Below are 72089 nucleotides of genomic sequence, written 5' to 3' on the forward strand. Positions count from 1 at the left end.
CCACTGTTAGCAATAAACATGATCCATAAATGTCTTTAGAGGCAATGGACGTTATTCCAGATTGGCCATTTAACAACAGACCAAGACCTTCAAAATATTTTACTGGATCTTTCAAATTTTGGTAAGTGATAGGTTAAAGGTCAGTAATTCAAATCCTTTTTTGTTTCATATAAAAAACGACAACTTCATGTCGTCTTTACGTATCTTTAGAGAACATCACTTTTTCCTGCACCAATTTTTCATGAAAGTTCTATCACAAATTAGCGAAAAAATGAAAAGAAAATAGGGGGTTGAATAGTTCCTAGTGAAATGCCAGTCAGTTGTGGTCTGCTACCCTAAAAATGGCGCATATTTGCTCACCTCCGCGCAATAAACACCTACTTCCGGTTTCGATCTGCAAAACTTGCCATGTGGGTTGTATGAACATGAAAACCGTCTCATTTCATGCAGAATGTATTCTAGTAGCGAAAAAGTGTGATTAAAGCACTCGTTCTACACGAATTTGCGCAGAAAATGGGAAAATTAGGATGTATTTATTATGGACTTCTTTCGATACACCACGGAAGCACATTTTCGACCGAATTACTGACCTCATCATCATCATCATCTTTGATAATGGCAAGCAGTCCTGTTGGACTATAATGGCCATGCGTGGGGGTTAGTAAAGTGAAAGATTATCAAGCCTCCCAAGCTACTCAATCCACCCAGGAGGACATTGACAATGTGATAAAAAATAGTGCAAAACCCTACTCAAGCCCTTAAAGCCTATACATTGCATAATCTACTATGTACATGGTGAAGAAACAAGAGAGTTAGTACTGTTAAAAGATAAAAGCATATATGTACTGTCTAGGGGATGTGTGGTAGCACAGTCAGTCCCGACTTAAACACAGCGTTTGAGTCAGCACTGACTAAGTGCACCGGCAGTGAGTTCCATTCAACTATTGTCCTAGGGAAAAATGAGTACTTTATGTAGTCAACTGATGAGTGTGGTATATGATATGCTAGTTGATGGTGATGTCTGGATGTTCTTAATAGTGGATCCATATATTGTAAAGGTATTATGTCAACAAGCCCATAATGTATTTTATGGAAGAGGCTAAGACGGATGTTCTGTCTTCTGCGCTCTAAGGACTCCCATTGTAATTGCTGTAGTAATTGTGTTACAGTACCCGGCGACTTTGAATAGTTGTTAGTAACAAACCTAGCGGCCCTCTTTTGTACATTTTCTAATTTCTGCTTGTCATTTAATTGATAAGGGTCCCAGACAGAAGCACAGTATTCCAAGGAAGGTCTGACTATTGATTTGTAGGCTGCTGCTTTAGTTTCAGGTTTGGCAGAATATAGATTTCGTTTTAAGAACCCAAGATTTTGACTGGCCTTGTTTGTTATTTTGCTAATGTGTGGAGACCAAGAGAGATTAGATGAAAGTTCCACACCGAGATAGGTAGCTTGTTTGACCTCAGACAAGGGTTGGCTGTGTAGAAAATAGTCAGTCATGACTGGTTTAGATCTAGGTGGGGTAATGTGCATGATGTGGCATTTGTCTACGTTGAAGGCCATCCTCCACTTCCTCTCCCACCCTGCCAGTCTGTCCAGATCTGCTTGAAGGGTCTGTGAGTCCACAGCTGAGCGTATTACTCTATAGATGATACAGTCATCAGCAAACAGTCTCACATCCGAACGAACACTGGCAGGGAGGTCGTTTATGTAGAGAAGAAATAGAAGAGGCCCTAAAACGGAACCCTGGGGGACACCAGAATCAGCTGTGGCTACAGACGACATAGCACCATCAACAACTACTTTCTGCGTTCTATTACTGAGAAAGGCTTTTATCCAGTGATGAGCATTGCCTCTGATACCATAAAATTTAAGCTTGTGGAGGAGTCTTCTATGGTCTACTACATCAAAAGCTTTACTAAAATCCATTATAGCGACATCAACCTGGCCTTCCTTTACAGACTTGACAAGATCATGAACAAAGCCCACAAGCTGGGTCTCACATGATCTACGTGCTCGAAAGCCATGTTGATTGTCAACTATAATATCATTTGCATCCAGATGATCAAGGGTGTTACTAACTACAATGTGTTCAAGTATTTTGCATGCAATGCATGTCAGTGACACTGGCCTATAGTTGCTAGGTTTAAACTTCTCCCCCTTTTTAAAGACAGGGGTGACATTTGCCTGATTCCAATCAGATGGTACGAGTCCGGACTGTAAGGACTTATTGAAAATGAGAGTGAAAATTGGTGCTATTTCATCAGCACACTCTTTAAGAATTCTAGGTTTTATGGCATCTGGGCCAGCTGCTTTATGGGGATTTAGTCCTTTAAGTAGTTTAGAGACGCCATTTTCAGAAACTGAAATATTTTTCATGTCAGGGTAAGGATTGTTTCCAAGGTCTGGGAGTACAGAATCATCTGGTTTGGTAAAAACAGAGGAAAACTGATGGTTTAATATATTTGCCTTATCACGAGAACTGGACTTCAGTATGCCATCTTCTCTAAGGGGTGCAACACCACAGGAGTCTTTCTTAAGGCTTTTAATGAAACTCCAATTGTTTTGGTAGTTCCATGTTTTTGTTCAGTAGGATCACATACAATGTTGTTAATGTAATTCCAGTAGGCTTTTCTTGTTTTCTTTTGTATAAGTGCTTTCAGTTTCTTAAGTTTATCAAGGTACTTTCCTTTTGACTTTTTGAACTTGGCATACAGTCTATCCCTTTTTTTAAGCAACTTTTTTATTTCAGTGTTTATCCAAGCCAAGTGGTGTTTCCCATTTACATTTTTAGATGGTACATAATTATCTGTCAAACTCTCTAGTTTAGACGTGAAGTTATCCCAAAACTCCTGAACATTTAGTTTATCGGACATTTTATTTAGTTCTATTCCAAAATTTACTAACTCTGATTTAAAACCAGCCCAATCAGCTTTATCAAATAAAAGTATCTTTCTTTTTTCTTTGTAATTTATTCGGGGGGTAGCTGTTATATCAATGAAAGGGATACAGTGGTCACTAAAGCCAGGAATGACTTTGATATTGTCAACTAAGGTTGGATTATTTATAAATAAAAGGTCTAAGGTATTTTGAGTAGTGTCTGTAGTTCTAGTTGGCTCATGAATCAATTGCTGAAAACCAAAGGAGTCTGCTAAGTCAAGGAGTTTGTTACTTTCATCTGCATGGGTAGCACCAGTATCAACTGTAAGAGATTGCCAATTAACATTTCCAAGATTAAAATCTCCCCCAACTATGATGGTGTTGTTACTACTGTCAATAAGTAAGGTGGTACGATTTATTTCATCTATGCAACTAAGGTCCTTGTCTGGTCTGTAGGCACTACAAACATAAAGATCTTGTTTACTTTCCTGTTTGATCTGAGCCCAGATGATCTCCGAGTCTGACTGAAGTTCCGGTAGAGAATTACTGGTAAGCTTATTTGAAACAAGAATGAAAACCCCACCTCCCGTACGACGTTTACGATCTTTTCTGTAGACTTTATAATCGGGTGGAAAGACTTCAGAATTTTTTATGTGTGGCTTCAGCCATGATTCGGTACCAAGCACAATATCAGGCTTAACAGTTGTTAACATTGCAAGAAAACCCAATTTTTTACTTTTTACAGACTGGCAGTTTGCAGTAATGATTTTGAGATGTTGGATATTTTGTTTCCTTCGAATTTGTTTAGGAGCTCTGTTTGTCTGAATGTTTGTTACTGGGTGTGATGATTTTCCAGTTGGAGTACTACTATGAAGGGGATGTTGGATTGTGGCTGTTGGTGATTTTAAACATGGCAGATCTGAGCTGACATCTGAGATGGAATTATTTGAGTCAGCAACTGACGAGTTTTCAAAAAGTGATGATGCAAAATTTGGTATCCCACATTTATGACACTCCCAAAATTCATCTGAGTGATCACTGTAAAAATTATACATATGTGAGCTCATGCCCTGGCACTGTGCATGATACCATGTACTACATTCCTCACAATAAATACCACGGTCTGGATGCCAACCTACTACTTTAGTACAAATACCGCAAAGATCTGATCTATTTGTAACTGTGCTGTTTGGTCCTGGGTTGGTTTCAGTGTCAAAAGCCATCATTATTAATATGAGGCAGATATACATGAGCGTGAGTCTATTTTGATTGAGGAGCCTCTTTCTGAATTTTTTCAAGTGAAGCAGTCCAGAGGACAAAGCAAAAGTAAGATCTAAAGCAGGAATACCATTATCTGTTCTTGTATATGTACTAAATTTCTGAGCAAATTTTGACAGTAAATATGGGCTAACCCCAGAGCAACAGATGTTGTTTAGCTTAATGGAACCCAACTTTCTGAAGGCACCTCCTCCAATCTGATATGACAGCTCAGCACTCATAATATATAGAGATAAGGATAGAATCCCCACCATACACAGAGTGATTCTACACATGTCTACTGCAACAAAGGCAAAAAGAGGTAAATTTCGTAAGTCGCGAAAATAGATGACAAAGCGACAGTGGAGCAAGGAAAAAGCCGAAAACAGTTTGGGAAAGGTCAAAAATTACCCTCACTCTGTATAAGATGTCTCTATGTCCCTATTTTTCATGAAATTGATGGTAAAGAACCTGATGGAAATGGTTAATTTCTGAAATCTGGAATAAAATCTCTTGTCTCAATATGTATTCATTGGCTCGCTGTTTAATGTGCTTATATCAATTGACCCACATATCGGACCCCTTTGGTGCAAATAAAAATGTTGGAAAATAAAAAAAAACACGAAAAGCTAAAGCTGATTTTATATTGAGTACTGATTTTAAGGGATGTTAAAAAGCCATCTAAAAATGTTAAAAATGACTTCTTTTTTTTGTTGTTGTTGTTGTTTTTAAAAGGTCTTACCTTAGCCTTTGGTTTCAAGCCGGTGCTTCCGGGCATCAGGGTTGTTGTAGATTTTGTCACCTCTATTTTGGTATCCTTATAGTCGAGTTCTATGCTAAGGTACTTTCTTAATAGATCTGGTTAAACTCCACAACAGAAATCTTTAAGTGATGTGTCGCGGCCGTAATATGTCTCCCCGCACCTGGACCCAGTTTTGCTATTATTTCTGATCATTAAGGGTCGTTTAGTCTGTTCAATGTTTTTTATATAAAAAGTCTGACGTATTTGGTTCAGTGATAAGACGCCGTGCTAAGAAATCAGAGGTCGTGAGTTCGCGTCTCCATTTCTTAAACTAAAATATCATTTTTGGGACAACAGTGCCGTTTATTTTAGTTCTTTATAACCTGGCATGCTAAAGAATCAGTGGCGCTCCTGGCATTGTAGCGTCTTCTTTATCTTTTACTTTCCTGATTAAAATGTCTAATGATTCTTCTGCAGCAGCGGTCCATATGGGAACCCGGTGACGACTTTAAATAAGCTAAGATACACTTACATGGCGGTGCTATGGGTGCGAGGGATGTTGTAGATTTCATGACCTCTCATGAACAGATTCAATCAAATCGAGTCTGCTTTCATTTTGCTTATCTGCGTTCTTTGCTTCCAATGGATTTTCTATTCTATTTGATTATTACCAATGGGCAGTTGGAATCTTGTGGCCTATTCTATGTTTCTGTAGAATAGATTTCCACTAAAGTTAGTGTCAGGGAGCGGGAAGAGTGTGCTTTACATTAGTTCGTCATGTTTTCATTTGACATATATTCATATAATTTCTGTGTTTTACATAATGTTTCTTTGTTTTACATACTGTGCTTCTTTTTCAACTACACTTGTAAGGGATACTTTGAAACATGGTGCTGATTAAGAGTTAGAATTCGCAAGCAGTGTTTTACCGTTTACCACCCCAATGTGTTCCTTCGTTTGAATGTTTAATCCTGGTTGGATATTTGTTTTATTTTGTCTATGTCTTATGTGACATATTTATTATTTACATTATTTACAAGATAATGCTTACACTACAGTAGGGTTTCGTGTGAAGGGGGCTGCATTCTCCGAGACAGTGTAACTTAATGTTATCCCCAGAACGCGAATACCTTATACTCATCATGTTAACAAACGGCTCAATATTCCAAACAAAAACGTTTTCATTTAAATATATACAAAAAGGCAATCTAACGAATAATAGAAATCGCAACGAACCATATACGTATAGAGTAGTCTGGCTACCTCCCCTGACGGTTCGTCCACAGAGTGTAATGAAATAAAAGTGATATTGGACTACGAGAAGACTTACTCATACTGGTTTTTAAAGATATACTCTGCACCGTCATAGGGGATCATGGAATACATTCATGTATGATAGAATACCGCCTAAGCCAGAGCTAGTGGAGCGTAAGGGGTGTTGCACATTTCATTACCTCTGTCAAACCGAATGTGCTAAAATTCTGCATGGTTGTGTTCTATGTTTTCAAAGGCAAATATAACTTGAAATAAGTTCCGACTGTCTAACGATAATTTACAGAATGATTTACGTAATTTTAGGTATAGGTATTCCTGAACGAGCAACCTTTTTATATAATTGCTGGATAAGGTTTTCGATATATAAGTCTAAATCTGAAAAACGATGTTTGTCTGTCCGAATCATTGACTTATTTAACTGTAGTTCTTTGGCGTATATGTTGTGATGGAATTAGCTGTTAACATTTACCTAATGGACGAGTCCATCATTCAATTTGGACAGTGCCACTTATTTATCAAAGGAGTGTCCACTGAAAATTTACTGACTGACTAGGAAACAGTGCAGACCAAGATCAGCATGCACTAGTCGCGAAGGCACTTGCCGCCAGCAGGCTTAAGCTCTGTCATGTCAGATTGTTTTTTCCAAAGTCACTTTTTGCATAAGAAGTACAAGATGAGCTAGAGTACTTGAGACAGTTGTCCAAACGGAGACCGCAAAGCCACGCTTTCTCCATCCATTCAAGACGTAATATTTTTTCTTGTATCACCCGCTATGTCCTACAGCATCTGTATTTTATGCGTCACCCACTCACCTGTTACTGTGTGGTTGCAGACGTAGGGGCGTAGTTTAATTGGCATAACAGGAATTAGAACACTTTGACATACAGTTAATTGAGCCGGATGAGTTGGGGAAATTCGGCATAGATTGGAGATTTACACATTTTAAAATAATTTTGGCAAAGATTATGGCTGCCGCATAGCAAAGCATCTAACTAAGAAAAGAAGTGGTCACACGAATATCAAAAAGCAAAGACGTTACATTCATTTTTCCTGTTCTACTGTTGTTTAGTTCATAACCAATATTTTGATTACTTATACCATTTGTTTCTGCTATAAATAAAATACTGTTGCAAACGTAAAAGATGTTTTAACAATCTTATAAATGTTTATCAGCCATATATTTCATCGAAGTATAAACTCTGGCAACATGAGCTGCCTTTTCTTTTTTTGAACATGTGTTTTTCAAACAGATATCAAAACACATGTATTATAGTAATATATTTATTTGCTGATTAATAAACTATTTACTGTTGAAAAGCGGCACTAAACAAAAATCAACAAACAAAATAGTATATAGGTACTTTATGTAAAACTTCTTTAGATGTAAACCGTTGAATTTGCAAAAAGCTGTCAAAAATGTTAACTAATTAAGTGGTAGAAACCAAGATATGATAACATGTCAACTTGGTGGACACAAATTGATTTATTTTATCATCTTGTAACATTTAGAAATACCTTGAAATATTTTAAATCATTTGAATTATTGCAAAACATATAGTTAATGACTTCATGGTACTAAAACATTATGTGATTAATTTTGAATAATACCAGAATAATATATTCTAATGGAAGCATAGAACGCAACCAAGCAAAATAGTAAAAGACTCAGCTTTATTGAGAGGTAACTGAAAGTGTAACACCCCACAAGCCCGCTAGCACGACCTTAAGAGGAATTTTATTAAATAGATATTTAATAGGCTAAATGATCCCCAAGGACAAAAAATATTACAACACAGAATCTAAATTTTATTAACTATTTAAGAATAGTATGAATTTTACTGAAACCATAAAAGCACTTGGAAATACTATTCAAAATTTTAAGGACATTACTGCCTTCTGAACGACACTGAGAGTTGCTGAAATCATTTTGTCAAAGAAACGATACGAATCTGGCCAGTTGAAGAAAGGAAGCAAGATCTTGTGGTGATACAAGTTGTGTGCAAGTCTGGTTAAAATCAAATCATAAATGAAGCTGCTATTGTGCAGACAAGGTCAAAATAGCTAATTTTGGCCCTTTCAGGGGCCATAACTCTGGAACCCATTACGGGATCTGGCCGGTTCAAGAAAGGAACCGAGATCTTATTGTGACACAAGTTTTGTGCAAGTTTGATTAAATTAAAATCATAAATGAAGCTGCTATTGTGCAGACAAGGTCAAAATAGCTAATTTTGGCCCTTTCAGGGGCCATCACTCTGGAACCCATAATGGAATCTCGCCAGTTCAAGAAAGGAACCGAGATCTTATGGTGATACAAGTTGTGTGCAAGTTTGGTTAAAATCAAATCATAAATGAAGCTGCTATTGTGCAGACAAGGTCAAAATAGCTAATTCTGGCCCTTTCAGGGGCCATAACTCTGGAGCCCATAATGGAATCTCGCCAGTTCAAGAAAGGAACCAAGATCTTATGGTGATACAAGTTGTGTGCCAGTCTGGTAAAATTCAAATCATAAACTAGAAGATGCTTTTGCAAAAAAGTGCATGTCTCCCCCAATAGGCAAGAAGTCAATATGTGTCAGGAGTGAGTCAAAGAGACATTGACGGTTGGCTGCAATAGGGATCATCTACTTGGCATGTCCAGTCATCCCGCTAAGTTTCAACACTCTTGGCCTAGTGGTTCTCAAGTCACTGTTCAGGCTCCTGTGACCTTGACCTTTGATCAAGTGACCCCAAAATAAATAGGGGTCATCTACTCTGCATGACCGATCACCCTATTAAGTTTCAACATTCTAGGTCAAGTGGTTCTCAAGTTATTTTCCGGAAATGATTTCACATGACCAGGCCCCTGTGACCTTGACCTTTAATAGACTGACCCAAAAATCAATAGGGGTCATCTACTCTGCATGTTCAATTATCCTATGAAGTTTCAACATTCTGGATCAAGAGGTTCTCAAGTTACTGATCGGAAATGGTTATCAATGTTGAGGCCCCTGTGACCTTGACCTTTAACGGAGTGACCCCAAAATCGACAGGGGTCATCTACTCTGCATGAGCAATCATCCTATGAAGTTTCAACATTCTGGGTTGAGTGGTTCTCAAGTTACTGACCGGAAATTGTTTTCCATGTTCAGGCCCCTGTGACCTTGACCTTTAACAGAGTGACCCCAAAATCGATAGGGGTCATCTACTCTGCATGACCAATCATCCTATTAAGTTTCAACATTCTGGGTCAAGTTGTTCTCAAGTTACTGACCGGAAATGTTTTTCAATGTTCAGGCCCCTGTGACCTTGACTGCGTGATGGGGAGTTCGTTTTGAGGAGGCTGCGCTTTTGGTGCGTGGCACTCCGTTTGATATTTTTCTTTGTTTTAAACAGAATAACCCCAAAATCGATAGGGGTCATCTACTTTGCATGTACAATCATCCTATGAAGTTTCAACATTCTGGGTCAAGTGGTACTCAAGTTATTGATTGGAAATGGTTTTTAATGTTCAGGCCCCTGTGACCTTGACCTTTAACGGAGTGACCCAAAAACAATAAGGGTCATCTACTTTACATGACCAATCATCCTATGAAGTTTCAACATTCTGGGTCAAGTGGTTTTCTAGTTATTGATCGGAAATGGTTTTCAATGTTCAGGCCCCTGTGACCTTGCCTTTTGACGGAGTGATCCCAAAATCAATAGGGATCATCTACTCTTCATGACCAATCATCCTATTAAGTTTAAACATTCTTTGGTCAAGTGGTTCTCTAGTTATTGATCGGAAATGGTTTTCAATGTTCAGGCCCCTGTGACCTTGCCCTTTGACGGAGTGACCCCAAAATCAATAGGGGTCATCTACTCTTCATGACCAATCATCCTATTAAGTTTCAACATTCTGGGTCAAGTGGTTCTCTAGTTATTGATCGGAAATCGTTTTCAAAGTTCAGGCCCCTGTGACCTTGACCTTTGACGGAGTGACCCCAAAATCAATAGGGGTCATCTACTCTTCATGACCAATCAACCTGTTAAGTTTCAACATTCAGGGTCAAGTGGTTCTCTAGTTATTGAACGGAAATGGTTTTCAATGTTCAGGCCCCTGTGACCTTGACCTTTGACAGAGTGACCCCAAAAACAATAGGGGTGGTCTTCTCCAGCAGCCCTACAACCCTGTGAAGTTTGAAGGTTCTAGGTCAAATGGTTCTCCAATTATTGCTCGGAAAAGAAGTGTGACGTACGGACTGGCAAAAACAATATGTCTCCCCCAGAGGGGAGGAGACATAATAAAGCTGCTATTGTGCAGACAAGGTCAAAATAGCTAATTTTGGCCCTTTCAGGGGCCATAACTCTGGAACCCATAATGGGATCTGGCCAGTTCAAGAAAGGAACCGTGATCTTATGGTGATACAAGTTGTGTGCAAGTTTGGTTAAAATAAAATCATAAATGAAACCACTATCGTGCAGACAAGAAATTGTTGACGCACGCACGGACTGACCATGGACGAAGGGTGATCACAAAAGCTCACCTTGTCACTATGTGACAGGTGAGCTAATAAAGCTACATACCAAGACTGATGAAAATCCTTCAAGTGGTTCATGAGAAGGTCATTTAAAGGTATTTCTAGTGGCCCAAGTGCCCCCATTTGAACAAAATTGGGAGAGGACCATTATAATAATATACCAAGTTTGATGAGAAGAAGCCGCTTAATTCAAATTTTGGCTCTAGTGGCTTTGCCCAATTTCAACAAACTTGGGAGGGAAACTTATAATGATGCTACAGACCAAGTTTGATGAAAATCGTTCAAGCTGTTCTAATTTTGGCTCTAGCAGCCCCTAAAAGGGGCCAAATACCCCCATTTGAACAAACTTTTGAGAGGACCTTTAAATGATGCTACAGACCAAGTTTGATGAAGATCCATCAAGCGGTTCATGAGAAGTTCTTTTAAAGGTGTTTCTATTTTTAGCTCTGGCAGACCCTAAAAGGGGCTAAAGTGAACCATTTGAACAAACTTGATAGAGGGCCATGCCAGGATGTTACTGACCAAGTTTGGTATAATTCTGACCAGTAGTTTCATATACGTTCAAGTGAAAATGTGGACAACGGACAATCCAGCTATACTAATAGCTCACCCTGAACCTTCAGATGTGATCCAGATACTTAAAACATTCCAAGTCACATGAAGATCAGGTGAAAATTGTAGCCTTTTGTTTGCGAACAACATCTTCTATGATCTGACTTAGTGACCTAGTTATTTACCTAGATAATTCAGTTTCAAAATTGAACCTAGATTTCAAACAAACATTGTGACAAAGATTATGATGGTCAAGTAGAAAATATGGTATCTAGTGTTAACAAGCTTTTTGAATTTTTTGACTTTGAGACATTATTTATGATCTCCAGTAACCAAGTTTTGAACCTGAATTAGATGTAAAAGACATTCTGAGAGTTTTATGAAGATTCGAATAGTAAATGTGGCCCCTGGAGTGTGAACATTGTTTTATTATGATTTGACCTAGTAACCTAGTTTAAGACCTCAGGTAAGTAAGTTTTGAACCTGTCCTAGATTTTGTAACTTTCTGCCAAAGTATTATGATGATCACTGAGAAAATGTGGAATCTAGAATGTTAACATGTTCTTTCCATGATTTGACAAAGTGACCTAATTCACGAACTCATGCAACTAGTTTTTAACTTAACCTAGATTTTACAGAGACAAACATTCTGACATTGACACTGTCACTTTCTGCTGAAATGGCCAAGGTAGTGAGTTGTTATACTCACCTCTCATCATCACAAAAAACAAACTTATACGGCTTTCTTTTCCCATACCATCTCCATTCAAGTACACCTAAAAAAATAATAGTCCTTTTAATAAAGAAATTTCATCACACTCAATAACATGTCTGAAGCCTGTAAAAACTGTTTGTAAATTTTTAATACAATGAGATGTCAAAACTCAAAATATTTTACCTGAGCACACATCTTGTATCCATATCTGTGTGTGTAGAATGGCTGACAATACAAAGACAGTGTCCTCTCTTGTACTGCATCTTGCTTCCTCCTTGTGTAGTCACTCAACTTCCACATCAATGTACCATCATAACTTGCTGTTTCAAGGATCTGAAATCTCAGGTCAAGCTCTGCCATCTGAACATCTATCTGTGCAAACTGACTGCCATGCATGTCCATGAGAAGCTTCAACTCAGAGGCTGCAACATCATACAGGTAGAACTTTCAGATGAATGTTAGAACAAGGCCATCGGTAACATGGATGGATGCTCCCTAAAATTACTGTAGCATAAAGGGCTTTTCAGTCAGGGAGGTTGTGTTAAGGAGAAATGTGATCAGCAAGAGTTGTGGTTCTTTAACACTGCACTCCCTCTCACTGATCTCTATGAATATTTTGAGTATCAAGTCAATACCTTAAATATTATTGGAGGTATGCCCCGACAAGATTTTCAAAAAATGGAAATAATTCAACAAGAGGGTCATGATGACACTATATCGCTCACCTGTTAAACTTGGCCTTGGAATCATTAAGATAAACATTCTGACCTAGTTTCATAAAGATAGGGTCATAAATAAAGCCTCTACAGTGTTAACAAGCTTTTCCTTTGATTTGAGTGGTGACCGAGTTTTTAACCCTACATGACCCAGTTTCAAAATTGGCCTAGGAATCATCAAGATAAACATTCTTATATAAATATGGCCTCTAGAGTGTTAACAAGCTTTTCCTTTGATTTGAGCCGGTGACCTAGTTTTTGGCCCCACATGACCCAGTTTCGAACTTCTCCTAGGAATCATCAAGATAAACATTCTGACCAAGTTTCATGAAGATAGGATCATAAATGTGGCCTAAAGAGTGTTAACAAGCTTTTCCTTTGATTTGAGCGGGTGAACTAGTTTTTGTTCCTAGATGACCCAGTTTTGAAATTGGCATAGGAATCATCAAGATAAACATTCTGACCAAGTTTCATGAAGATAGGGTCAAAAATGTGGCCTATAGGGTGTTAACAAGCTTTTCCTTTGATTTGACCTGGTGACCTAGTTTTTGATCCCATATGACCCAGTTTCGAATTTGGCCTAGAGATCATCAAAATAAACTGTGCAAGTTTGTATCAAATCAAAGCATAAATGAAACCTCTATATGGCTGAAAGGGCCAAGATAGAAAATGTTGGGCAGTAACTCTAAAACCCATGAAGGAATCTAGCCATTTTTGAAAGGAACCAAGATCTTATTGTGACTTAAGTTGTGTGTAAGTGTGGTTAAAATCGAATGTAAAATGTCACTTCTGTTGTGTTCACAAGGTAAATATTAACAAATTTTGGCTCTTTCTGGGGGCAATCAGGGGTCGTAACTCCAGAACATATGATTGGATCTGAAGGATTCATCATGGAATCCAAGATCTATTGTTGTTAAAATATTTTGCAAGTATCAATCAAACCATAAATATGAAGCCTCTATATAGCTGCAAAAACCAAAATAGCAAATTTTGGCCCTTTAAGGGGCCATAACTCTGGAACCCATGATGGGATCTGGCTAGACTTCGAAAGGAACCGAGATAGTATGCCAACACCAATTGTGTGCAAGTTTGATTCCTTGTCACTGCACTTCCTCTCAATGAGCTCTATCAATGAACAAGTGAATGAAGAATTGCCATGCAATAAAAAGTCCCCTACTGGAAGGCACCTAATTTTCTCTACTACAGTATAACATAATGAACTGATATCTGTCAATGATGTATAAACAATATTGTACTACACTCGAAAGCCGTTATAACGCGGTATGCTCTTGGCTCCCAAATTTTCAGGGGGTAAGAAAAAAAAACGAGTCTGCGGATGTTATTTAATTTGATCATAACCAGCGTAAAAACTACATGTACCTGTGTACATTAACACCTTTGCCATGACAACTGTGACAAAAATTCAATAATTGTCTGCTAGCTTACTTGTTTGCGTGTCGCCTTTGTTAAAGTTTGAATACATGTAGACATGTGACAATTAAGCAATCATTACCGTGTCAAAATGAGATTGTTTGCATAACAAGCGTGTAACATTGGTCAGTCAACTATCTAACCATTTAAGTTTGCACCAATTAAGCAGATGACATGAACATTTGAGTGAATAAAAAATCAAACAACAGGCCCAGTTTTGTAAGTAAATGCAGCCGTTTTTCGTAATCCTCACATTCAGTACATCGGAATTAACGAAACGACGGTGATTTAACAATCTTATTTTATCCATTTTCTACATGAATTCAAAATTATTTTTCAAGACTGTCCCCGATATCTCCCTTTTAGTTACATAAACCCCCATTGCAATTGTGTTGCACATGAAATTTTCACGACTGCGTGCTTCTCACACAGCGTTATATGTTTACTTCCGGTATACACAATTCCAACTTTCTTTTAGAATCAGGACGTAATTAGAAGCTGACATAGCATTATAATTCTTTTAATGTATTTTTCAGTAGCATTTAAGGTAAATAAATGTCCCGTTTATACGATTAGAATTTCTTATGTAACATAGAACAGCGTTCAAAAATATGTCTAATACATTACCGGTGGGTGGGGTATTGCCTATACCGCTGATACGGCCAACCCACGCTAGATCCGCGGGTCTCGAACCTTGGACCCCGACGACAGCGTTATAAAGGGGTCCCAGTGTATATATACAATCGCTTGGATTAAAATTTGCGTATACAAAAACCTACAGTTGTTTCCTAACATCTATAAATATAAACAAGAGTGCCAGAATGTCACAATATACCTCGTCGTAGCAATTTTTTTTATTTTCATATGGAATTTTTTTGGCCAATTATAAAAAAAGTAATATAAGTTATTTATAGTAACAACAAAGGGAAGTTAATACTAAAAATTTCTATATAATATAAGTCCACACAAAACTCTTTACCAGGTAGAGATAGGTCAAAGTACACCTAAAAATTGGATGTAACATGCATGTTGTACCACAGAAAAGTGGTCTCGATTTTTCCCTACGGCCAGTAATAAAAAAGTTACAATATAAGCTATTTAATGCATGAAGAAGAAATGCTCCGGACAAAGTCATTCTTGAATTTGACCTTTGACCTCTGTGACCTCAACCTTATACCTTGGGACCTGGTTCTTGCGCAATCTGTCTCATGGTGGTGAACATTTGTGCTAAGCAGGGACTACCTTAGCCTGGAAAATTAGGGAGAAGCAAGAGAAATAGGGAGAAGTTTTGAAATTTAGGGAGAAGTTTGGCAAACGCGAGACAAGCACTAAATAACAATGACATTGTTTATTCAGTTTCATTTTTAGTATTATCTGTTTATGACATATAAATGAAAACAGTGCAATGTTTCAACAGTACAGTACATATTTGCACTGTTTTTACAGTAAAATGTTTGACAACTTGATACAACACATGTTTCCACATACAACCAGTACTTTATATTTCTTGGATTTCTTCCTTCCCAGGGCAGCTTTTTCAATGAACCTATTCAATGTGGCATTGTTACATATGTGAGCATTTAGAGTTTAAAACTTGTACATGTACTTCCTTTAATTTGTATTGTTCAGTAGATAAAGACTTAAAAATCACGGCAATATTTTTTAAAACAACGTATTCTGACATCAAAAGTCCAATAATTGGTTAAATGTATTACCTCCCTTTTATGCATATCAAAATGAACTAAAAGAGTCGTCTGCTATTTTTATCAAACAACAAAAATAGTTTGTCAACGGCATTATATTTAACTTTATATGTTTTTAATGAAAGAAATACAGACCGAGAAATAAAGATAAAGTAGAATGTGTCTGTAGGACACAGGGTGTGCCCCCCACTGGTACATTTGTCACAAATAAGGGGAAATCATTCAAATGTTTGCAGTCTTAATGGGGTATAGCCTCAAAAAAAATAATTATGAAATGGATTTATTATTCTATACCATATACTTTTTGAGCTATGAGCATCACAAACAAAAAATCCACTATTTTGGCTATTTCAAGGGCCATAACTGTAATAAAACACTAAAATTCTTAAGAAGAATGCCAAGTGTGCAAGGTCACATAATGATAAAGACTCAAACAAGGCAGTCTGAAAGACAGCTAAATCCCCCGCCACTGCTATGGATAGTGAAAGGGTAAACCTTTGATTTTAGCTGTGACCTTGACCTTGAACTGACATGGCTGACTCATGAATTCTGCACAATGTCTTGAAGAGGTGATCATTTGACCAAAGTTTCATGAAAATCCTTCAAGGGATTTAGGAGATACAGGGCTGAAACCTTTGACCTTCAGTTGTGACCTTGACCTTGAGTTGACATGGCTGTCTCATGGGTTCTTGATGAGGTGATCATTTGACCCAAGTTTGATGAAAATCCTTCAAGGGGTTAAGGAGATACAGAATGGACACCAAATGGAAGGCTCAAACCTTCGACCCTTAGTTGTGACCTTGACCTTGAGCTGGCATGGCTGACTCATAATTTCTGCACTTCGGTCTGATGAGGTAATCATTTGACCCAAGTTTTATAAAATTCCTTCAAGGGGTTTAGGAGATATAGAGCGGACACGAAATGGAAGGCTCAAACCTTTGACCTTCAGTTGTGACCTTGACCTTGAGCCGACATGGCTGACTCATAAGTTCTGCACATCGCCTTGATGAGGTGATCGTTTGACCCAAGTTTGATGAAAATCCTTCAAGGGGTTTAAGAGATATAGAGCGGACACAAAATGGAAGGCTCAAACCTTTGACCTTGAGTTGTGACCTTGACCTTGAGCCAGCATGACTGACTCATGGGTTCTGCACATCATCTTGATGAGGTGATCATTTGACACAAGTTTTATAAAATTCCTTCAAGGGGTTTAAGAGATATAGAGCGGACACAAAATGGAAGGCTCAAACCTTTGACCTTGAGTTGTGACCTTGACCTTGAGCCGGCATGGCCGACTCATGGGTTCTGCACATCGTCTTGATAAGGTGATCATTTGACCCAAGTTTTATAAAATTCCTTGAAGGGGTTTAGGAGATATAGAGCGGACACAAAATGGCAGGCTCAAACCTTTGACCTCGAGTTGTGACCTTGACCTTGAACCGACAAGGCTGACTCATGGGTTCTGCACATCGTCTTGATGAGGTGATCATTTGACCCACGTTTCATGAAAATCTTTCAAGGGGTTTAGGAGATATGGACCGGACAAGAATTTGTTACAGACGGAAGGACGGACGGACGCAGACCATTCCTATAATCCCTCCGCCACGGCGGGGGATTAACAAGGTTTCATTAATTTACATTAAATACTTTTTGAGTGAGGCACATAATTAGCTGAAAATGTACATTTTTTTACTATTTCAGGGGCCATAACTCTGGAAATAGGGGGCGGACCCAGATAAAAAAATAGGAGGTGCGCAAGTTCATATCATGATAAAGATTCATGCAAGGTTTCATCAATTTATATCAAATACTTTTTGAGCTAGGCGTGTCACAAGGTGAAAATGTGCATTTTTGACTATTTCAGGGGCCATAACTCTAGAAATAAGGGGCGGACCCAGATGAAAAATAGGAGGTGCGCAAGTTCATATCATGATTAAGACTCATGCAAGGTTTCATGAATCTATATCAAATACTTTTTGAGCTAGGCGTGTCACAAGGTGAAAATGTGCATTTTTTACTATTTCAGGGGCCATAACTCTAAAAATAGGGGGCGGAGCCAGACCAAAAATAGGAGGTGCGCAAGTTCATACCATGATAAAGACTCATGCAAGGTTTCATCAATTTATATCAAATACTTTTTGAGCTAGGCGTGTCACAAGGTGAAAATGTGCATTTTTGACTATTTCAGGGGCCCTAACTCTAGAAATAGGGGGCGGACCCAGATGAAAAATAGGAGGTGCGCAAGTTCATATCATGATTAAGACTCATGCAAGGTTTCATGAATCTATATCAAATACTTTTTGAGCTAGGCGTGTCACAAGGTGAAAATGTGCATTTTTGACTATTTCAGGGGCCATAACTCTAAAATCAGGGGGCGGAACCAGACGAAAAAATAGAAGGTGCGCAAGTTCATATCATGATAAAGACTCATGCAAGGTTTCATTAATTTATATCAAATACTTTTTGAGCTAGGCATGTCACGAACTTCGGATGGACGGACGGACAAGAGCAAATCTATATGCCCCCACCACTCATTGGGGGGCACAACAAGAACTGTCACTATTTGTGAAAAATGCCCCCGAAGCTTGTCCAAGAATGCTACAGTTGTCTGCGCAAATAAATCACACATGGTTTCGTGACTTTGACCTTGACCCGGGTCATAAGCGTGGCACATCTTCTCAATATGGTTAACATTTGTGTCAAATTATTTTCAAATCCCTTGATAAATAGCAGAGTTATGGACTAGACAAGAAACACCTTTGATTTCTAAGTGTGACCTTGACCTTGGAGCTAGGGGTCTGGGTCTTGCGCATGACATGTAATCTGAATATAGAGAACATTTTTGCCAAGTAATTTTAAAATCCCTTCATCAATGGCAGAGTTATGGACCGGATAAGAAACAGACCATGTTAACCTTTAACCTCTAAGTGTGACCTTGAGCTTAAAGCTAGGGGTCTGGGTCCTGCGCAGGACACGTTGTCTCGTGGTAAACACTTATGCCAAGTTAGTTCAAAATCCCTTCATGGATGGCAGAGTTACGAAACGGACACAAAACAGACCCTATTAACCTATGACCTCTAAGTGTGACCTTGACCTTGGAACTAGGGGTCAGGGTCTTGCGCCACATGACACGTCGTCTCATTATGGTGGCAGAGTTACAGCCCAGACAAGAATTTATACGGATGCACGGACGGACAGTGCGATTTTAATATGCCCACCATTGGGGGCATAAAAATGGTTAGTAAGCAGATCCCGATGGAGAAATAAACGTCGGGAGTAACGGGTAGTCTTGACTGTGTTCTAGATCTATACCCTTTTGAAACGATTTTTTTCCGAAACCATGATTACTGGATAAGACATCTTCTAATTTAGTAATTAAGTACTGAGTTGGCGACTGAGTCGGAACCAGGGCGTTTTGACTCGAGAAAATCAAGAAAAACTGGTATTTGACCCGCACAAAAAAGCCCTGTGCGTCGGCTTGACCCGAGGGAATTTTCTTTGATGCGTCTCGAGTTCGAAAGTTCTGCCCATTGTCAATCAAAGTCGTGGTGAATTCAATATTGTTTGCCGCCACAAGCGTAAGTATGGCAGTAGGCCGGAGCATCATATATTAATTAGCTACTGACAGGTGTCAATCACGCCACGCACTGACTGACACGTAATTAAGTACTGTGTTTCATTAAGAAATTCCGAAGTTATCACTGTTTTACGAACTTTTCGGGCTCTCTGATCTCCGATTTCGATCAACTTCAATTATTACTCTTTTATCATGGTTTACTGCAATCACATTAACTGCAAACAATTTGCAGCTAATTCAGCAGCATCAACCTGAAATCTAGTGATCATCTTTTGTTGTCATGGACATGTTTCGCTGCACATGCCTCCCGGTGCCATTCCGTGTATTGCATTTTGTGTTTACAGACTTTACATAACCAAGACGTATAATCTCAGCACACTTTATTGCCGATTATGTTTTCCTTTCATCCAAATTTAGGGCGACTTGAACTTCGCTTTTCTTGGCGAAGTGAAATATTTTAAGGCGAAGTTATCGCTAAACTTCGCCCAAAACGCAGTCCCTGGCCAAGTTACATCAATTTATTCAAAATCCCTACATGCATGAAGAAATGCTCCAGACAAAGTCATTCTTGAATTCGACCTCTAAGTGTGACCTTGACCTTAGATCCAGGGACCTGGTTCTTGCGTACGACACTCCGTCTCATAGTGGTGAACATTTGTGCCAAGTAATATTAAAATCCCTTTAAGGATTGTTGAGTTACAGACTGGACAGGAAAAAAGCCCTTTTTGCCTTTGACTTTCAAGTGTGACCTTGACCTTTCAGCTAAGGGCCAGGGGTTTGCACATGACACATTGTCTAATCCAGGGGGATATTTGTGCCAACTGATATTTAAATCCTGTTTTGCATGACAAAGTTATCGACTAGACAGGAAAATAATCCTATTGACCTTTGATCTCCAAGTGTGACCTTGACCTTTAAGCTAGGGTTCTGTGTGTTGTGCAAGACATATCGTCTCATCATGGGGAACATTTATGCCAAGTACTATTGTAATCCCTTGATGGATGACAGAGTTTTGGATCGGACACGAAACAGACCCTGTTCATGCCATGTCAACATTTGACCGGCAAGTGTGACTTGACCTTTGAGCTATGGGTCTGAAAGTTTTGCATGACACATCGTCTTATTATGAGGTACATTTGTGCCAAGTAATATTAAAATCTCTTCAACGATGGCAGAGTTGTGGACCGGACAGGAAAAAAAACGTGTTCACTTTTGACCTCCAATTGTGACCTTGACCTTTGAGCTAGGGGGCCAGGTTTTGCACATGACACGTCGACTCATCATGGGGAACATTTGTGCCTAGTAATATTAAATTTGCTTGATGAATGACAGTTACAGACAAGACACTAAACGGACCCTGTTCATGCCATGTTAACATTTGACTGCTAAGTGTGACCTTGACCTTTGAGCTAGAGGTCTGAAAGTTGTGCATGACACATCGTCTTATTATGAGGTACATTTGTGCCAAGTTATATTACAATAGCTGTCACAGGAGACAGCGCACTCGACTATTTCATGCTGGATAGTGAAATTGGGCACATCTGAGGAAGCTGGAGCTGTCACTGGAGTGTTTGATGACTCCAATGGTGGATGAAGATATTGCAAAATAGCTCGAGTCTGTGTCAAAACTATTAAGTAATAAGAGAGATAAAAGATAAAGTGTATCAAAACACTAAATAAGTATAATTCTAAGCAAAAAGGGGGCATAATTCATAAAATATTGGTGCAGGAGTTATGCACCTTGTGTCAAATGATGTTGGTGATGATGTTGAACAACAACTTCCAAGTCTGAATCAAATCCCTGACTACTGTAACCTTCTAATCTATTCATAACTTTATCATGACATCATGGGTTCTAACTGACAAATCAAAGAGCTGCATTTTCGAGTACCTGCCAGTTTCCACTTGGGTATAACGAAAAAAAACAACAAGAACATATATCAAACAGGGAATGCCATGTTCCAACAAGAGTGCCAGAATGTCACAATATACGCCCGTCACAGCAAATTTCTTTACATTAGCACCTGTATTTGCAAATGGAATTTTAATTTTCTAGTTGTTTACAATGTTTTTTTTTTTAGAAATTATTGTAATTCTTTTATTTTTCTAAGTCCACAAAAAAAATCATTACCAGGTTAAGATACCTTAAAATACACCCAAAATTTGAAAGTAACATCAATGTTGTACCACACAAAAGTGGTCTTGGTTTTTCCCTACGGTCAATTATAAACAAGAGGACCACGATGGTCCTGAATCGCTCACCTGTTCCCACATGACCCAGTTTTGAGTATGACGTCGTTTCTTCTATTATTTGACATAGTAACCTAGTTTTTGAGCTCATGTGACCAAGTTTTGAACTTGACCTAGATATCATCAAGATAAAAATTCTGACCAATTTTCATGAAGATCCATTTAAAAATATGGCCTCTAGAGAGGTCACAAGGTTTTTCTATTATTTGACCTATTGACCTAGTTTTTGAAGGTACGTGACTCTGTTTTGAACTTGACCTAGATATCATCAAGGTGAACATTCTCACTAATTTTCATGAAGATCTCATGAAAAATATGGCCTCTATAGAGGTCACAAGGTTTTTCTATTTTTATACCTACTGGCCTAGTTTTTGACTGCAGGTGACAAAGTTTCAAAAATGACCTAGATATCATCAAGGTGAACATTCAGACCAATTTACATGAAGATCCATTAAAAAATATGGCCTCTAGAGAGGTCAAAAGATTTTTCTAATTTTAGACCTACTGACCTAGTTTTTGACCGCAGTTGACCCAGTTTCAAACTTGACCTAAATATCATCAAGATGAACATTCAGACCAACTTTCATACAGATCCCATGAAAAGTATGGCTTCTAGAGAGGTCACAAGGTTTTTTTTATTATTTGACCTACTGACCTAGTTTTTGATGGCACGTGACCCAGTTTCGAACTTGACCTAGATATCATCAAAGTGACCATTCTGACCAATTTTCATGAAGATCCATTCAAGGGTATGGCCTCTAGAGAGGTCACAAGGTTTTTCTATTTTAAGACCTACTGACCTAGTTTTTGACCGCAGTTGACCCAGTTTCAAACTTGACCTATATATTATCGAGATAAACATTCAGACCAACTTTCATACAGATCCCATGAAAAATATGGCCTCTAGAGAGGTCACAAGGTTTTTCTATTATTTGACCTACTGACCTAATTTTTGAAGGCATGTGACCCACTTTCGAACTTGACCTAGATATCATCAAGATGAACATTCTGATTAATTTTTATGAAGATCCATTCACAAGTATGGCCTCTAGAGAGGTCACAAGGTTTTTCTATTTTTAGATCTACTGACCTAGTTTTTGATCGCAAGTGACCCAGTTTCGAACTTGACCTAGATATCATCAAGATGAACATTCAGACCAATTTTCATACGGATCCCATGAAAAATATAGCCTTTAGAGAGGTCACAAGGTTTTTCTATTATTTGACCTACTGACCTAGTTTTTGAAGGCACGTGACCCAGTTTCGAACTTGACCTAGATATCATCAAGGTGAACATTTTGACCAATTTTCATGAAGATCCATTCAAGGGTATGGCCTCTAGAGAGGTCACAAGGTTTTTCTATTTTAAGACCTACTGACCTAGTTTTTGATCGCAGTTGCCCCAGTTTCAAACTTGACCTATATATCATCGAGATAAACATTCAGACCAACTTCCATACAGATCCCATGAAAAATATGGCCTCTAGAGAGGTCACAAGGTTTTTCTATTATTTGACCTACTGACCTACTTTTTGAAGGCACGTGACCCAGTTTCGAACTTGACCTAGATATCATCAAGATGAACATTCTGATTAATTTTTATGAAGATCCATTCACAAGTATGGCCTCTAGAGAGGTCACAAGGTTTTTCTATTATTTGACCTACTGACCTAGTTTTTGAGCTCATGTGACCCAGTTTCGAACTTGACCTAGATATCATGAAGGTGAACATTCTCACCAATTTTCATGAAGATCTTTTGAAAAATATGGCCTCTAGAGAGGTCACAAGGTTTTTCTATTTTTAGACATACTGACCTAGTTTTTGACCGCACGTGACCCAGTTTCGAACCTGACCTAGATATCATCAAGGTGAACATTCTGACCAATTTTCATAAAGACCCCATGAAAAATGTGACCTCTAGAGTGGTCACAAGCAAAAGTTTACGCACAAACGGATGCACGCACGCACGGACGCTGCACGATCACAAAAGCTCACCTTGTCACTTTGTGACAGGTGAGCTAAAAAGTTACAATGTAAGTTTTTATAGTAACAACTAAGGGAAGTTAATCTTTAAAGAGAAAAAAAAAAAAAATTACAAGTCCACACAAAAATCCTTATCAGGTAGAGATAGCTCAAAATACACCTCAGAATTGGATGTAACATGCATGTTGTACTACAGAAAAGTGGTCTCGATTTTTCCCTACGACTTGTAATGAAAAAGTTACAATATAAGGTATTTATAGTAACAGCAAAGGGAAGTAATTCAAAAGGGACCAGTGCATGACACTCCGTCTCAAGATGGTGTACAATTGTGCCAAGTTACATCAAAATCCCTCCATGCATGAAGTAGAAATGCTCCGGACAAAGTCATTCTTGTACCTGACCTTTGGCCTCTAAGTGTGACCTTGACCTTAGACCTAGGGTCCTGGTTCCTGCGCATGACACTCCGTCTCATGATGGTGAACAACTGTGCCAAGTTGTATCAAAATCCCTCAATGCATGAAGAAGAAATGCTCCGGACAAAGTTTTCATTCTTTTATCTTTGACCTCTAAGTGTGACCTTGACCTTACCCCTAGGGACCTGGTTCTTGCTGATGACACTCCGTCTCATGATGGTGAACAATTGTGCCAAGCTACATCAAAGTCCTTTCATGCATGAAGAAGATATGCTCCGGACAAAGTTTTCATTCTTGTATCCTTTGACCTCTAAGTGTGACCTTGACCTTAGACCTAGGGACCTGGTTCTTGCGCATGACACTCCCTCTCATTATGGTGAACAACTGTGCCAAGCTACATCAAAATCCTTCCATGCATGAAGAAGATATGCTCCGGACAAAGTCATTCTTGAATTTTTCATTCTTGTATCCTTTGGCCTCTGAGTGTGAGCTTGACCTTAGACCTAGGGACCTGGTTTTTGCGCATGACACTCCGTCTCATGATGATGAACAATTGTGCCAATTTTCATCAAAATCCCTCCATGCATGAAGAAGATATGCTCCGGACAAAGTCATTCTTGAATTTGACCTTTGACCTCTAAGTGTGACCTTGACCTTAGACCTAGGGACCTGGTTCTTGCGCATGACACTCTGTCTCATGATGGTGAACAACTGTGCCAAGTTTCATCAAAATCCCTCCATGCATGTAGAAGATATGCTCCGGACAAGGTCTGTGGACGCCGCCCGCCCGCCCGCCAGGGGCGTTCCCATAATACATCCCGTTTTTCAAACAGGCGTATAAAAAGAAAGCCTCCGCAAAACGAAACCCATAGCACGCTGTGACGCAGACATGCACACTACAAACACACTCACACACGCATACAAAGCAAACACACGAGGACAAATAAAGGAACACAGCGGGGCACCGCCTTGGAACGGTCAGTGGCAAAAACACCACTGGGGAGATTATTTACAATCAACATAGTGAATTTAGAAATACGTATCACACTATTTTAGAAATCAAGTTAAGATTTTTCACTGCACATGCCCCATATGATGCTACAAACAACAAAACTTTGAAGTTTCACTGCAATATTATATGGATTTATTTCAAGTTTGAGATTTTACACAAGGAGTCTATGATAAAGTCTGAGTAAAATGAAAGTGAAATATCAGTATCATTCCGCAATATTTTGGACATGTTAAAATTATGAATATCTATGTTTTTAATCTTAGTAATTGTAGTTCTTTTTAACTTTTCACCTAATGAGTTTGCTCATCTTTTAACAGTCTGTCCCAGACAAGCGCCTCCCAGTTATAATCAGAACTGATTGTTGGGCAGTACTAGGCTACACAGATAGGTGGAGAACGGATCCGTAATAAGATAAGATTTATTTTGAGTCGGCAAGACAATTAAAAGTAACACAAGAGCCATGTTACACATGGCTAATCCCCCCGCCGGGCATATTATAATTGAAGGCTAAAGTTCATGGCAAGTTAGTGTCTGAAAGTATTAATTTTGGGGAAAGCTTTGAAGAACCGTTTAGTTGCGATCCGCATCAGGGGTTTTAAAGATGTGGAAGAAAGAATAAGTCAGTAGTGAGGTGGTTTACTGCTAAATTTTATTAATTTTCATGAACAGTATAGCTATGATGTTTTTCTATATGGCTACTGTAAAAAGAAGGAATGGAAAGCTAACAGGGAACAAGAGTGCCAGAATGTCACAATAATGCCCATCGCAGCAAATTTCTTTACTCTAGCAGCTGTATTTGCAAATGGAATGTTAATTTTGTGGTTGTTTAGTAATCATTGTAAGTCTTTTGTTTTTTTAAGTCCACAAAAAACTCCTTACCAGGTAGAGATACCTTATATATAATAAAATACACCTAAAATTGGAGAGTAACATCTATGTTGTACCACAGAAATGTGGTCTTGTTTTTTCCCTACGGTCAATTATAACAAGAGGACCACGATGGTCCTGAATCGCTCACCTCTTCCCACATGATCCAGTTTTGAGTATGACGTCGTTTTTTCTATTATTTGACATAGTGACCTAGTTTTTGAGCTCATGTGACCCAGTTTTGAAATTGACCTAGATATTATCAAGATAAAAATTCTGACCAATTTTCATGAAGATCCATTGAAAAATATGGTCTCTAGAGAGGTCACAAGGTTTTTCTATTATTTGACCTATTGACCTAGTTTTTTAAGGCACGTGACCCAGTTTCAAACTTGACCTAGATATCATCAAGGTGAACATTCTGACCAATTTTCATGCAGATCCATTCAAGGGTATGGCCTCTAGAGAGGTCACAAGGTTTTTCTATTTCAAGACCTACTGACCTAGTTTTTGATCGCAGTTGACCCAGTTTCAAACTTGACCTAGATATCATCAAGATAAACATTCAGACCAACTTTCATACAGATCCCATGAAAAATATGGCCTCTAGAGAGGTCACAACGTTTTTTCATTATTTGACCTACTGACCTACTTTTTGAAGGCACGTGACCCACTTTCGAACTTGACCTAGATATCATCAAGATGAACATTCTGACCAATTTTTATGGAGATCCATTCACAAGTATGGCCTCTAGAGAGGTCACAAGGTTTTTCTATTTTTAGACCTACTGACCTAGTTTTTGACCGCACATGACCCTGTTTCGAACTTGACCTAGATATCATCAAGATAGACATTCAGACCAACTTTCATGAAGATCCATTGAAAAATATGGCCTTTAGAGAGGTCACAAGGTTTTTCTATTATTTGAACTACTGACCTAGTTTTTGATGGCACGTGACCCACTTTCAAACTTGACCTAGATATCATCAAGATGAACATTCAGACCAACTTTCATACAGATTCCATGGAAAATATGGCCTCTAGAGAGGTCACAAGGTTTTCCTATTATTTGACCTACTGACCTAGTTTTAGATGGCACGTGACCCACTTTCGAACTGACTTAGATATCATCAAGGTGAACATTCTGACCAATTCTCATGAAGATTTCATGAAATATATGGCCTCTAGAGAGGTCACAATGTTTTTCTATTTTTAGACCTACTGACCTAGTTTTTGACCGCACGTGACCCAGTTTCAAACTTGACCTAGATATCATCAAGATGAACGTTCAGACCAACTTTCATACAGATCCCATGAAAAATATGGCCTTTACAGAGGTCACAAGGTTTTTCTATTATTTGACCTACTGACCTAGTTTTTGATGGCACGTGACCCAGTTTCAAACTTGACCTAGATATCATCAAGGTGAATGTTCTGACCAATTTTCATGAAGATCTTGTGAAATATATGGCCACTCGAAAGGTCACAAGGTTTTTCTATTTTTAGACCTACTGACCTAGTTTTTGACCGCACGTGACCCAGTTTCGAACTTGACCTAGATAGCATCAAGATGAACATTCAGACCAACTTTCATACAGATCCCATGAAAAATATGGCCTTTAGAGAGGTCACAAAGTTTTTCAATTATTTGACCTACTGACCTAGTTTTTGATGGCACGTGACCCAGTTTCGAACTTGACCTACATATCATCAAGGTGACCGTTCTGACTAATTTTCATGAAGATCTTGTGAAATATATGGCCTCTAGAGAGGTCACAAGGTTTTTCTATTTTTAGACCTACTGACCTAGTTTTTGAAGGCACGTGATCCAGTTTCGAACTTGACCTAGATATCATCAAGGTGAACATTCTGAGCAATTTTCATGAAGATCCATTGAAAATTATGGCCTCTAGAGAGGTCACAAGGTTTTTCTATTTTTAGACCTACTGACCTAGTTTTTGAAGGCACGTGACCCAGTTTCGAACTTGACCTAGAATTTACCAAGATGAACATTCTGACCCGCTTTCATAAAGATCCCATGAAAAATGTGACCTCTAGAGATGTCACAAGGAAAAGTTTACGCACGGACGGACGACGGACACTGCGCGATCACAAAAGCTCACCTTGTCACTTCATGACAGGTGAGCTAAAAATGTTACAATATAAGTTAATTATAGTAACAACTAAGGGAAGTTAATCTTAAAAAAAAAAAAAAAAGAAAAAAAAAATGCAAGTCCACACAAAAATCTTTATCAGGTAGAGATTGGTCAAAATACACCTCAAAATTGGATATAACATGCATGTTGTACTACAGAAAAGTGGTCTCGATTTTTCCCTACGACTAGTAATGAAAAAGTTACAATAAAAGCTATTTAAAGTAACAACAAAGGGAAGTAATTCTAAAGAAGGGAACTGCGCATGACACTTCGTCTCATGATGGTGTATAATTGTGCCAAGTTACATTAAAATCCCTCCATGCATGAAGAAGAAATGCTTCAGACAAAGTCATTCTTGTATCTGACCTTTGGCCTCTAAGTGTGACCTTGACCTTAAACCTAGTGACCTGAATCTTGCGCATGACTCTCCGTCTCGTGGTGGTGAACATCTGTGCCAAGTTATATCAAAATCCCTCTATGCATGAAGAAGAAATGCTCCTGACAAGGTTTTCATTCTTGTATCCTTTGACCTCTAAGTGTGACCTTGACCTTAGAGCTAGGGACCTGGTTCTTACGCATGACATTCCGCCTTGTGGTGGTAAACATTTGTGCCAATCCCTCCATGCATGAAGAAGATATGCTACGGACAAATTTTTTTAAGAAAATTTGATAAAGCGGAATAACTCAAAAAATAGGCAAGGTAGAGTTATTGTTCTTGCACAATGCACTTCCTCCCAATGTGTTCTATCAGTGTATGAAGTTTGAAGAAAATCCCTCCAGTACTTTTGGGGTTATGCTCCGGACAAAATGTTTTAAGAAAATATGATAAAGGGGAATAACTCAAAAAATAGGCAAGGTAGAGTTATTGTTCTTGCACACTGCACTTCCTCCCAATGTGTTCTATCAGTGTATGAAGTTTGAAGAAAATCCCTCTAGTACTTTTGGGGTTATGCTCTGGACAAAATGTTTTAAGAAAATATGATAAAGGGGAATAACTAAAAAAATAGGCAAGGTAGAGTTATTGTTCTTGCACATTGCACCTCCTTCCAATGTGTTCTATCAGTGTATGAAGTTTGAAGAAAATCCCTCCAGTACTTTTGGAGTTATGCTCCAGACAAAGATCGTTGCGGACACACGGACGGACGGAGGCACGGACGGAGAGCATTTCTAATATCCCCTTCGCCTTTGGCGGGGGGATAAATAAGCTCTGATGAGCTTTTTTAACCGACTATATAACAAGTGTATGTTAACAAAAGTAAATAAGCTACAAGTAAGAAAAGATAATTTACAACATAAAATCTATGAGAAACATGCTAATCCTACCAACTTTGGTTTAAAACTGCTTAAAAGATGAATTAGTTACAAGCTGACCAGGAATATGGGGCAAAGGTGCCATAGTTAAAGAAGAGGGCCATGATGGCCCTGTATCGCTCACCTGAGTACCATTGCTCAAAATGATATGATAAAGTTTTGACATAGAGCACATAGGCATACACATTAAATATCATAAGGATAAACATTTTCTTGTAACAGTCCCTTTTGACCTAGTCAGGGTCGATTTCCATACCAAGTTTGAGGGTCCTAGGCTCAAATGCTGCATTTTTGTACTAACATGACTATTCCTTACCCTGGAAGACTTAAATAACATTTAAAACCAATCTCATTAGACGCTGCTGAGATATATTCGTTTACATAAAATAAAGGGAGGTAATTCATCATAAATTCAGTCAAAAGTTATCTACCCTGATTGTCCAAGTCCATCTGATGGCACAAATGACATTTCAAATCAGTATCTTCATTGGTTACTCAGATACACCCATTTTAATTTGAAACAAAGGAAGGTAATTTGACATTAAATCAGTCCATAGCTATCTACCCTGATTGCCTCAGTCCAACTAAAGACAATAATGAAATTTCAAATGAGTTCTATAAATATTTACCGAGATAAATCCATTTTTATTAAAATCAGGGGAGGTAATCATGCATTGGTATATGCATGTAGAAGATACAGAGTACAAGCCTATACAACAATATATTAGTAAAGTATTGATAAATGCTCAATCAAGAGATATCTAATATGACTATTTCTTACCATGGAAGACATAAATAACGTTTCAAACCAATCTCATAAGATGCTGCTAAGGTGTATTGATTTAGATAAAAAATAAAGGGAGGTAATTTGTCATAAATTCAGTCAATATGTATCTTCACTGATTGTCCAAGTCCATCTGTTGACATAAATGAAATTTCAGATCAGTATCTTCATTAGTTACGGAGATACAATCAGGGGAGGTAATCAGATATAAAATAACTCTGGAACCTACAAATCATGTACGATTGGATCTGACAGATTTGTCATGGAATCCAAGATTTATTGTTGTTGAAGATATTTTGGAAGTTTGTATCAAATCCAACAATAAATGAAGTCTCTATATGGCTGCAAAAGCCAAAATAGCAAATTTTGGACCTTTAAGGGGCCATAACTCTGGAACCCATGATGGAATCTGGCCAGTTCAAGAAAGGAACCAAGATCTTGTGCTGATACAAGTTGTGTGCAAGTTTGGTTAAAATCAAATCATAAATGAAGCTGCTATTGTGCAGACAAGGTCAAAATAGCTAATTTTGGCCCTTTCAGGGCCATCACTCTGGAACCCATAACGGAATCTGGCCAGTTCAAGAAAGGAACCAAGATCTTATGGTGATACAAGTTGTATGCAAGTTTGGTTAAAATAAAATCATAAATGAAGCTGCTATTGTGCAGACAAGTTCAAAATAGCTAATTCTGGCCCTTTCAGGGGCCATAACTCTGGAACCCATTATGGAATCTGGCCAGTTCAAAAAGGAACCAAGATCTTATGGTAATACAAGTTGTGTGCAAGTTTGGTAAAAATCAAATCATAAATAAAGCTGCTATTGTGCAGACAAGGTCAAAATAGCTAATTTTGGCCCTTTCAGGGGCCATAACTCTGGAACCTATAATGGGATCTGGCCAGTTCAAGAAAGGAACCGAGATCTTATGGTGATACAAGTTGTGTGCAAGTTTGGTTAAAATAAAATCATAAATGAAACCACTATCGTGCAGACAAGTAATTGTTGACGCACGGACGGACTGACGACGGACGAAGAGTGATCACAAAAGCTCACCTTGTCACTATGTGACAGGTGAGCTAAAAATATCTTAAAAAATCAAAATATCACTCAAATCAGATTTGAAAATGACCTGATTAGCATCTTTTTCACAGAGTAACTCAATAATCATTAAATGAATAGCAAAGAAATACAGATTTGAATTATGGTTAAAAGTAACTTGGTTTAATTAAAAATTAACATATAAACATGACATAAGCTCTATCATTAGATTTTCCAACAGATATACAGGGTTGCAAGCAACAAAGTACTTCACATTCAAGTTAATTGGTACACAGACACATGTTATATTGGTTCTATCAAAGGGATGTAATCACAATAATCACAAAAATTGAACACAACATGAACTAAAGCAAAATACAACATCTAAATGCAAACAAAAGCAGGACTTAATTACACACAAACATTTAGCTAAGGCAAATTCTTGAAGACAAAATCAAACTACCTACTGTAAATACAATAGCAGTAAGCAGACTTACAAAGGCAAAATGAAACTCAACGCTTTAATATAAAGCAACAGAACAAAAAGATAAAATGAAAAGGAACAAAAGCAAACTTAAGCTTGAGAATAAACTATGCCAAGCATGCACTTAACTTTATGCTGTGTCTGTGTTATGAACCCGCCCCCCTCCCCCACCCAGAGCAGGAGGAACATTTACAAACTGTGCCATATTCCATAACTGAATAAGATTTTTAAATTGGCTAAAGTTAGTACATATCTAAAATCATCTGGGAGAGAGTTCCACAACACAGGAGCAGCATATCTGTAGGAGTGCTTACCATAAGTTGCAGAGTTAACTGTAGGTACCTGTAAAATATTAGAATATCAAAAGGTTATTGAAGAATTTCTTTTTACAACTAAATCAGATAGAACCACAGGGGCAAGACCATTTAGGATTTTGAATGTTTCAATAGCCATTGTATGCATTCTTCTTATATGTAAGGAAGGCAATTTAACTTTAAGAAATAAATTTATCAGAATAAGATGATAAATAGTCACCGTAAACAAATCTCAGTGCCCTTTCTTGCAGTTTTTCCATTTTCTTAGTACTATTATCAGAGCAAAAATGCCAAGCCATTGGACAAAAATTAAAATTTGATAAGATAAAAGTGCGGAAAACAGTCAATTTGTTGAGCTTATTTAATTTTTTACCTATTCTTTTATGGATGTTTAATTGTTTTCCAGCTTTCTTGCAAATGTTACCAATGTGGCTCTCAATTTTTAGTTTATAGTCAATATCTACACCTAGGAGTTTAACAGTATCTTCACAGGTTATACTGCTATTGCCAATTTGGAAAACAGGATCTTTAAGGAAGGATTTCTTGCAAACTGCTATAGCTTGGAATTTGTCTGGATTAGCTTGCATTTTGTTCATTCTAAACCAGTCAACAAGAGGGCCAAGATGGCCCTACGTCGCTCACCTGAGAAACACACCATAACAGTGAAAACATGTATGACCTAGTGATTTCATGGAAAACAAGAGTGCCAGAATGTCACAATATACGCCCGTCACAGCAAATTTCTTTACTCTACTAAGTCTCTAGCACCTGTATTTGCAAATGGAATTTTAATTTTGTGGTTGTTTAGTAATCATTGTAAGTCTTTTATTTTTCTAAGTCCACAAAAAAACTCCTTACCAGGTAGAGATACCTTAAAATACGCCTAAAATTTGAAAGTAACATCTATGTTGTACCACAGAAAAATAGTCTTGTTTTTTACCTACAGTCAATTATAAAAAAAGTTACAATATAAGTTATTTATAGTAACAACTAAGTGAAGGTTAAAAAAAAAAATCCAAAAAAAATCCAAAAAAAAATTGTAAGTCCACACAAAAATCTTTACCAGGTAGAGATTGGTCAAAATACACCTCATAATTGGATGTAGCATGCATTGTTGTACTACAGAAAAGTGGTCTCGATTTTTCCCTACGACTGGTAATGAAAAAGTTACAATATAAGCTATTTATAGTAACAACAAAGGGAAGTAATTCTAAAAAGGGAACTGCGCATGACACTTTGTCTCATGATGGTGTATAATTGTGCCAAGTTACATCAAAATCCCTCCATGCATGAAGAAGAAATGCTTCGGACAAAGTCATTCTTGTATCTGACCTTTGGCCTCTAAGTGTGACCTTGACCTTAGACCTAGGGACCTGGTTCTTGCGCATGACACTCCGTCTCGTGGTGGTGAACATTTGTGCCAAGTTATATCAAAATCCCTCTATGCATGAAGAAGAAATGCTCCGGACAAGGTTTTCATTCTTGTATCCTTTGACCTCTGTGACCTTGACCTTAGACCTAGGGACCTGGTTCTTGCGCATGACACTCCGCCTCGTGGTGGTGAACATTTGTGCCAATTTATATCAAAATCCCTCCATGCATGAAGAAGATATGCTCCGGACAAAGTTTTCTTTCTTGTGTCCTTTGACCTCTAAGTGTGACCTTGACCTTAGATATAGGGACCTGGTTCTTGCGCATGACACTCCGTCTCATGATGATGAACAACTGTGCCAACTTTCATCAAAATCCCTCAATGCATGAAGAAGATATGCTCCGGACAAAGTCATTCTTGAATTTGACCTTTGACCTCTAAGTGTGACTTTGACCTTAGACCTAGGGACCTGGTTCTTGCGCATGACACTCCGTCTCATGATGGTGAACAACTGTGCCAAGTTTCATCAAAATCCCTCCATGCATGTAGAAGATATGCTCCGGACAAAGCCAGGGGCGTTCCCATAATACGTCCCGTTTTTCAAACGGGCGTATAAAAGTATTCTGGCCAATTATCATTAAAATTGGAGCAAAAACAAGTATTTTCTTTGATTTGACCTAGTGACCTACTTTTTGACCCCAGATGACTAGATTTCATCAAGGCTATCATTCTGACCAAATTTCATGAAGATCAGTTGAAAAATACAGCCTCTATCACATACACAAGGTTTTCCTTTGACTAGTGACCTACTTTTTGACCCTAGATGATCCATATTTAAACTTGACCTAGATATCATCAAAGCAATCATTCTGACCAAATTTCTTTGATTTAACCTAGTGACCTACTTTTTGACTACAGATGACCAATATTCAAATTCTACCTAGATTTCATCAAGGCAATCATGCTGACTTACTTTCAGGAAGATCAATTGAAAAACAAGAGGACCATGATGGTCCTGAATCGCTCACCTGTTCCCACATGACCCAGTTTTGAGTATGACGTCGTTTCTTCTATTATTTGACATAGTAACCTAGTTTTTGAGCTCATGTGACCCAGTTTTGAACTTGACCTAGATATCATCAAGATAAAAAATCTGACCAATTTTCATGAAGATCCATTGAAAAATATGGCCTCTAGAGAGGCCACAAGGTTTTTCTATTATTTGACCTATTGACCTAGTTTTCAAAGGTACGAGACCCTGTTTTGAACTTGATCTAAATATCATCAAGGTGAACATTCTCACTAATTTTCATGAAGATCTCATGAAAAATATGGCCTCCAGAGAGGTCACAAGGTTTTTCTATTTTTATACCTACTGGCCTAGTTTTTGACGGCACGTGACCCAGTTTCGAAACTGACCTAGATATCATCAAGGTGAATATTCAGACCAATTTACATCAAGATCCATTGAAAAATATGGCCTCTAGAGAGGTCAAAAGATTTTTCTAATTTTAGACCTACTGACCTAGTTTTTGACCGCAGTTGACCCAGTTTCAAACTTGACCTAGATATCATCAAGATGAACATTCAGACCAACTTTCATACAGATCCCATGAAAAATATGGCCTCTAGAGAGGTCACAAGGTTTTTTTTTATTATTTCACCTACTGACCTAGTTTTTTAAGGCACGTGACCCAGTTTCAAAACTGACCTAGATATCATCAAGGTGAACATTCTGACCAATTTTCATGGAGATCCATTCAAGGGTATGGCCTCTAGAGAGGTCACAAGGTTTTTCTATTTTAAGACCTCCTGGCCTAGTTTTTGACCGCAGTTGACCCAGTTTCAAACTTGACCTATATATCATCGAGATAAACATTCACACCAACTTTCATACAGATCCCATGAAAAATATGGCCTCTAGAGAGGTCACAAGGTTTTTCTATTATTTGACCTACTGACCTACATTTTGATGGCACGTGACCCACTTTCGAACTTGACCTAGATATCATCAAGATGAATATTCTGTTTAATTTTTATGAAGATCCATTCATAAGTATGGCCTCTAGAGAGGTCACAAGGTTTTTCTATTTTTAGACCTACTGACCTAGTTTTTGACCACACGTGACCCAGTTTCGAACTTGGCCTAGATATCATCAGGATGAACATTCAGACCAACTTTCATACAGATCCGATGAAAAATATGGCCTTTAGAGAGGTCACAAGGTTTTTCTATTATTTGACCTACTGATCTAGTTTTTGAAGGCACGTGACCCAGTTTCAAACCTGACCTAGATATCATCAAGGTGAACATTCTGACCAATTTTCATAAAGACCCCATGAAAAATGTGACCTCTAGAGTGGTCACAAGCAAAAGTTTACGCACGGACGGACGCACGCAAAGATATGGACCGGACACGCCCATCAATGCACTATCATGAAATATGACCTTTAACGTCTAAGTGTGACCTTGACCTTTGAGCTACGGACCTGGGTCTTGCGCGCGACACGTCGTCTTACTGTGGTACACATTCATGCCAAGTTATTTGAAAATCCATCCATCGATGACAAAGATATGGACCGGACACGAATGCACTATCATGAAAAATGACCTTTAACGTCTAAGTGTGACCTTGACCTTTGAGCTACGGACCTGGGTCTTGCGCGTGACACGTCGTCTTACTGTGGTTCACATTCATGCCAAGTTATTTGAAAATCCATCCATCGATGACAAAGATATGGACCGGACACGAAAAATGCGGACAGACTGACAGACCGACAGACGGTTCAAAAACTATATGCCTCCCTTCGGGGGCATAAAAATACAGCCTCTATCGCATACACAAGGGTTTTCTTTGATTTGACCTAGTGACCTACTTTTTGACCCCAGATGACCCATATTCGAACTTGACCTAGATTTCATCAAGGCAATCATTCTGACTTAACTTCATGAAGATCAATTGAAAAATATAGCCTCTATCGCATACACAAAGTTTTTCTTTGATTTGACCTAATGACCTCCTTTTTGACCCCAGATGACCCATATTCGAAACTGACCTAGATTTAATCAAGGCAATCATTCTGACCAAAATTCATGAAGATTATTTGAAAAATACAACCTCTATTGCATACATAAGCTTTTTCTTTGATTTGACCTAGTGACCTAGTTTTTTACCCCAGATGACCCATTTTCACCTTTTGCCTAGATTTTATCAAGATAATCATTCTGACCAAAATTCATAAGATTAATTTGAAAAATACAGCCTCTATCGCATACACAAGGTTTTTCTTTGATTTGACCTAGTGACCTAGTTTTTGACCCCAGATGACCTATTTTCGAACATGGCCTAGATTTCATCAAGGTAATCATTCTGACCAAAATTCATGAAGATTATTTGAAAAAATACAGCCTCTATTGTATACACAAGGTTTTTCTTTGATTTGACCTAGTGACCTACTTTTTTAATCCCAGATGACCCATTTTCGAACTCGGCCTAGATTTCATCAAGGTTATCATTCTGACCAAAATTCATGAAGATTAATTGAAAAATACTGCCTCTATCGCATACACAAGGTTTTTCTTTAATTTGACCTAGTGACCTAGTTTTTGAACCCAGATGACCCATTTTCGAACTCGGCCTACAATTCATCAAGGTGATCATTCTGACAAAATTTCACTAAGATCAGTTGAAAAATACAGCCTTTATCGCATACACAAGCTAAATGTTGAGAAACAGACGACAGACGCCGGACATCGAGTGATCACAAAAACTCACCTGAGCATTGCTCATTGCTCAGGTGAGCAATGCTCAGGTGAGCTAAAAATATCATTTATAAAAACTTTAAATAGAAGGGGACCAAGGATGGAGTCTTGTGGTACCCCTTTGCTTATACTTGCCCATGAACTAACAATATTCCCAATTTTAATTTGCTGCTTAAGATTTGAGAGGTAAGACTGAAGAAGGTTTGAGGCCGGCTCTGATAATCCATATTCAGTTAATTTTGATAATAAAATTTCGTGGGGCAAACAGCCGAAAGCTTTTGAAAGATCCATTAGAACTGCTGCAACGTATTCATTATTATCAAGAGCCTGTCTCCAATCCTGCAGCAGTCTTAAAAGTGTTGTTTGGCATCCATAACCTTTTTTCTGAAGGCACAAAGGAAATTATCAACAAGAGCTGTCTCCATAGGATGACACATGCCCCCGATGGCACTTTGAATGAATAGTTATGGCCGATGTTAGAGTTTAGGACCTTTGACCTACGGATCTGGGTCTTGCGCGCGACACGTTGTCTTACTGTGCCACACATTCATGTATAGTTATTTTAAAATCCATGCATGAATGACATAGATATGGACCGGACATGCTCATCATTGCACTATCATGAAATATGACCTTTAACGTCTAAGTGTGACCTTGACTTTTCAGCTACGGACCTGGGTCTTGCGCGCGACATGTCTTACTGTGGTACACATTCATGCCCAGTAATTTTAAAATCCGTGCATGAATGACAAAGATATGGACCGGACACGCCCATCAATGCACTATCATGAAATATGACCTTTAACGTCTAAGTGTGACCTTGACCTTTGAGCTACAGACCTGGGTCTTGCGTGCGACACGTCGTCTTACTGTGCCACACATTTATGCTTAGTTACTTGAAAATCCATCCACGGATGACAAATATATGGACCTGACACGCCCATCAATGCACTATCATGAAAAATGACCTTTAACGTCTAAGTGTGACTTTGACCTTTGAGCTACGGACCTGGGTCTTGCGCGCGACATGTCGTCTTACTGTGGTACACATTCATGCCAAGTTATTTGAAAATTTATCCATGGATGACAAAGATATGGACTGGACACGAAAATTGCGGACAGACCGACAGACGGTTCAAAAACTATATGCCTCCCTTCGGAGGCATAAAAATATGTTCAAAATAGACAGGGAGCTGTTCAGATAATACTTTTTCAAAAATCTTTGATTGGATAGGTAAAATACTTACTGGTCTATAGTTAGTTTTGAGTACAGCATCATTTTTCTTAAATGAAGGAGTGACCTGGGCCTGTTTTACTTTGTCTGGGAAAGAGCTAGTGAAGATAGAAAAAATTACAAAATTTGTGATAGGCTCCACAAGGGCTTGTTTGCAAAATTTTAACAACTTAACAGAAATTTTATCAGCACCAGTAGCTTTTTTACTGTTAAATTTGTCTATAATTTTGGCAACTTTGGTTTGACTGGTATGCTCAAAATTAAAGCTATCTGGTTTAAATTTTCTTTCTTTGATTTTGTTTATACTTGGATAATTTTTCGGGTCAAATACATAATCCTTACCAATATCTTCAGCCACATTTGCAAAAAAGTCATTAAAAAATTCTGAAACTTCCAAATTATCTTAAACTATTTTTTCATTTTCATTCAAAAATATTTTGGGCTTTTCAGACAAGCATTTTTAAGACATAATTATATATATGGTCTGATTGTGCTCCAAAAGTCAGCAGATTTGCTACCACCTATACATCTCTCTTGAAAATAATTATTAACAGATTGTCTTTTATTTAGTTATTTTTCAGCCGTTGAATGATAAAATGTTTAAAACGATGAAATAAAACTGCAGTTTAAAATAATATAGCTTTTAAAGTCAATTTCTGAAGAAATAACGATGGGATGTTTACAGTTATCACGTTTCCGTAATTCCAGATTTTGCAGCCATTGCAATAACACCACTTCTTTAACTTTTACGGGGCACTGGTGATTTTTCAAGGGAGCTCTACCTTTTAGGTAGCACCTAATTTCATATTAATAACATACATTTTACCAACAAACTTACAATATTAGATACCGTTCCGTACAAAATCAGCCGCCTAATAGCCCTAACATATTCCCACCAAGTGTCCCGATTGGTTGTTATTGCCGGGACATGCGCAGAAGACCGATATATTGACCCGATATTGGGCGGAGAAGATATACAAGAAACAAGAAATTGGCAAGTTATTTATAGATGTCGGAAATTCCCATATTTTGCTCATCTGTACGTTCCATTTTTATATCTAGAGGTTGTTTAGGATAATAATTTCGATGACGTAATGGATAATAATTTGAATTTTTACGACAACGATTGCGACAATCATTTAAATCACTATTTGTCAGAATAAATAATAAGTATTAACAAATTATCGATGGTTTAAATTATTCTCCATTTGGTTTAAATATTTGATCATTAAATATTCTCCAACTATTCCCTATTTAGGCAAAGAAGGAATAAACATTATCCATTTCGTCAATGAAATTATTCTCCACTGCAGTATTGGTTTCGAAGGAATCTTGGACGTTTCGACCCCAAGACATTTCGACCCCAAGACATTTCAACCCCAAAATTTAATTTTCTTGGACATTTCGACCCCAAAGACATTTCGACCCCAAGACATTTCGACCCCTCAGAAATAGTTGTATGTTTTCATTTTATATTTCTTCCATTTTGCATATTTTAGAAAATATTAATATATAGATGTATATAAACATTCTATTTTTAAATGAATCATACACAAAATACATGTCAGTGAATAAACTGCGCTGACCGGAAAATTTATTATTGGAACTAATTGAATTATTTTTTCATGTTTAATTTGATAATTTAAGAAGAAAATATATTATGAAAAATCAGTTTTTAAAAGAATTATAACATGTTTATATATGAATGTAAAAACGTTTACTGCATTTATTGCCAAAGCACAATTAATGTCCTTTGAATATATGCGGCGAAACAAACACGTGCCTCTGATTAGTCCTGATAGAGTTTGATTGGATTATCACACCTATTGATTATATCCATTAATCAGTATATTTGTAAGCACACACAAGTTACATGTGACAAATAAATGTCTAACAAGCTTAAGGTAAGTGCAGTTAAATATGATAAGCTTTTATTTAATTCAAAAGCTAACAAAATTATGGCGATTGCACTCATCCACGAGTGCGCAAAATTCCCGTGCGCTCAACAAATTTTCAACTTCGTGTAAAAACGTTTTGTGCATTTTATTTTCCTTTTGTAAATTAATTATTTATTTATTTGAGATATGATTGAATTCTATCATAAACCCTAAAAACACGATTTATTAAAGAAATACCTGTGTACATTAGAGAATCTAGGACATGGAAATTCCGAATGCACTAATTTCCAGTGCGCACGCCGATTTTCAATCATGTACAAGACGTAACGCGCAAAGGTATTTTAATTTCCTTTTGAAAAATAATAATTTATGATATATATGTTTGAATTCAGTCATAAATCACTTCAAAAATACCATTTGTTTAAGAAATACGGGTGTATTTCGGTTATGGCAATTTCCCGCGTGGTCGCCGAATTTCAATCTCTTATAAAATCGTTTTGCGTTATAAAATTTTATTTATCCTTCTGAAACGTATTATTTATATTATATACGAATGATTTCTGCAATAAACCCTACAAAAATACCATTTATTAATAAAATAAGGGTGTATTTCGGTAATGGAAATTTCCCGCGCGGTCGCCGAATTTCAGTCTCGTATAAAGTCAGTTTGCGTGAACGTATTTTATTTTCCTTTCGTATTTTATTCATTTTTGATATATATGAATGAATTATTTCAAAAAACTTTCAAAAATACCTTTAACTTACAAAATACATGTGTATTCCGGTTACGGAAACTGTATTCCGGTGTATCCCGGTTTTTAGGTAGATTCCGGTTTAATGTGTGACCGAAATCGCTTGAAGTTGTTAAAATCATACTTTGAAAATCATACTTTAAATCACGTGTATTTGCTAAAATATTTAATATACAAAAAAGTAATACGGCTGCATTTTCCTTACAGATATGAAATATGATAATAATTTTTTCCCTGTTACTAACAGAACAGTACTCATATATTCTTATATTTTGCAGTAACGGGGATTTCGTGTTTGATATTTTACAACTGGAATAGAAAAGAGCAGTTTGTAAATAACAAAAATCATATTCTGTATTCTGTAAAGCAAATACTTTATGTGTGCGTCAAAATCACTTACGAAAATAACATTAAATGCGAAAATAAGCAATATGTTGTTTAGTTTCCTTAGGCTATTATTTTCTTTACATTTTCGCCCAAATTAAAGATAATGCTGACACATGTTTATAAATATCCGATGTCACCACAATCGCTTAATTGATTGTTAATTGCAATGCGCACTGCAGATAAATATACACGTGCTGTATATCAACAAACAATTAATCAAGGTGTGATAATGCAATCAAAAGATTATGATTTTAAATATCAATATAATGAAGATGGTGACATCTTAAACTTCATTGATTTACATTATAATTATTTGTATTTGGTTGAATCTCATAGAAATGAGATGCATATATCTTTCACCAAAAAAAAAAAAAAAAAAAAAAAAAAAAATCAAATAAAAATATATAAATAAATAAAGAGGTATTAAAGATGTGACTTTATTAAAGTTATTTTCATAATTAAAATCAGCGAATTCGGCCCATGATTTAAAAATCATTTTTTAATATAGCCGTGTACTAAAATAGTCTTTTTAAAGATGATTTGAAAATATAAATAAACACCAAGTATGAAAATACGTTATATGAAGGTTATTTTAAGATAGATAATCAGAATGATTTGTTCATAAATTATTTACGTAATAAACGCGGCTGATACATAAATCCCGTTATTTTCGTTAATAAAAAAAATGATTTATATATGATGATCATTTCGTTATTGTGAGATAAAAATCACTCATTTTTCAGCATATACTAATATAGTCTATAAGAAATTAAAATAAGAATTTTAGAAAATAAAGAAATTTAGACAAATATGGCTCATTTTCGTAAAAAAAATCTTATTTTCGCAAAATTAACCGCATTTTAACATTTTAATTGGTAATTAAGCGTTATTACATTTTGAAATTGCTCAAATATCTATAGATTAAAGCTTAATTATAATAATGACGGCATTCTTAGATGTTTTCAGGCATATCATTGAATGGGGTCGAAATGTCCAAGGAGTTGGGGTTGAAATGTCTTGGGGTCGAATTGTCTCTTGGGGTTGAAATGTCTTGGGGTCGAAATGTCTTGCTAGCGTTTCGAAGCAGTTTCCGTCGGCTAGTAGTATCCGTCAACGCGTTATTTTACGTTTCGTGACGTTCTTCACAATAAAGTCGAGATTGTTTCCCTAACCCTAACCCTGCAATCCAGAGCTCTGTGAAATTTCAGCAACAAAGGGTAAAACTCGAATTGTTCATTCCATAATTGTTTTGTTTACATTCCGCACATGGGGGGATTTCACGTGCAACTAATGCGCATGCGCAAAGAGTAACTCCGTAATCCCCAATTAAGTTGAAAGTTCCTCCTTTTGGCAGTCGAACTAGATGATTTACCAAAAATACATAATAAAGATAAAAATGAGTCATTTTTGTGCATCGGCAATATTTTTTTTTCACAATTAAGAGCAATATAGATGATTAGGTTACCCTTGCCAGATTTTCTTATCCAAGAGGGGTAACTGGTCACATACTATGTGCTATACAAAGTGATGGTTGTATCCCTTACGTAGTATATGTTTATATAAGATATATAAATTGCCACTATGATATCAGCTGGCCGATAGAACATCGGCTTCACAAGCATGAGATCGTGAGTTCGAGTCTCAGGTTTTGCTTTTTTTTTTACCTCCTATTTTCAACAAGCCTTATTTAACACCTGAACCTTCAAACTTCTTAAAATTGTATTAATTAATTTCACCAGAGAGATTTAAAAAAACACGGATGGTGCTTTCCTAGTCGTATTCACAGTAGTTATAAATTATTATCCATTTCAGTAATAAGTTTATTCGTTACAGGGTACGCATCATATACATTACCGGCCCTTCGTGCGGCCACCCAGAAATAAAATATTATCCATTTTGGCAATGAAATAAGATGTATTCTCCGTTTGGTTGTAGTTATAAATTATTATCCATTTCAGTAATACAGGTGCGCATCATATACACTACGGGGGCTTCGGCCGGTCGTCGGCTACCCAGAAATAAAATATCCATTTCGGCAAACAAATTAGATATATTCTCCATTTGGTAGTAGTTATAAATTATTATCCATTTCAGTAATACAGGTACCGGGGTTTCGCGCAGCCGGTCGTCGGCGATCAAGGAATAAATATTATTCATTTCGGTAATGAAATTATTCTCCATTTGGTTGTCGAACTTTATAAATTATTATCCATTTCAGCAATATATAAGTTTGTTAGTAACAGGTACGCATCATATACATAACCGGGACTTCGATCGCGCGGCCGGTCGTCGGATACCCAGGAATAAAATATTATCCATTTCGGCAATGAAATTATTCTCCATTTCGTCGTAGTCATAAATTATTATCCATTTCAGTAATAAGTTTGTTAATTACAGGTACGCATCATATACATAACCAGGACTTCGCACGGGCGGTCGTCGGATACCGATACCCAGGAATAAATATTATCCATTTCTGCATTGAAATTTTTCTCCATTTCGTCCTTGTCATAAATTATTATTCGTTTCAGTAATAAGTTTGTTAGATATAGGTACGCATCATATATTTCAGCAATAAGTTTGGGTACGGATCATATACATAACTTGGGCTTCGCACGGGCGGTCGTCGGCTACCCAGAAATTAAATATTATCCATTCCGGCAATGAAATTAGATCTAGTCTCCATTTGGTTGTAGTTATAAATTATTATCCATTTTAGTAATCAGTTTTTTAGTTACAGGTGCGCATCATATACATTACCGGGGCTTCGCGCGGCCGGTCGTCGGCAACCCAGGGATGAATATTATCCATTTCGGCAATGAAATCATTCTCCATTTGGTAGTAGAAATAAATTATTATCTATTTCAGTTATAAGTTTGTTAGTTACAGGTACGCATCATATACATTACTGACAGCGCAACTGACGGGTCTCGCACGGCCGGTCGTCGGCTACTCTGGTGTAAATATTATAGATTTCACTAATGAAGTTATTCTTCATTTGATTGTTTTCATATTATCCATTTCAGTAATAGGTTTGATAGTTACAGGTACGCATCATATACATTATTGATAGCGCCATCGACGGGCCTCGCGCGGCCGGTCGTCGGCCACTGAGGTTTAGGCCTAAATATTATCCATTTCAGCAATGAAATTATTCTTCATTTGTTTGTTGTTATATTATCCATTTCAGTAATAAGTTTTTTTTAATTGCAGGTACGTATCATAGACATTACTTTGCGCGGCCGGTCGTCGCGGCTTCCCGGGTATGAATATTATCCATTTCAGCAATGAAATTATTCTCCTTCACAATGGTTGTAGTATTAAATATTGTTATCCATTTCAGTAACAAGTTTGTTCATGTTCCTTATAAACTGCGCCATCGACGGGTTTCGCGCGGCCGGTCACGGGTATAAATATTAATTATTTTAGCAATGCAATTATTCTCCATTTGGTTGTAGTAATATTAGATCTATTTCTGTAATAACTTTGTAAGCTACAGATACGTATCATAGACATTAATGATAGCGCCATCGGCGAGCTTCGTGCGACCGGTTGCTGGAACTGCCAGCGATTTTTCAACATTTTCCTAATTTTCTGCTTTTTTTTATAAATACCAACCAAAATATACACCAAGACAGCACAATAAGGTTGATTCATTTTACAGATTTTATTATATACTTATTAGATATCATATTTGTAATACTACATCCTTACAATAATGGGTAGATTCTAAAAATGAACAAGAGGACCATGATGGTCCTGAATCGCTCACCTATCCCCACATGACCCAGTGTTGAACTGAGTATGACGTCGTTATTTCTATTATTTGACATAGTGATCTAGTTTTTGAGCACATGTGACCTAGATATCATCAAGATAAAAAATTCTGACCAATTTTCATGAAGATCCATTGAAAAATATGACCTCTAGAGAGGCCACAAGGTTTTTCTATTATTTGACCTAATGACCTAGTTTTAGAAGGCACGTGACCCACTTTTAAACTTGACCTAGATATCATCAAGATGAACATTCTCACCAATTTTCATGAAGATCTCTTGAAAAATATGGCCTCTAGAGAGGTCACAAGGTTTTTCTATTTTTCGACCTACTGACCTAGTTTTTGACCGCACATGACCCAGTTACGAACTTGACCTAGATATCATCAAGTTGAACATTCTCACCAATTTTCATGAAGATCCATTGAGAAATATGGCCTCTAGAGAGGTCACAATGTTTTTCTATTTTTAGACCTGCTGACCTAGTTTTTGACCCCACTTGACCCAGTTTCGAACTTGACCTAGATATCATCAAGATGAACATTCTGGCCAATATTCATGAAGATATCATGAAAAATATGGCCTCTAGAGAGGTCACAAGGTTTTTCTATTTTTAGATCTGCTGACCTAGTTTTTAAACCCACGTAACCCAGTTTCGAACTGGACCTAGATATCATCAAGGTAAACATTTTGACCAATTTTCATGAAGATCCATTAAGAAATATGGCCTCTAGAGAGGTCACAAGTTTTTTCTATTTTTAGACCTACTGACCTAGTTTTTGACCCCACGTGACCCAGTTTCGACCTTGATCTAGATATCATCAAGATGAACATTCTCACCAATTTTCATGAAGATCCATTGAGAAATATGGCCTCTAGAGAGGTCACAAGGTTTTTCTATTTTTAGACCTACTGACCTAGTTTTTGACCCCACGTAACCCAGTTTCGAACTTGACCTAGATATCATCAAGATGAACATTCTCACTAAAATTCATGAAAATTTCCTGAAAAATATGGCCTCTAGAGAGGTCACAAGGTTTTTCTATTTTTAGATCTACTGTCCTAGTTTTTAACCCCACATGATCCAGTTTCGAACCTGACCTAGATATTATCAAGATGAACATTCTGACCAATTTTCATGAAGATCCATTGAGAAATATGGCCTCTAGAGAGGTCACAAGGTTTTCCTATTTTTAGACCTACTGACCTAGTTTTTGACCCCACGTGACCCAGTTTCGAACTTGACCTAGATATCATCAGGATGAACATTCTGACCAATTTTCATGAAGATCTCATGAAAAATATGGCCTCTAGAGAGGTCACAAGGTTTTTCTATTTTTAGATCTACTGACCTAGTTTTTGACTGCACGTGACCCAGTTTCAAACTTGACCTAGATATCATCAAGATGAACATTCTGACCAACTTTCATAAAGATCCCATGAAAAATGTGACCTCTAGAGATGTCACAAGCAAAAGTTTACGCACGCACGGACGGACGGACGACGGACACCGCGCGATCACAAAAGCTCACCTTGTCACTTCGTGACAGGTGAGCTAAAAATAAATCTTGTTTCCTATTCACTTTTGTGAACTTTTTTCAATGAAAATACCCTTAGAGAAGAATTTTTTTTTTAATTTAAAAAAAAACTGTTTAATAGATTTTTTTCCTATTTTTCTTGTGTATGAATAATTGTATTGTGAGCATGAAAATGGCTTAAACTGTATGGGTAAAGGCTAAATTTTATGTTAAGCATTGACTGGGAAACCCATGAGTCTTAAGTGCTGATGAGCCCTGTGTCACATGGCTAAACTGTATTGAATGCAAAAGAATGAAACTATTTAATAGTGCAAATCTTATGTAAAGGAATGTAACCAGTGTGGGATTCAAAGTTCTTTCAGTGTTTAAAAACATGTGTTAACATAGTATTTTTTTCTTGACTTTGATTTTTATGTCATTTTTCGATGTATTTGTCCCCAGAAGAGAGAGGAAATTGTTGCTAGTAAAAGGGCAAAAAAAAGTTACCTTTAAGTTTTACAAAAAGGATATCAACAATAATGAGGAATTGACTTGCGATGAAAATAACAACACCCCGTTTTTAAATATATTTATTTCTGTTGAAGTTTTTATAATAAGTTAACTAGCAGTTTGTGCTCTTGGTGTAATACCTAGTATAAAACTGAGTGGATGTCTACTGCTACACGTAAAGTTCTCTGTGCTTTTAAAAAATTGTTCATAGAAGTAAGGGTACACTTCTGCTTCTTCTTCCAAAGTATTAAATGTTGACAAAGTTTACTTTTATCACATACAGGTACATTGCTGTAAAATTCTTTCAAGAATCCAGGGTATGATTAGAGCATTGTTCGGAAGACTTACATTTATTATCAGTGGTGTAAAGGAGCACTGTTCAGTTCTACCAGGAAAGTAGTTTAAACGAACTGCGAATTACCCAGTATCAAATGTAAACTGCTTTGAATATTATGGACATGTTAAGTTGTTACAGTTTTAGTTGCTATACTTGTATTTAATTAGACCTTTCTAACGTAAACGTAATTACGAAACGGAATACTGAATTCGTAAAATTTTAGGCTAATTTGTGGTCTAGGGGAGACAATTTCATCCAATAGTAATGCAATAGTATCTCCCTTAGACCATTATTTGAAAATAATATTTACGAATTCAGTATTCCGTTTCCGTTTTACGTTTACGTTAGAAAGGTCTATTAAGAGCTTCTTTAATCTGAAATATATACAGACTACAGTGCGAATTCCTAGCAAAGAAGTCGCAAATGTCCCATAGAAATTTCTGAATGTCACATGATAAAATTTTTAAATGTCACATAAAAATTGTGTATGATGGGCCATTGTCCCATGGACAAACATTCTTTCCCTGTCACTGGTTAGGACCGCTTGAATACAACATCTTCGGACGAAAAATGGAGCGAACCTGACCAAATTGATTACATGTATATCTGCTACTAAGAAGTTAAAAAAAAAAGTTTTTAAAATTCTTAATTTTTTCTATAATTGAATACTAAATAATCTGAAAGGTGAAATAGTGTTATCAGTACTAAGTCAATTATTGTCTTACATTATATGAACAACACTGTCTTTGTACTGAAATGTGATATGAAAACACAACCACAACAAGAGCTATCCATAAGACAGCGCGCTCGACTTTTTCAGTGCTTGACTCTGAATTAGAGCTTTGCCAGTAAAAATTAGTCTAAGTTAAAAAGGTACATAACTCTGTCAAAATTCAAATAAGAGTTATGGGAATTGTGTCTCCTGGCGTAGACTTGGATAGTAAATAACTATTTGAGTTTCAAGACAAAAGCTTTAACAGTAACAGAGATATTTGACTTTATCAAAATATTTTTTAAAAAATTTAAGTTAAAAAGGGGCATAATTCTGTCAAAATTCAATCACAGTTATGAGGATTGTTTCTTCTGGTGTAGACTTTTATGGTAAATAAGTATTTTAAGTTTCAAGTCAATAGCTTTGATAGTAACAGAGGCATTTGACTTTATCAAAAACTTTAACCAATGCCGACGCCAACGCCGGGGCAAGTGCAATAGCTCTACTTTTTCTTCGAAAAGTCGAGCTAAAAATGGCAAGATACCTGGCAGGCATGGTACTTGTCAATACAACATAAACCAGTATCAACATTTGATCACTGATAAAACTTATCAAAAATGTTATTTCATTCAAGATTCCTCATATTTAAGGTTGTCTGTCACATGTTTCAACAAATGTTGATTTCATTTCAGTTTTCCATAGAAAATGTCGGCTGCACAGAAAGATGCGCATAAATAACTATAGGAATTACCTTTAAGCCTATGTAAAACTTGTGACCCACGGGATGGGACCTCTTTTCACCCCAGGGGCACAATTTAACAATCTTCATTGAGGACCATAAGATGATGTCACATGCCAAATATCAATATCTACGTCTTGAGGTTTTGGACCATTTTTTTAAAAAAGTTTTTCCTTTTGGTTGCCTTGGCAACCAGAGTTCTACACGGAATTAAATGTTTTGAACAATTTTGAAAGAGCACCACCCAAGAATAATTCCTGTGAAGTTTGGTGAAACTATGCATAGTGATTTTCAAGGATTTTTTTTTGAAAATGTTGACGGACACACGACACTCGACATACATTGAGCAGTCACAAAAGCTCACCATGTCAGAGCCTTTGGCACATGGTGAAGTAAAAAGTTAAAATCCACAAATTCATATCCCCATGATATTACTGTTTCAACTAAAACCACGAAAGTTCATGCCCTTGAAATTAAATAATTTTACAGTATTTAAATAACAACTGTCTGCAAGTTGCTGATAAACAACTTTAAACAACAGAAAAACAATACAAAACACATTTAGAAACATTGAAACTATGAAATATTATTTAAAAACAAGAGCTGTCTGATGACAGCGCGCTCGACTATTCGAAGAATTGATTGAAGAATGGGGTCAAAATATTTCCACGGATATTCAGACAAAAGAAATAAATAGATTAGACAAACAATGTTCCTGTATTACTTTGATTTCGATAAGTCTTGCACTAAATGGCAATATATGAGCCAATTTCAAAGTCCAAAAAGGGCCATAATTCAGTCAAAATAGTTATGTACTCTTGCCTACAGATGTAAATCATAATGATAAGCAAGTGTTCAAAGTTTAAAAGCCATATGTCAAATAGTTTTGACAAAACATGGACTTGTATGAAAACAGAACCAATTTCAAAGTCCAAAAAGGGCCATAATTCAGCCAAATAGATGACAGAGTTAATATGTTCTCTTTCCTACAGATAGAGACTATTATACTAAACAAGTGATAAAAGTTTCAAAGCCATATGTCAAACACTTTACAAAAAATATGAACTGGTACGAAAAACTTAACCAAGATTTCTAAGTCAAAAGGGGCCATAATTCAGCCAAAATCCTTGGTGGAGCTATGTACTCTTGCCTATAACTGGACATGGTGATGGTAAACAGGTGTTGAAAGTTTCAAAGCTTTATCTCAAAAGACTTTGTCAAAATATGAACTGGTACGAAATATTAACCCAGATTTCTAAGTCAAAAAGGGCCATAATTCAGCCAAAATCCTTGATGGAGTTATGTGCTCTTGCCTATAACTGGACATGGTGATGGTAAACAAGTGTTGAAAGTTTCAAAGCTTTATCTCAGAAGACTTTGTCTAAATATGAACTGGTACGAAAAACTTAACCAAGATTTCTAAGTCGAAAGGGGCCATAATTCAGCCAAAATCCCTGATGGAGTTATGTACTCTTGCCTATAACTGGCCATGGTGATGATAAACAAGTGTTGAAAGTTTCAAAGCTTTATCTTAAAAGACTTTGTCAAAATATGAACTGGTACGAAAAACTTAACCATGATTTCTAAGTCAAAAGGGGCCATAATTCAGCCAAAATCCTTGATGGAGTTATGTACTCTTGCCTATAACTGGTCATGATGATGGTAAACAAGTGTTGAAGGTTTCAAAGCTTTATCTCAAAAGACTTTGTCAAAATGTGGACTGGTACGAAAAACTTAACGAAGGTGTGACGCCGACGCCGTGGTGAGTAGGATAGCTCTACTTATTCTTCGAATAGTCGAGCTAAAAATCATAATTAATGATTTCTGAAAAGCAAAACTGATCTCTGCACATTTACTTTCTGGCCAATGTCTTCCTGATGAAATAAAATATACTGCATAAAAAGCATGTTTTTGTACATTAATGTACAGATTTTATATTACAGCAAGTGCATTATGTGTTTGGTAGGTTCTCGCCGAGACTTGAACTCGGAACCTTCTTTCTTTGAAGTGAAAGATGTTCTACCATTGGAACTACAAGAACTGATCTACCGTTAATTAACACAAAATGCACAGCAATTGAGAAAAGTTTTACATTTGAAATTTTTAAAAGAAAATGTGACCAGCCATGAGAGAATTGGCCAAAATGAGGTACATGTACAGAGCCATACATAATTTGGCTACTTGGGTTTTTATTTTACTCCTGACATTAGGCAGTCTGAAAGAAAGCTAAATCCCCTGCCACTGTTATGGATAGTGAAAGGGTAAACCTTTGACCTTCAGCTGTGATCTTGAGCTTGAACTGACCCATGAATTCTGCGCATCGTCTTGATTAGGAGATACAGAGCTCAAACCTTTGACAATAAGTTGTGACCTTGACCTTGAGATGACATGGCTGACTCATGAGACTCAAGAGTTCTTGATGAGGTGATCATTTGACCCCAGTTTCATGATTACCTGACAAGGGGTTTAGGAGATACAGAGAAAACGAAATGGGAGCTCAAACCTTTGATCTTCAGTTGTGACCTTGACCTTGAACCGACATGGCTGACTCATGTGTTCTGCACATCGTCTAGATAAGGTGATAATTTGACCAAAGTTTCATGAAAATCCTTCAAGGGGTTTAGGAGTTACAGAGCAGACACAAAATGTTACGGAAGAACAGAAGTAACTTTACCAGAGTGCACACTGTTTAAGACAACGTTTTTCCCTAGGGAAATCCCTGGCACCTGCTAGGACAAGTTTTTTATTTTCTTTTTTCTTTTTGGATTTAACGTCGCACCAACACATGATAGGTCATATGGCAACTTTCCAGCTTGAATGGTGGAGGAAGACCCCAGGTGCATTATTTCATCACGAGCGGGCATCTGGGTAGAACAACCAACCTTCTGTAAGCTGGATGGCTTCTTACATGAAGAATTCAACGCCCCGAGTGAGACCCGAACCCACATCGATGAGGGGCAAGTGATTTGAAATCAGCGACCTTAACCACTTGGCCACGGAGGCCCTTACCAGCTCGGACAAATGTATACTTTCCCTGCTAGGTAGGCAAGAAAGATTGATGTTAATTCAAGATAAAACACACATACACAAGTTTCAAATGACATAAAAGCTCGCCGAATGGGCGTTTACATCAAACGCTGGTAGTAAACGACGTAGGTGTCACGCTAGTTATCAGTGAGAGGTTAATTTGATCACGCTTGTAGTTTGCTCCGCCCTAAAGTATTTTTCTATTGATCGTTACGGGTTAGTTACAAAAGCAAAATATCACTGGTATTTATTTCAAGATAGCTCTGATTCTGCATAATAAATACATTCATGTGCAGCATATACACTGAAATCTATGTAGATTATAGATTTGAACATTGATGTGTATACATGTATTTATATAGCAACTCTCGACGAAATAACACAAAACTGCTACCGCAGATTTTGTCTCGTAGGTTCCATGTATTTATATTAAATTGATGTACATGTATCCAGTCTTCGTAAAATGTCCACGAATGTCGGTCATGGAGAATATCGTATACTCGATGTTGTCTTTACACATTGAACTATAAGTAATATTCATCCATTTATTTATTTAAAACTACATGCAGTATCTTGTCGAAATTAAACTGGAAGTTTTGTCTCTAGACTCGTGAACGTTTGGTAATACCTAGTACATGTATTAGTCAAAATAATTCGACGTTCAGATTGTTTTATATTTGTGACGGGCAATCTACGCGTCAAACTTTGAAGGACCAAAATAATGGAGGATAAATCACAGAACACAGTCATGTAAAGTTATTGGTTTTATCGTTTGTGCATATTAGTGCATATTAGTGTGTCAGCACGGTAAACGTTACACATAGGTTTAATCACCAGAAAATTCGTAATGTTGGATATTCTTTGATAATTTTTACACAAGTCAATGACTCATTGAATGAGGAATTGAATCCCCTTTCGATGCATGTAAGTTTTATTTGAATTTATGGCCGTTTCGTGAAATAATCGGCATTCAAACTTATAGCATGTAAAGCGTCAGACAGCGATGAAATTTCATCGGAAATTGTTCAATTATTTTGGTCTTTCGAGTGTTTGACGCGAGTAGGGATATTGCCCATTTGAAAAAAATATCTCAGTATTTCCTAGGATCGCTTCAAATTAGTTGGACTGTATCTAGTATGTGTAGTGCCCTTCTGTTTTAAAAGGCACATAGTTCTGTTGCGTGCAAATAATAGAACATTTGGCTCGTATTACATAGAGAATGGAAATCTATGACCTTGCACACGATTTTGTAATAAAAAGTTTATTGCGCAGGCGCCACTTGATGCATTGCTATTTTAACTGATATCAGTTTACTGAATATGCTTTCAGGTTACTATAAGACAATAGCACAGTGCCACTAAGTCTAGTTCAGTAAGTCATTTCTTCTACACATGTGTATCAGACCACAACGCACGCTGAGTGCGACCGAGTAAATCGCGTGCAGTCTTAGCACTTTTTATTTTTAGACTGCTTCAAAAATTGCTAAATGGTGCAGATAAACACGCAGCCAATTTTCATTAAACATATATGCATTTCCTTTCCTGGGTATGAATTTACGCAACAGTCGTCGGTAAAAAATACAAAGTGATGCGGTCATTATAACTATACGTCCATCTGAGTCTGATTACTACTTCCAGTCTTCCATTTTTACCGATATTTTCTCTCAAACTGTAGAATACCAAACCAAAGAATTAAAACATCGATAATTAAGAAAAGATTCCATATGAAAAGATATACATTATTTCATAGAAATCCGTCAAATAATTACTGCCTACTGAAGACATGTGGTATGCGATGTCATGAAAACTTTAAACAAAAAAAAGTAAAAATGAAAATAAGCTGTTAGTCGAACCCATCGACATAAATCTATTTGGAAGTTCTATGTCGACTTCAGTCTGGCATTACTGCAACTATGTACCCATTTTGTTTCTAGATTCCGAATTGTAGTAACTAACCATCGTGTGATCGCCCTTGTACTCGAGTGGTTAGTCGCTGACTTGAAATCACTGTAACCTGTCGGGGATGGGTTCGAGCCTTGCTACCGGCCATATCTCTTCATGTGAGAACGGTTGGCAGATTCTTACGGAGGACGGGAGCCTTGTACTGGTTCTTCCCAGGAGCGATGGTTAGGTAAACTGCCCACCCGACATACAGGAAGAACTGTTGAAAACGGGCTTTAAACCCAATAAAAAAGAAGAAGATTTTTCCGTCGTGAGCAAGTTTCTTGGCAAGGAAACTTACTTAGTCATGAATCCCGAATCAAGTTTTAATTCCCTGTTATATAAAGTTAAATGAAGGAGTCCAGCACTTATTTTTGTTTGGGTCTAAACGTTGCATCGTCACATTTATAGGTCATAATTATGGCGACTTTCCAGCTTTGATGGTAGGAAGACCCAAGGTGCCCCGCCATGCATTATTTCGTCACGAGCGGACACCTGGGTAGAACCACCGACTTTCCGTACGTAAGCCAGCTGAATGACTTCCTCACATGAAGAATTCAATGCCCCGAGTGAGACTCAAACCCACTTCAATAAGGGGGATGTGATTTGAAGTTGGCGACCTTAACCACTCGGCGTTTGATTTCATGTACAACGGCTACAGGACCGAAAATTGAATCGATGATTAGGTGTAAATACATGTTCAATGTACAAAAATAAATGATTCCAGTTGATTCAATCGCATGCTTACTAGATTCTCAAGCACATAAAACTTTATTACCTTTATAACTTGAGTTACGTATATAAACAGTGCATTTATGTTTAAATCAAATATTGTATTTTCAACATGAAAAGTCCATGACCTAGCGACAGAAATACACATGTTGTTTAGGACATGTGTAATTTTACATGTATAAAGACATCTTTTGATCTTAAAACTTATATGCACCCGCTGACTAAATTTGCATTTTGTAGTGAGCGATTTTTTTATGAATATGTCACAAGGAAATGTTTATCAATTAAAGAAAATCTATTCTGTACCGTTCTGGATAGAGATTGTAAAAAATGTTTGACTTGAAACTGATTCTGAGACACGGCTAAAAACTGCAATGTCATCAGTTTTTAAAAACCGTAAATACATTGCATGACTGACTTTTCAGATTATGTTTAGACAACAACGGGAAAAACCCACATAAAATTAAATCATATAAATGTACATAACTTGTCTCGCGTCTTGGGCGGAGTTTATGTAAATGACTGTTACAAAATTAGCCACTCACGATAAGAAAATCGATATCAGTCAGCCACTCCATGTGTATGGTGCAAACATTGAAACGGCGCACTATTCTGAAATTGGCAGTATCATGCCTAAAAAATTATTTACACAAACTTCGAATCTAAAATATCCAATAGCTGGGTGATGTAGTTTCACATAAATTGAAAACAAACCATCTACTGGTAGTTAACTAAGATCACAGTTTAACTGATATCACAGCTAGGCCTATTAATACTATATGTACTTTTATATTATAGAAACAAATACTATCTAGAATAAGACTGAATTAGCAAGAGCCAAAATCCTTATAAACAGAGGCCTACATGTATATTAATCCATTTTCCAATCCAAAAATATACTATTTTTTCCCAAATGTGGCAGACATATTTCCCAAAATGCAAGGTATGATTTCCCAAAATCATTCCAATAGATGGTTTTGATTTTGTTTACATTTTTTATATTTCCAGAGAAAGCATTTCGTATTGATATTTTTGTTGGACACTATAGCCTAACGGTGCAAAGGACATAGGCGGATCCAGAGGGAGGGTCCGGACCCCCACCCCCCTCCCCCTGGAAAATCCCTAAAAAGGAAAGAAGATGACGGGAAAAAAACAACACATTAGGATTGCATTCAAAGTGTATGTGGCAGCTGCTACATATGACCCCGACGTAATTCATATTTATGTTAATTATGTCAAAGAATCTAAGAATTTTACCTTTAATAAAACTTAATTTATAATTTTTCCCAAACTTAACAGGTTAGTCCTTAAAACTGTGAAAATAAGGAGTATATTTTATATAAAACTGCAGCAGAAAAGGTGCCCTTAAATGCTCCTAAAATGCCCCAGAATGCAGGAAATGAAGCGCTGAGTTTCAAAATGTTCCAGAGGGGCATGCCCCCTGACCCTCCTAGCTGGGCCGCAAATTTTTCTATTTCAGCCTGTTCAACAAAAACAATTCCTGTTCATTTATACGGCTAACATCTAAACACAAAAAAGCACACCATCTAATTATTTAGTGTATAAAGACACATGTTTGTCATAGCTCAAACGATTGGTACCTATCAGCTAGACCTTCCTGGTCTTAGTGAGCGGGGCCGGTCGGAACCACTCTGAGAAAATTGGGGTTCCGTGCATGAAAGAACACATTACAAGTCTAATCCCTTACCGGATGTTCCATGACCTGGATTTTTGTCCGTGTTTCAGAGGAGATAAATTGAACTCATTCTTCTCGTGTTCACTTCTGGTTGATTATTTTTCCCAAAATGTACAATTATCCCGCATAAATTTCCAGCCTCTTCCCAATTTCCTGTTTTAACTTTTAAAATAGGAAAACAAATTGTTGAAATCATCTACCGCAAATTTGTTTTTGTGTTTTTCCATTGTGTTAAATACATGGTTAGTCACAGGAAACAGAAGAATTTATAATTCTTGTATACTAGACGGGGATTTCTGGTATCTTTACCAGTGCTGGAAAAATCCATCTTACACCCCGGGGTGTAAGACAACTCGCATGCTGTAAATGACGTATATTTCAAACTGCATGTATGTAGAAGATTTATGTAGTAATTTACATTTTATTTAAAAAACAATAAAAATTCAATACCTTGACAGTTCCTGTTGGTTCCTGATAGAGGATATATTTCTCGATTCAAATCACGTTATTTTATCAAAATTTCGTAACATTACGCTGCAGAATTAGAATCATGTATTTCAAAATGATGCGAAAAGTTTAAAATTAAACAAATTTTTTTTTTGAAAATCTAAAGGCGAAAAATTATCCCTAATAACAAATTAAGGGAAAAGGTGGGGGGTGGGGAGGAGTAAAAAAAAAGTGTAGGTAGGTAGACCGGAAACAGACCCTTCTTTTGTCTACCAGTGATCAAATAACATTATTATGAACTAGCTGCTGTAATACAGTGCTAGCGTATAAGCAATTTAATAAGGTAATTGCTTGTAAAATTTATGAGAAGTTGACATAAAGTTGCCTTGGGTAATTCTGTCAAATATTTAGACAACATTCAATTCTTACCGATAAATTTAATTTATTAAAAGATCGACCTTGTCATTTAAAATAATCAACCCACGTTTTCACAAAACAGGTGTGAAACATTTTCTGAGCTTTCAAAGTAGGTCAAATTTGTTTACAATACTGTAGAGAGCACAATAATTATTGCACCAGAAGTGACATTCCATCAAGGAGAAGAAAAGATTTAGAATCGGATCACTTAGAAAATATTGTTATAGAGGTAAATTTGAACAAAACAAAATGGTGGTTTCTAAATGTATATAGACCTCCAAATCAAAATGATGAATTTTTCTTTGATCATCTTACTAAAACACTGGATAAATGTATAAATTTTTATGACCATTATGCAGTAGTGGGTGACTTAAACTGTGACTTATTGTCAGAAGCCAAAGGAAGAAATATCTCAGATTTCTGTGAACTTTTTTGTCTTAAAAATATTATTAAGGAGGCTACCTGTTTCACAAAAAATTTCAGTCCTTCTCTTTTAGATGTATTTTTAACAAATTCCAAATCTTTATGTATAAAAACATTAAACTTTGCAACAGGAATCAGTGATTGCCACAACTTGATTAGCACTGTAATAAATAATACAATTCCAACTTTTGAAAAACAAAAAATTTCATATAGAAGTTTTAAAAACTTTAATATAGATACTTTTCAAAATGATCTTTCACAAATAAATCTTTTTGGAGATACTCCTCAGGAATTATCAGATGTGCATCATATATATAATAAATTTGAAGAAGATGTAACAAAAATCATAAATGAACATGTTCCTGTTAAACAGTCATATAGGAAGAGAGAACAATTGCCATATATGAACAAAACATTAAAGTGGCATTATGCGCATATTACTGCACATACTGTGTTTTTGGAGAATGTTTTATAAAAGCAATTTTCGGTTACTGTATATTTAAATGTGTTAAATTAACGATAATGCCGCATAAGTAATTGAAGTTAATGCTTTAGAAATAAGGTTATAGGACAAATGAAATTATAGTTCTTTTCTGCAATCTTCTACGCAGTGATTTCCCTTACCAAAAGGTAGAGCTTTCTATAGTTGAAGGGAAGCAACTCCTGCGTGCAGTTTGACTTTTCAAAAATAGACTGCCCCAGTCAAAATAAGAAAAGTCATATTTGGAAAGTTATTATTTCGTACTGGTAACAGGACGAGTTTGGTTTATTGGGTTAAAAGCTATAATTTCTTCCATCCTTTTTACACACACATCTATTTCAGCTGATTTTTTACTTGAAAAATGCTCATATTTCCACTTTAAGGAAAGCAATTTACCATAAGAAAATGGCATATCACAGGTATTTGAAAAATAAAAATTCAAAAAATTGGGAAAAATACAGACAGAACAGAAACATGGTAAATAAGATTAAAAAGCAATCAATTAAAAATTATTTCTTAGAAAGATGTGTAGGCGGTAGCAAATCCTCAGATTTCTGGCAAACAATTAAACCCTATCTATCCAAAGAGTCAGGTAAAAATGATTGAAAAATTACATTAAATGAAAATGGAATTACAGTATCTGATAAAAAGGAGGTGTCCGAAATATTTAATGATTTTTTTTTCATGTGGCTAAAGACATAGGCAAGGATGAAATTTTTAACTCTGAAGATCATGAAAGTATACATAAAATAAATGAAAAAGGTTTTATTCCAGGCAGTTTTTCTTTTCAACCAACAGATCATAAAACAGTTACTAAAATTATAAACAAATATAATATAAAAAAGGCTACAGGTGTTGATAAAATATCGGCTAAAATTTTGAAACTAGGAAAAGAATCTCTGGTACCCTTTTATACTGATTTGGTAAATATTTCAATTTCTACAAATGTTTTTCCAGATAGGTTAAAAGAGGCCCAGGTAACGCCAGTTTTTAAAAAGAATGATCCTTTCAGTAAAACAAACTACAGGCCAGTCAGTATTCTGCCAAACCCTTCTAAAATTTATGAAAAGGTATTATCAGATTAACTTACCTCTTATTTTGAAAATATTTTTGATGATTTTTTATGTGCGTTCAGAAAGGGTCATGGCTGCCAAATAACTTTATTAAGGTTATTAGAGGACTGGAAATGTGCACTGGACTCAAATCACTATGTCGCAGCTATTTTAATGGACCTGAGTAAAGCCTTTGATTGTTTACCACATCCAATTTTATTAGAAAAACTTCAGAGTTATGGTCTTTCAGAAAATTCGGTTAAACTTTTGTCAAGCTATCTGTCCTCACGTAAACAACAAATTAAAATAAATGATATTGTCAGCTCATGGGCAAATATAGAGAAAGGAGTTCCCCAGGGTTCCATATTAGGGCCTCTCCTCTTTAACATTTTTATTAATGATATTTTCTACTTTATCAAAAAAAGCACCCTCTATAACTATGCTGACGATAATACACTCTCCTTCTGTTCACCAAATTTTGATCTCTTAATGACAACATTACAATCAGAAAGTGAAATACTTATACATTGGTTTAGAATAAATTGTATTCAAATATTTTCTTCAGGTACCACAAGTCAGAACTTCAAATTTTGGTAAGAACTCCTTCAGGTATGCTGCACCTGTTCTGTGGAATTCCCTTCCTGAAAGCTACAGAAATGCTGTAAACTTCAGTCAGTTTAAAAATCAGATTTCTTTTTGGAATGGAAATGATTGTAAATGTTCTTTGTGCAAAACTTGAATCGCTCGAATAGTCGCATCTTTTTTATATACCCATAGAACAGGTTAGCAGCATACTTGATTGATGTATATGTTTTCCTGTGTGACATTTTGTATTTAATTTTTGCCCTGTATTTTTGGTTTTGCTTGTACGGTGCCCCTAAAGTGACATGTTACACACTTTTTTTCCATTTAGGTAATGTGAGACTTTTTTTTATTTCGTTTAAACGAAATGATTTAAACGAAATCAGTTATTTCGTTTAAACGAAATCATTTCGTTTAAACGAAATAACTATTTCCGGCGGGAAACTGTAGGCACAACTCGGCTTGAACATGATGGGTGCGTGTGGACATTGTGTAAGATATTTTATAAACTACGAGATCGTTTTCGTAGGTCATATATATGATGAATTTGTTATTTGTAATTGTTTTCATATCAATATGCTGTTTCAAGAGATAAAGATGGGACAAAGGAAACAACATACTGCAGTAGAGATTTTATGGGTGCTTTTTGATTTTATGTTTCCATTTCACTTCAGCTTCACGGCATGTGCGGATTCATGGATTGGGACAGGGGGTCTGATGCTTCGAACTAGGGTCAAAAAGGCCCACTTTCAAAAAGGCACACTACCAAAAAGGCCCACTACCAGAAAGGCCCATACCAAAAAGGCCCAGTTATGAGAGGTGCCAAAAAGGCCCAATATAGAAAATACATTTATTAAATTAAGATGTGAATAAGGTACATAAACGTGATTAAAGTATCTGTTTATGTTTTAAACTGTGATACAATTGTAGAAATGATATATACATCAAGTTATTATATTTTACAAAGTGTAATGTATAAAATGGGGGTGTTTATTTAAGTTTAAACCAATAACAACTTTGTTAGTTTATACACTGTTTATATTGTTTCGGGCTTAACGTCGCACCGACTATGTCATACGGCGACGCCCAGCTTTTATTGGTGGATGAAGACCCCATGTGCCCCTCTGGACATTCTTTCATCACGAATGGGCACCTGGCAGCTGAGGGGCAAGTGATTTGTAGTCAGAGACCTTAACCACTCGGCCACGGAGGCCCTATCTGTTTATATATGTATTTCTATAGTTTTTAACCAAATTTTATTTACCAAGCATTCAAATACACATTTTACGGAATGATAAAAACACAGCACATTTCACAGAATTGTTCACAGATTCATAAAGAGTTCACTGTTTCTTTCCACATGTCTCAAGATATATACATCTGTAACGGTGCATCTAATGTTTTATATTACAGCCTGATTATTAATTAGTCCATTAATCCCTACTATTCAATTCATAACATCAACCAGTAACAGTATCTTTAATCCACACCTTAATCACAAAGCAATTATCACATTCAATTTGAATTAAAATGACTGGCTAATTAGCACTAGCGGTTTCAAGGGGTGCGCACCCGGTGCCGGTGCTCGCCCCCCCCCCCCCCCACCCCCGGGCCATAAATTATACATTGATGAAAGTGAATTATTAGTCTAGCGATGATCAAAAGTCCCATTGTAATTGTATAAATGGTCTTGAAAATGCATTAAAATCGCTTCTCGAGAGGTATTGAAGTCAAATATTTTCTCGGGGGAGGACCTCCGAACCCCCTAAAGAGAGGTTCATAATCGTGCTTTCGTCAAGTACTTTGGCACTGCAGAATGCTCAAAGCTCTGTGTAATTATGTCGCATTTTGAAAAAAAGACAGCCCTAGGTACACTTTCGTATTAAATTATGAACACCCTCATCAGGAACTAATAATGTGAGCCAGAATACGGTCCCAAAAATAGACCGAAAAAATGCGTCCCCCTCTAACCTGAAATCCTGGATCCGCCCCCGATTGTGTAGATCTGAGTGGTCCGGTCAGTATTTTGTCTTCACCCAAAAAAAAGTTACACCCTGCTTGCGTCAATGGGTGAGTTACTTCCTTGCTTTTTGGGAATGCTCGAAATAGTTCCCATCTTTGGGTTTTCCAACATGATTTAGCTAAATATTATTTTTATTAAATTGGTAAATAAATTCAACACGTAATATTTTTTAAAGTCTATATAACACATAGGTGGGGGACAAATGACGTACTTTATTCTGTAAAACCACAATGCACCCGGGCATCGAACACGCGTCTTTTCTAATCATAATCTTGCGCTGCTCCCAATAGTTTATATTTAATACTATTATTAGGGGACTACCATTTAAAAATAAGAAAAAGTGTATAAACAATTAGCATTACGCTGGATAATGAGAAATTTGGTTTTTAAAAAATCAAAATAAGCAGCATTATTCTGCTTTGAAGATATTTCCAGCCTTATTTTTTGAGTAAACAGTAACTTATAGGAACAACTGATGGTTTTATGTTAACTACAATATTTGTATCATGTAACGTTTATACTTTGTTTGTTTTTGGTTTAGTGCCGTCATTCAACAGTATTTTAGTTTTTCAGTTATGTTACGGTGGGCAGTTAACCTAACCAATGTTCCAGGATTCTGTACTATTATTAAACAGTTCTTTGCAAGTAATGGCCAAGTCACAGGTGGAGGTGTAACATTTTCAGATACAATGTCTGTTATCAATCGTCGCGGAGAACATACGCCCGAGGATCGAACCCATGGCCCCGCGATCCGCACATCTGCGCTCTCCCTATTGAGCTAAACAGGCGAGCTTTGTAACGGTCATGCAACGGCGGTCAGTTACCCTTACACATATTTATGGTTTCTGCACCAGTATTTACTTGTTCTCCTCATTTTTCTCCACACGATAGATAACAGGAGAACGAATAACAAGCACAACTGTTTTATGTTAAATAATCAGGGGGAATACACGCCACACTCGGGGTAACGATCTTGTGACGTATTTTTTTCTTAAAATAAAAAGTAAAAAAACCACAGGTCGTCCAACTCGACATAAACGAAAATTTTGCAGCCTCGGTTTAATTGAGCCTGTTCATGGACGGTAATGGTAAGGTAATGGTAAATCTTGTGGTCAGCTTACTGAGCTAAGTAGGCGGACTGGCTGTTAAGTAAGCAATATAGATTGCACTGCATTCATGTAGTTGGAGAATTGTACATTGTCAAGAACATATGACATAGTGGCAATGTTTAATGTCGCACCGACACATATGACGACTTTCCAGCTTTGATGGTGGAGGAAGACCCAAGGTACCCCTTCGTGCATTATTTCATCACGGGCGGGTACCTGGGTAGAACCACACGGTTTTCACGCATTGCTCGGGCTCAGGTAAGTATAGCGATGCATACCTCTATTTCATCTGACTGCAATACACAACATTGGCAATTAGCTGTAAAATATTATTGGAGTGTCTAAGGTTTCGTCTAATGTGATAACTGGACAATAATAGCTTATATAGGCTCGCCCGCTTAGCACTTTAGGTAAGGGCGGGTTAGGGTTAGGGTTAGTTCGATCCCTGGGTGGGGTGTATGTCCTCTGTGACGATTTGATAAAAGATATTTTGTCTGAAATCATTCGTCCTCAACCTCTGATTAATGTGGGGAAGGTTGCAGTTACTTGAGGAGAACAGGTTCTTTCCTGGTACAGAATCCAGGAACACTGGTTAGGTTAACTGCCCGCCGTTACATAACTGAAATACTGTTGAAAAACGGCGTTAAACCCAAAACAATCCATCAATCATTCAATAGCTTATATAGAGATTGTACCTATCCAGGAAAATCTAATGAGAACAACTCTGAATTGACCAATTAACTGAAGCCAACATAAAACAGTGGTCAAAAGTGAAAAATAAACTAAATAGGTCATTTTCCAACAACTGATTAGGCAGACAAAATATGACCTACATTTGTTATAACTCTTTGTATTCGATATACAAAATGCACACTTTCTGTCATCTCTGTAAGTGGAACTGGACCTATATTGCAGGAAAATTTCTGTTGAAGTTGGTAGTATTTTGTCATGCAACACGATAGTATACACAATGAAGTAAATACAACTAAAGCATACTTGCACTTAAATACCAGTACTCATCTTAAATGAAACTTTTAAGAACAATTTAACCGTATATTTTAAAGTATCAGACATATTGCACGATTTTTTTTTTCATGTAAATCTGAAGAGATTTTATGTACAAAATGGGCAAAAGTGTTTTGCAGTAAAATGTCTATCTAAGTTTGTGATACATTTATCTTTGTTTTCATGTGAGGGAATTATGTACAGCAGAATTACATATAACTAGCTAAAGACATATTTTAACTTTTGTTATCATTTTCATTAATTAAACTCAGTTAAATTACAAATAAAGAGCACATTTTCAACTTCGTCCTCTAATGCTGAAAATCTTTCTATTTGGTACTGTTTTATTTGGAAAAGCACAAAAATGACTTTAAAATAGCAAAACGGCTTGTCGGGAAGTCCATCGAATATTAAACTATTAAACATGACAAATAAAATCTGTTAGTCATTTATTTCTGAAATCCTTGTCTTGCAAGGTTTGTTAAAGACACATGTAATTAACTGTATGTTTGTACAAAATGAAAACACCCGTGACACAGAAGTTGGGACCAGTAACTGCAGTACAGTAATGGCATTTTCGCTGCATGTCAGCATAATCGTGTTACATGATCTGGAAACAGTAAGTTTTATGTGCGTAAGATGGTATCATTTATAAAAAGTGTTCCTGGCAAATGCATTCATGAATCACATAATATATGGTAGTATTATGGTGAAATAAAGAGATTTAGCATGCAGAGAGAGAGAGAGAAAAGTGCTATTCAAATATATGAAATTAACATGTAATTACAAAATAACCATTCTGCTTCGATAATTATTGGATAGTGTGCAACTTTTGTCATATAACAAGAACTACCACAATCCATAAACACATATAACCATGGTCTGAAGGAGTTTTTCCGGTATAATTCTCCTGGAATAATTTAATGGCTATTATGTGTGTGCAATGTTCCTTGCCAATTTAATTAATAAACTGAAAACTTGACACCGACTCCTGTCACTGCACATGGTTCTATGACTCTGGGTGAAATACTTTTAAAGATATATGCAACACAAACTGTGTATTTTTCACCAAGTCAATGACCATAATTCCAGTATATACATCTCAAATACTTTTTGAAATACACGAGACACAAAATTGTATGCCCGTTACGCATAATTTTGACTTAATTAAGGGCCATAATTCTGGTATGACCGAAAGAAATCCCAAACAAAACCCAAGGTGCACAACTTCACATGCTGGATAATATTCATATTATATTTCATGACCCTAGATCAAATACGTTTTAAGATACATGTGACAAAAACCATGCCCATTTTTGACTAAGTGAAGGGAAAATACTCTGGTCTGGCTGGATGAAATCCCAAATAAAACTCCAGGTGCAGAACTTCGCATGCTGAACAATATTCCTTTAATTGTCATATACTGACTGAGTTACATGCGATACAAACATGTTGGTCCTTTTTATGCATATTTTGAATAAGTCAGAGGTCAAAACTCTGGTCTGGCTGAATGAGATCTCAATTGAAATATCAAGTGCACAACTTCACATACTAGCTGTATAACAATCCTGTGAGGTATGATGCCATTTTGAAATATGCACGACATATATTTGAATGGACAGACGGACAAGGCCAACTCTAAGTGCCCTCTCCCTACCCCCACCCCACTTGCAAGAAATGTTCGGTGGCACAGTTATTTTACTGTAACTATGTTTCTGCCAAAGAAGCTGATTTTGCGGATTTCACCAGAACGCAAAGCGAAAATCAAAAATAAGGTTATGTAAATAAAACCAGTACTAGCAGAAAAGTAAGTTCAAAAAGATAAAAAACTGAAAGGCCCAGAAAATTGACTGAAAATAGCATAGAAAATACTGTGGTAAGTATATATTGGTATACGAAAAGAAGCTTAGATAAATCTGGCTATTAAACCAATTCCAGTTAAATAGAAAGCTTCATACATTATTATGTTACTGAATAATACAGTACATTTACATTTTCAAGGACTGTATAATGCATGAGACTGTTCACAGTAAAATATAGTCTGAGGTAATGACTGTTGATGTATGACAACTTATTTCATTCTTGTTTTATCAAAATTACTTACTTAAAAATAAAGCAGGGTTAGTTAAAAAAAGGTGTGGATCACTTCATTCTTGGTGTGAGATCGGTAATTGAAGCTTATTCGTTATTTTCTAACTCATTGAATGCTTTGTCTCTTTCGGTACTACGGAGCACTAAATGGTTCGGATTATATGGTATTTTTTCATGAGCCAGTCTCCTTTTATTTTTATTGTGTTTCACCGCAAACTTCATATTTATAATGAAAGGAAAAGCTGTAAACCATATCATTCCTGTTTAATGGAGTTTCGTCTAGTTATTGACTGTCAATCTACAATCAATAAAAACATAAACAATATGCTGATGAACACACATCCTACATTATTGTGGGTATGGGGTCATTGCTTTCCTCCGATCATTCTAATGCTGAATTCCCCCCCCCCCCCCCGTCCTTACACATACTTAAGAAAGGATAGATCTGGGTTCAAAGGTGTTGGTGTCTTTATTTTAGTCAGTAAAGCTTAACTTGTAACAGAACATCGAGAACTAGCCATTGACATTTTATATTTCTGCATTCTACCGTCCGAGAGAGTCCGGCATTTATGGAGCTGAACAATTAAAATTAAACTAGGTTTTCAAAATGTCACATCTGGGTATTTGGTGACTTAAACTACCCTCATCTTGTTGGGATGAAACTCATACCCCATCCATCAAACATGGCTGCCCGTACCCTCAAATATATGAAGATTTTATTAATCTTCTTGATTATTTCAACCTTGTCCAAATGCTATCAGAAAGTACTAGACTAGATAATACACATGATCTATTCTTTACATCAAATCATACACTCACTAACTAACCGCACTCTTCCTGGCATTTCAGATCATGACATTGTAGAAATAGCATTAGATCTAAAACCAAAACTGAATAAACGAAAGCCAAGAGCAATACATCTTTACAAAAAAAATGCAGACTGGGACAAACTCAAAACTTACATCTATAGAACAATAGGGTCAGCAGTTAATTTTTGATCACGAGTCTGTGGAAAGACTGACATTTGGGTTAATTTTTAAAATCTTATTGAAAAATGTATATCAAAATTTATTCCAGCTTAATGTATAAGTAAAAAAACAAAATATCATGCCTGGATAAATATGGAATTTAAAGATTTAGAAAAAGAAAGAGATAAATTATTTAGAATTGCTAAACATGCAGGAATGGGACAGTTGGCTAAAAGACATGTAGTACTTAAAAATTGATAAAACAATTATTAAAGCATCCTTCAGCACTTATTCAGAAAGTACCTTTAGTCTTGACAGTAACAATCCTGATCAAAGCTCATTCTCTACAAAAAAAAACAAATATTCTCGCCAATTAAAAAGGCTAGACAAGACACACACGTTACCACATTACTCCTTTGTTTTGATTGGGTTAGTATTGAGCGTATCAACATGTAAAGTGCACGGGCGCAGGTTGGTAACCAAACACTAACCTGACTACTATGTTAGTATTTGAATACAAACCTGCGCTCGTGCTTTGCAAGCGACGTATTCATTGGGTATGCCTAAAATGCGAAAAGGAAGTATGCGAAAAGGAGTTTTGTATGCGAAAAGGAGTTACATTTTACTTATTACTGAATATATTGCAGTATGAATAATATGATAACATCACATACAGGAAAAAGGATTTAGCAAACGCGTTAGATGATGGAGGTCAAGTTGATGCTGTATTACTAGACTTCAGTAAAGCATTCGACAAGGTGCCACACCATCGTCTACTGGCCAAACTACATAGTTATGGTATACATGTAAACTTGCATCACTGGATCGCTGATTTCTTCACAGGACGTTACCAGTCAATCGTGCTTGAAGGTCGACCTTCTTCTCGAAGTCCTGTAACATCAGGGGTTCCACGAGGCACAGTCCTTGGTCCTTTATTATTTCTTGTGTACATCAATGACATGCCAGACTGTGTCTTTTCTACACCACGCCTTTTCGCAGACGATTGTCTATTATATAGAGTAATAAGGTCAGCGGAAGACGCCACTATTCTACAGAAATATCTTGATAATCTTCAAATATGGGAATGCAAATGGCTTATGGAATTCAACCCTGACAAGTATGAGGTTATTCGAATAACTAAGAAAAGAAAACCAATAATTTCTGCATACAACAATCATGGAAAAACATTAACTACAATAGATACAGCAAAGTATTTGGGAGTTAACATCTCTTTTGATCTTACTTGGAACAAACACATAGATATTGCAACCAGAAAAGCTAACAACACTTTGACATTCCTAAGAAGAAACACCTATAGTTGTCCATCTGCAGTGAAAGAACATTGCTATAAATGATTAGTTAGACCAATAACGGAATACGCCTACTCTGTATGGGATCCATATACACAGACTAACATCAACAAGGTCGAACAGATGCAAAGAAGAGCAGGATTTTAGACGCACCAGCATTGTTACAGCAATGCTTGAAAGTTTATTTTGGCCAAGTCTAAAAGAACGTCGTGAGATCAGCAGTCGGTTCAAAAGCTTTTCAGAGCTTATGCTGTAATTTTGCCTTCTTGCCGACTTTAAATAAAACTTATCTTATTTTACCTATCTTATCTTATCTAATCTTATCAGCAAAACCATTATACTTTATAAAGAATGTATCAACTTATTGCTATCCCATTGGTTCCATATGTAATCAGAACAAATATTACGTCAACAAGAAGTCACAGCATGTGCTTCATCGTCCCACATTCAAGACTTCTACTTCACAAGGGCTCGTTCTTCCCGATTGCAATATGGTTATGGAACAGTCTTCCAGAGTAAGTAGTAGCAGCCAGTACCAACGAGGGCTTCAAATCTGGGCTGCTGTCTTGCTTTGTTTTGTACTAGTAACTTCCGCAACTTGTATTTGCGCACCTCCTAGTGGAGTAGTAATTATATAGTCACTAGAAACACAGTAGATCCAACAAATCCAACTAGAATAACACTCGTCATGCCTATTAAAACAGTCTTCTTAAATCCATTATAAATCGATAAACTTGTGGTAGGTACACACGCTAGCAAAAATCAATACTTCACTTCCGGTACTATCTATAGTCTATATCAAAGTTTATATTGGTTGACTTAATATTAAAGCTTATTTATTAGCACCTATGTGTGATCTGTATTTTGGGGTTTAACAAGTGTGGCGGGGTGTAAGTAAATGCACTCTAGCAAGATGAAGTCTGTAACACACTGATTGGCTTCCCCTCTCAATGTTTATCATCTCTTTTCTAGTAAGTTTTATCAAAGCTGTGATTGATCTATGGGTGCAATCAAGAATAAGCTGTGGTAGTAGGTTGTTCATTCTAATATTTGCAAAGCTGCCTGGTTGAATTTGATTCATAAGATCTTCCATCATTTTTTTCCCTTTGTTTTGTTGAACAGTTAAACATGGACAGCTAGTGAGGAAGTGTTCTATTGTTTCTTCTTCTGTATAACGTAGTTGGCAGGTATCATTAACATCAGTTTGGTTGAATTTTGCCAAGTTTGTTTGAAATATGTATGTTCCTTTGATAAGCCTTGCTTTTATCTCCCCTTGTCTAATTTCATAGTTAATGGCTCGTGCTGCCTTCCACACATTGTGGGGTTCTCTAGTTGGCTGATCCTGTATTTGCAAGTATTTTAATGATGATTTTTCTAACATGTTATTGGACCATTCTGTATACCAAAATTTGTTGACAGCAGCATTTAAAGTAGATTTCCATTCATTTTTTTTCCAACGGGATTGTCGAAAAGGATTCTGGCTTCCGGTAGTTGATATTTATGTAGAGCTGTTTTTGCTGTTGTTGCAAGAGAGTACCCTTCATTTGAATACATTGTTAGTTGTCTGGATAGTATTTTGTGTTCAGCGGAGTCTTTATTCCGGGCGACATTTAAGAAAAGGGAAAGCCTCTTTTTATCAATGACAGATTCTATAGGTTCAACTCCAAGCAGTATGTGTACACCTGTGTTGGCAGTTCTTTTTTGGTAGGCTCTGGAAATGTTTTAGCATGGTTCTTTGTTGAATTTCTAATTTTTCTGATTTGCAAACACGGAGAACCTCTATGCTCTATGCCACAGAGTGTTCTTGGAAGTGAGTAGGTTATCCGTAGCTTTTTTGACACTAGTGGTGATAGTCCGCGACGAGCATGAAGACCTGGTCCAAGCATTGCATATGTAGTCTGCCTGGCAACCTTTAACCGGTCATCTGTGTTAAGATTATTCTTCCGTGTCCTTTGTATACCGAGGTGTTTAATTGTGTCTGATTGAGGAATTTCCTTGCCATTTAGGGTAACTGGTCCAAATGATTTACCTTTTATATTCAGTACTTCTGACTTTTGTGGGTTGATAGTGACCCTGTCTATGTTACAGCAGAACCCTATTATGTCGAGCATTCAGTAGTAGCAAGGAGCGCGACATCGTCTGCACAGGATGGAGCTGCCACATTAACTTCCCCAAAGCAGGCCCCAAGTCCACTGTTTGTGAGACAATCCAGGGTACTGTTATTGTAAGCTTTGTATAGTGTTGTAGACAACTTGGCTCCTTGCTTCGTACCTTGTTGCAAGATGAATTTTTCTGAAAGGTCACCATTCCATTTGACCTTTACACTAGCATCTTGATATAGATTTCTCAAAAGAACCCAGAGTTTGCCTTGTATTCCCAGATGATAAAGTTTGTTGAACAATACGTTGTGATCCACGGTGTCGAAAGCCTTTTGGGCATCCAGGCTTTTCGAGCATTCTCATGAAGGTGTTTGCCACAACAATTCCTCTGTAGTTACCAGGTATGAACTTGTCTTAACCTTTCTTGTGTACAGTGTGGTTAGGATTCCTTCTTTGAGTTCATCGGGGACTTTCAGATCTGTGCATATGTTGTTCAGGATATCAGTAACTATCGGTGTCAGTTCTTCTGTGGCATATTTGAAGTGCTCGGCGAAGAGTCCATCTTGATCTGAAACTTTGCCACTGTTGAGGTTTTTAATTGGCCTTTCAACTTCTTGTTCAGTATTTTTATCATTTGGTGTTCCCCTTGTAGATTCTTTTTCATATATGAGTATGTTTTGCATTTCAGTTAAGTTATTTTTACGGTTGAATCTGGTGGTGTTGCAAGCATTCCAAAGTGATTCTTCCACGCATTAAGAATTTCTCTTGGTTCGAAGTTTTCTTCACCATTAATTATAAGTGTAAGACTGTTTTGTTCTGTTTCATTTGATCTTTGTTTTTAGCTCACCTGAGCACAAAGTGCTCGGGGTGAGCTATCGTGATCACTCACCGTCCGGCGTCCGTATGTCCGTCGTCCGTCCGTCCACACTTTCCTTTAAACAACATCTCCTCCTAAACCATCAGGCCAATTTTGATGAAACTTCACAGGGATGATCCTTGGGTAGTCGTCTTTAAAAATTCTTCAAAAAAATGAATTTCGTACAGAACTCTGATTGCCGTGGCAACTGAAAGGAAAAACTTTAAAAATGTTCTTGTTCAAAACCGCAAGGCCTAGGGCTTTGATATTTGTTATGTAGCATCATCTAGTGGGTCTCTACCAAGATTGTTTAAATTATCCCCCTAGGGTCAAATATGGCCCCGCCCCGGGGGTCACATGGTTTATATAGACTTGTATCCTTTCGACTACCGCTATCGTACACCGACGTACTACCTGAGCCACCAAATGCAGACTTTGGGGTTTTCCATTGCCACTACTGTTTTGCAGGCGGGCTACCGGAGACGAATAATACGTACCAGAAAAATGGTGGTGTTCATTTCCATAGTGCATAAGGCAGTATTTAGGTAAAAATCGTACTTTTTCTCAATTGAAAATAGAAGGTAATACCGAAAATATACTACATTTTTACGCTGCGGTAATTTTATGTAAAAAAAACAAAGACAAATGTCAAACAGGGAATGCCACGTACCAAAATCGCAGCCTCCCCAAAACGAAACCTACAGCACGCAGACGTGCACACCACAAACACACACACACACATACACGTGCACACACACAAAGCCAACACACGAGGACAAAACGAACAAACAAAGGAACACACACACATACACACACAAAGCCAACACACGAGGACAAAACGAACAAACAAAGGAACACAGTGGGGCACCGCCTTGGAACGG

General features: G+C 36.9%; 2 protein-coding genes across 2 annotated transcripts; both read right to left on the minus strand.

Annotated features, from left to right (window-relative positions):
- Window positions 1-2489: 2489 nt before the first annotated feature.
- LOC128556094 (uncharacterized) lies at window positions 2490-4379 on the minus strand. The gene has a single exon (XM_053539995.1). The coding sequence runs from the start codon at window positions 4377-4379 to the stop codon at window positions 2490-2492; it is 1890 nt and encodes a 629-aa protein (XP_053395970.1).
- Window positions 4380-11828: 7449 nt separating this feature from the next.
- On the minus strand, window positions 11829-39279 carry LOC123550824 (TNF receptor-associated factor 3-like). Its single transcript, XM_053540063.1, has 4 exons — window positions 39161-39279; window positions 31954-31981; window positions 12100-12338; window positions 11829-11977 (listed from the first exon to the last, which is right to left on the minus strand). Exons 3-4 carry the CDS (start codon window positions 12316-12318, stop codon window positions 11834-11836), a joined length of 363 nt encoding a protein of 120 aa, XP_053396038.1. The 5' UTR covers window positions 12319-12338; window positions 31954-31981; window positions 39161-39279; the 3' UTR covers window positions 11829-11833.
- Between the last annotated feature and the right edge of the window lie 32810 nt (window positions 39280-72089).

Source organism: Mercenaria mercenaria, chromosome 4, assembly GCF_021730395.1.
Source record: "Mercenaria mercenaria strain notata chromosome 4, MADL_Memer_1, whole genome shotgun sequence".
In the NCBI taxonomy this organism is placed as follows: Eukaryota; Metazoa; Mollusca; class Bivalvia; order Venerida; family Veneridae; genus Mercenaria; species Mercenaria mercenaria.

What these genes read in the sequence shown, in the direction of transcription:
- LOC128556094 (XM_053539995.1), bottom strand. Translation starts at nt 4,379, where the DNA reads ATGAGTGCTGAGCTGTCATATCAGATTGGAGGAGGTGCCTTCAGAAAG.
- LOC123550824 (XM_053540063.1), bottom strand. Translation starts at nt 12,318, where the DNA reads ATGGACATGCATGGCAGTCAGTTTGCACAGATAGATGTTCAGATGGCA. An exon ending in GATACAAGATGTGTGCTCAG is followed by an intron (nt 11,978 to 12,099) that starts GTAAAATATTTT and finishes TTATTTTTTTAG; the next exon opens with GTGTACTTGAATGGAGATGG.